The sequence below is a fragment of the Sorghum bicolor genome, chromosome 3 (genome assembly GCF_000003195.3).
Source record: "Sorghum bicolor cultivar BTx623 chromosome 3, Sorghum_bicolor_NCBIv3, whole genome shotgun sequence".
NCBI classification, from domain to species: Eukaryota; Viridiplantae; Streptophyta; class Magnoliopsida; order Poales; family Poaceae; genus Sorghum; species Sorghum bicolor.
In genome coordinates this window covers 16214216-16284943 of record NC_012872.2, presented here as the reverse complement: position 1 = coordinate 16284943, position 70728 = coordinate 16214216, and the positions used below count along the sequence as shown (strand labels likewise).

At 45.3% G+C, this 70728-nt stretch overlaps 6 protein-coding genes across 6 annotated transcripts; 3 read left to right on the top strand and 3 right to left on the bottom strand.

Moving 5' to 3' along the window:
* LOC8075299 (hydroxyproline O-galactosyltransferase GALT3) lies at positions 32836-47226 on the top strand. The gene is made up of 7 exons (XM_002457725.2): positions 32836-33517; positions 37140-37389; positions 37483-37758; positions 38628-38756; positions 46236-46412; positions 46485-46592; positions 46692-47226. The coding sequence occupies exons 1-7, from the start codon at positions 32883-32885 to the stop codon at positions 46896-46898; spliced, it is 1782 nt and encodes a 593-aa protein (XP_002457770.1). The 5' UTR covers positions 32836-32882; the 3' UTR covers positions 46899-47226.
* Positions 50017-54134, top strand: LOC8086307 (dihydrolipoyl dehydrogenase 1, mitochondrial). Its single transcript, XM_002457724.2, has 2 exons — positions 50017-50452; positions 52553-54134. The coding sequence occupies exons 1-2, from the start codon at positions 50189-50191 to the stop codon at positions 53801-53803; spliced, it is 1515 nt and encodes a 504-aa protein (XP_002457769.1). The 5' UTR covers positions 50017-50188; the 3' UTR covers positions 53804-54134.
* Positions 54520-58020, bottom strand: LOC8086306. Its single transcript, XM_002455526.2, has 7 exons — positions 57661-58020; positions 56080-56179; positions 55444-55539; positions 55321-55373; positions 55071-55119; positions 54926-54973; positions 54520-54851 (listed from the first exon to the last, which is right to left on the bottom strand). Exons 1-7 carry the CDS (start codon positions 57912-57914, stop codon positions 54756-54758), a joined length of 696 nt encoding a protein of 231 aa, XP_002455571.1. The 5' UTR covers positions 57915-58020; the 3' UTR covers positions 54520-54755.
* Positions 58371-61917, bottom strand: LOC8075298 (craniofacial development protein 1). Its single transcript, XM_021456621.1, has 5 exons — positions 61747-61917; positions 60230-60310; positions 59493-59617; positions 59219-59398; positions 58371-58902 (listed from the first exon to the last, which is right to left on the bottom strand). The coding sequence occupies exons 1-5, from the start codon at positions 61784-61786 to the stop codon at positions 58528-58530; spliced, it is 801 nt and encodes a 266-aa protein (XP_021312296.1). The 5' UTR covers positions 61787-61917; the 3' UTR covers positions 58371-58527.
* LOC8086305 (ubiquitin-40S ribosomal protein S27a) lies at positions 62000-62914 on the top strand. The gene has a single exon (XM_002457723.2). The coding sequence runs from the start codon at positions 62207-62209 to the stop codon at positions 62672-62674; it is 468 nt and encodes a 155-aa protein (XP_002457768.1). The 5' UTR covers positions 62000-62206; the 3' UTR covers positions 62675-62914.
* On the bottom strand, positions 65230-69175 carry LOC8075297. Its single transcript, XM_002455524.2, has 7 exons — positions 68878-69175; positions 67213-67261; positions 66822-67130; positions 66410-66458; positions 66226-66320; positions 65987-66111; positions 65230-65589 (listed from the first exon to the last, which is right to left on the bottom strand). The coding sequence occupies exons 1-7, from the start codon at positions 69045-69047 to the stop codon at positions 65532-65534; spliced, it is 855 nt and encodes a 284-aa protein (XP_002455569.1). The 5' UTR covers positions 69048-69175; the 3' UTR covers positions 65230-65531.

Sequence of the window (70728 nt, the reverse complement as noted above, 5' to 3'; positions counted from 1 at the left end):
TGCAAATCGTCGACAATGGTATTTCTTTCCGTTGCTTTGGAGTTGAGTACTCCCTTTACTGGAAAGATGTGGCGGCACACTTAGGCTTTAATGCGCGCTGCTCTATCGATTTGGATTTTTCCCTCTCTGGTTATAATCGTCATAGTTTCTGGCACCTGATCTCGGGACAGAACGTTGTGGGAAAATTCCAATCCAATGCCAACAACATCCATCATCCCACACTTAGGCTTTTGTATAAGTGGCTTGCTTGTTCTTTTTTCTCTAGGGATGATACCCATCTGGTTTTGGATCTTGAGTTGAAGATGCTTTATGCCATGCTTAAGAAAATCAAAGTTGCACCTGTTTATGAAATTGTTAAGCATTGGCTACATTCTTTTAAAACTGCCACACCTATCTTGTGCACTTCACTCATCACTCGTCTTGCTGCTAGTGTTAATCCACAGGCTGCTAATTCTATTATTTACCTTACCTCTCCTCGCATCATGATTAATGAGCGTTATCTGGCACAAGCCCATGTGATCAAGCGCAATGCATCCGGAAATGGCTTTGTGTTTTATTTTCTGGGATATATAAACGAGATTCTATTACCTAACCCGGATCTCGCTTTATATACTTGCCCATCTCTCACCTTCGAGCTTGTTGAGAAAGAAGAAGCTCGTAGGAGTTCTGCTTATCGCAGGGAATCACGCAGGATGAGGCAAGAGGAGGCAGCACAACAAGCTCAGCCAACCCAGCCTACGCCAGCTCCAGCTGCACCAGAGAGGGGATGGTCCCCAACTATGACCACACCTGGGTTCACCCCTGGGTATGGTTATGGTATGGGGTATGTTCCTTCACCATATGAGGCAGGAGGCTCAGGCTGGCAGGAGATGTACAGAGCAGGAGGCTCCAGGGGACAGCATTCACACGAGGCAGGAGGATCTGGGCAACCACATCAGGAGCACACCCTAGATGAAGAAGACATGCCACCTCCTATTCGCCCTCAGGTCACCCTAGACTCCCTCAACACTCGCATGGGTGGACTGGAGCTCCAGCAAAGACAGATCCAGGGTACGCTGAATGCCCACATCCAGACTTCCACCCAGTGGCATCAGCAGACCCAGCAGAGCTTCGTGGACCTGGAGGACGCAAACCGTCGACGGCACGAGGAGCAGTTGGCATTGCTACGGTCTACTGGATTTTTCCAGGGACCGCAGCAATAAGCTAGCTTGGGGGAGAACCCCCATAGAGGTAACATGTATCTTATTTTCTTGCACTTCAATTTTAGTATTTAATTTTCAGCACTCTTTTCTTTATATATATATATATATAATTCCTCTCTCATATGTGTTTTAATATGCTAGTTGCTCTTCTGCTGAAATGATGAATAGTTGCTCTGTCTATAATTCTTTAGTGTCTAAGTTATAACTTAGTCTTCATCAAGATTTAAGTTTATTGGCTAACAATGTCCTATTCTGAAAACTTGAAATCTTGTGGGTTGCGAATGCATGATCCTTTTCTAAGTTGTTGCGAGACATGATATGGTACAAATAGATTTTGCTATGACTTTGTCTTAAGAGAAACTTGACATCCGGAGTTTTCTTTTCAAAAGTTTAAAACAAAGGGTTCCTCAATGATTATGAAATACCTACCATGGCCAGATGACTTGTTACTCAGTTCTTAAAACCTTTAGTCATATGCGGCTTGCAGAACTTTGAGTCGGGTCAAATATCTGAGATCCTAGAGTGAGATTATGGTCATGCACCCATGATTGAGATTCACTTACAAAAACCAAATAAAGCCAACTCTTACACTGAGAAGTCGCGCACAACATGCACCCTTCCATCCATCAAAATTTTTTGCCAACTCTTATCCTGAGAGTTGTGCCTTAGCTTTCCACCAAATAAAAATGCCAAACTCTCATCCTGAGATTTGCGCATCCCCAAATTCACTCCTTACTTTTTGTCCTCATGACATCTCTTTAAATTTCTCTGATTCCATTCATCAAGACATATGGGCTATACTTGAATATATATATATATATATATATCCAAAGGGAAAAGCCAAAAAGGCATAGACGGGAAAGAAAGAACAAATCAAAAGTCCCCGTAATGAAAAAAATTAGAGCCCATATGTTTTGCTCTTCCTCTCTCTCTTATCCTCCAAATAAAAGAGAGTCATGATGCAAAGGAGTGACCAAAAATATTTAGAATTAGGATTTCCACCATTTCCTCATAGTCCACACACTTGCACAACTCAATCAAGGTGTATGATTTGTATCTCCTCATGGTCCGGGCTTTGACTCAGCAATACAAGTGCCGTAAGTACGCCCACCTTTATACCTACACAAAACTCCACTCTCAGCCTTAGTGGCAAGGTTTAAAGGCAATCACATAATGCCTTTGGAAAGGATTTCATACACATTGAGCGATTGAGAGAATCATTCGAGGAACTCATTTATTTCGCAAAACTTATAAAAAACCTCCGGATTGATAGTCTATCAAAAGATGAATGATTGGTGAGTCTGTTATAACTATTCTATCTTGCAACCACCCAAGAATTTGGAGAAGCTAAAAGCCCCATGGGAAATTAAGGTAAAGAGTGGATAGTATGCCAACTTATTTAAATTGCGAATGAATGCTTTGTTATAGGCATGACACTCCTGAATTATATCGTCATAGTAGCAACTCCTGATCAACAACCATACTTAATTATTTGCTCAGGACGAGCAAAGGTTAAGCTTGGGGGTCTTGTTGGCAGTCACTATGGAGGATTTTATACTGCCAACTTAGACTAAAAAGAAGAGGAATAAACATATTTAAATCACATATGCTTTTGCTATTGACATAGTTCCACTTGTACCATGGTATTTTGTTTTGCAGGATTTATAATGTGACAAGTGGAAGAAAATAATAAAATAAAGAAAGCGCAAAAGACGAATTCACAAGTGCGCAATCAAAAATAAATAAGAAGCCCCCTTCAACATCGAACTGGACCCAATCATAACCGAAGCAGCAAAGGAGGTCTAGCAGGGAGCAAGCCACGCGAAGGCGGTGGCCAGGTGGGGCCCACCAGGTTGCGAGCGCAACCTTGGTGGCGGCAAACTGGCCCCACCTTTCTCTGGCGGTTGCATGCCACCATGCATAGGACGGTTTCACCTACTACCATATTTAGATCCCCCGAACCGTCCTAGTTGGACTATAAATAGATGGCTCCCCCTCATTTGTAAAACACACATCATTTGGAGTCTACATTTCCTCACACCTCTCACTTGTATCTTTAGTATTAGACTAGTAGTAGAGCAAGGCAAGAGCTACCAAGGAGAGCTTGTCTCCTAGGAAGAAAGGATCCTCTTGGTATGAATCATAATCAGTCTTCTTCCATGAGCAAGTTCTTGTTATCTTTATATAATTATGCTTATGAACTAGAGTATAGTTATGTTTATATCATGTTCATAGTATATGAACTAGTTCTTAGTTCTTGTGCTATGTTCTTGATATATTCATCTCTGTTCTTCATCATTCATCTAACTTATATGAATAGAAGTAGAATTAGGGATGAGATGATGGTTCACTGGGCCGTTCCGGTTGCTCTTAACCTAGCCTGTCAATCTGAAGGGTTGGGGCCCGCGGGGGTTAAGAGTTGTTTCCAAATACGTGAACATGGTGTTCAGGTATGCGGAGATCAGTGGATATGCGGGTATCCCACGGGCAGAGGGGTAGGTGGCAGGGTGGTGATAGCCCTGTTATCCTTCGTATTCCCCCATGTGCGGATATTCGGTAGGAGTCATGTAAAGTCTCTATTTGCTGGCAGACCAGCTATGGGGATCTCCCTATCATCTCAAACCTGATCCTATCTCTAGACATGCTTGTTAGATGACTTACTAACAGTTCTTAGCACAGTTATATACGAATCATGCCTGCTCATTAGTTATATTCTTTTATTCTTTATTTTATCTTTTATCCTTGAGGATGACCCAGATGTGTGTCCACTATCTCCAAATATCATATCTTACCCCTGTTTACTCTATGCCTACCATGCATTTTAATAAGTAATCATGTTATAACCATGCTAGATGTAAATGCCTTCCTACGGTAATTATAAATCCCATTTACGGGTTGAAATGCTACAATGATAGTTCTGTGTGCTTGCAGAGTTATTCTTATTTCATACTGAGCTATCGATTGGCGTACCTAAGTACCTTTACTTAAGATTGTAATCCTTGTGCACTCACCCGGCGCCAGGCCACAGCTTTGCATATCGTAAGTAAGGATGGTTGGGAAGGCCAATCTGGCATTCTTAATCATCAGTACCAGACTGCACTGCCTAGGCCCGCACCGTAAAGAGCCTTGGGTTATCATTCTAACGTGATGGTGGTTAGGATATGCCAAGAACGTTTCTAGTGTTATCATTAGGGATGGACTCAAACTCTATATTTAGTGGTTTCGCTAAGAAACGCCAACACTACTCTACTGGATTGCTCGTGGCTTGGAGGATCCCCATCTTGGAGTGGATGTGCAGCAATCGCTGAGGGTTTGGCTTTGAATTACTGAAAGCCCTAGTTTGGTTTTGGATAATTGATGAAACCCTAGTACTAAACCTCTATACTAAGTGTGTGTAGACTTAATGAGGTTGGTACATGCCAAGTGATGGAGCAAGTGATGATCATGGCGATGATGGTGATGACCACAAGATGATCAAGTGCTCAACTTGGAAAAGAAGAAAGAGCAAAACAAAACCCTATGGAGATCAAGGCAAAGGTATTGCTTAGGGTTTTGGTTTTGGTGATCAAGACACCATAGAGGGTGTGATCACATTTAGGATAGATAGCCGTACTATAAAGAGGAGAATTCTTTGGCTAAGCTGTTATCAAGTGCCCTAGGTGTCATTGTTCATGTGCATGCATTCAGAACCTAGTGAGCTAACTTAACTCCTTCGAAGAAAATGATTTTGAAAATGCTAACACACGTGCACATGTTGGTTTACACTTTGTGGTGTTGGCACACTTTGAGAAGGAGGTGGAGTTTGAAGGGTAGAGAGAGGATGGGTTCCTCTCTCCCTCCCGCCAAGCTTGCGAGGTGGGATTCGGCGCTTTTGAGAAATTGAAGTGCATATTTTCTATTGCGCCGGTGGGAACTTTGGACAAGTCGCGGGAGTGTTTCTCGCTGAGAAACACTCACCGGACGCTGGCTTCTGGAGCACCGGACGCTGAGTCTGAGCGTCTGGTGCAGACACTGCCTGGCCCAGCTAGGGTAAGGCACCGGACGACAGGCACCGGACGCAGGCCTGTGCGTCCGGTGGTACGTGTCCGGTGTGAGGTCCGTTTTGCATTGCTCCCTGGGTTTAAGTCCGGTGAGCACCGGACGGTCCGGTGCCCTGCGCGTTTTGCGAACCTCTCTGTGTTTAAGACCGATGTGCACCAGACGCGTCCGGTGCCAACTTAGAGAGCGTTCGGTGCTTTGCAGGTTACCATTGGACCGGACGCAGGTGTTGAGCGTCCGGTGTCCCTTTAAGAGCGTCTGGTGACCTCGTGTTTTTCCCAGTGAAAGAACCAACGGCTCTATTTGTTTGAGGGGCTTATAAATACATGTTGGCCGGCTTAGGGCTCACTCCCTTGGCATTCTAACATACTTGACATCCTTGTGAGCCTAAGAAAACACCTCCCACTCATCTCCTTCATAGATTATTCATCTTTGTGAGATTGAGAGTGATTCTAAGTGCATTTGCTTAAGTGATTGCATCTAGTGGCACTTGGGGATTGATTTGGCTGCGGTTTTCTTGTTACTCTTGGTGGTTGCCGCCACCTAGATGGCTTGGAGCAGCGGAGGAGCTTTGGCACGAGTTGGTGATTGTTCGTGGCCATCTCCCGGTGATTGTGAGAGGTTTGTGCCTACCTCGGCGGAGTGCCAAAGGCAACATTAGTGGATTGCTCGTGTCATTGAGCTACCTCACTTGTGGGTAGGTTCTTGTGGTGTCCTAGTGAGGACGAGGTTCGTGCTACACCTCTTAGCCACGGAACCACCAAGTGTTGGTCGACACAACAGGGACGTACCGTTCCGGCAAGCACGTGAACCTTGGGAGAAAAATTGCTTGTCTCCATTGTGTTTGTTGATTGGATTTCTCCCGGTGATTGGACTTCACATTATTGATTGGTTCATCCCCTCTACGCGGCGGTATAAAGATCAAACCATCTCTCTTACATTCCCGCAAACTAGAGTAGCTTACTTACTTGTATAGAAACTTTAGATAGCTCTCTAGTGTGAGTAGTGACATAGCTCTTGTGTGCTTAGTGATCATATCAACTAGAATTGTTGGATAGGTGGCTTGCAAACACCCCATTAGAGCTAGAGCAAAAAGCTTTGCTTTGTTATTTACTAACCACTTGCTCTAGTAAGTTTTGTAGAATTTTTAAATAGGCTATTCACCCCCCTCTAGCCATATTAGGACCTTTCAATTACCAATTAGCTCATGATCCATCAAGTGGGTGTATTGCCACAACAGGGACTAACTTGTCAGAAAGCAAGTGAACCTCGGTAAAAAATATTATGTCATATCATGTCGAGGATTCTCTCTTGTGATTGTGATTGTGAGTGATTGATTGGTTATATCTCTACTCTAATATGTCAGTATAATAATCACTCCTCAATTCTTTACTTAATTGCATACCTTGCTAGTTGTTTAGCTTGCTTAGCTTAGTTTTCTTGTTTAGGAGTGTACATAACCTTTAGTTGTGCTTTCTTGTTGTGACTTAGTGTTTAGCTTTCTTGCTAGAATTGTGTAGGTGGCTTGCATAGCTTAGTTGTGCTAATGCTAGAATAGCTTCGCTATGTATTTTACTAACACACTTGCTTAGTGAAGTTTATAGAATTTTAAATAGGCTATTCACCCCCTCTAGCAATTTGGACCTTTCAATCCCAAAGAAGGTATTTCCCGAACCATGGCTATGAAAGCAGGGTGAATGTTGACACTTCTTAACGCAACCACCGGATATCGGCGACGGCGCCAGAAGTGCCCTGGTAGGGTAACTCTATTTACTATTGGATAATTCCGCAAGCGCACAGAATGTACCGCTGTAGCACTTCACCAAGGAGTATTCCAAGGTATCGTAATTTATATTTTCCCAAGGGAAAGCGGCTAAGTGTGTTTAACAAAAAGGGGAATGAGATTCCTTGAGTTATCTAGTATCAACTAGTGAATAAGGGTGGTAAATAACGAATAGGAAGGGTAGTGGTGAATCCAAGGTCCTATGCTAAAGGTAAATGGTAGAGTTAGCTAGGTGGGAGGACAACGAGTGAGTAAAGGACTCCTATGTATCTAACTTGACTTCTGTGACTTACTTTAATAGATAATTGCCTTAACTACGCTAGAGCCTTACTAACTGTGTGCGAGGGATAGCCGAGCTGGTAAGACGCTTAGAAGGTTTTTCACCTAACCCCTTACCGAAAGCGACTATTGGGCTTATGGACGCCTTACCTTTTAAGAACTAGCCTGTACGTGAGGAGAACCTAATGCCGCCCACGATCTGTCACCTACTAGGGAGTGCGCTCCTACTTTCCGTTCAAGCCAGTTGTAATCAAAGGTAATCTTAAGTATGAGCACCACGCTCACACTTAATCCTACAACGCTAACTAGTTGCAGCTAGCTAGAGCTCCTATACAAGATAGGACGATGATGCACACACAGGAGTGGTTACAGGTCACTAACTTCACTAAGACAACTATATTACTAAAGTAAATGCACAACAAGACTAAAAGACTTGCACTAAGTAAGAACTCAGTAAAGTAAAGTAAGAATAATATATTAATAAAAGGAAAGTCTTACAAAAGTAGAAAGGTACAAGAGCTATACCAGACTCTCCAGAAGACGACTCCGGAGACCCCGAGCTTCGCTCGACTCGACTCTAACTCCCACTCTAGACTAACTACTACTCTACTTGTATGCTTGGAACTTGTAATGCACTTGGCCTTGGAATTGCACACTTGAAATGAAGGGTGGAGGCTGCCTTTTATAGAGGGAGATGGAGTAGGGGTTACTCCATCGCTACGTCATCGATCCGCGTGACATCTTCTCTCCACCCTTGGATCAAACCGACCTCACAACCGCCATTTGATCAACGGCAGGGGCAAATCAACATGTGGGACATGTGGGGAAGGTCGGTGGGAGGCCACCGACCCTAGAACCGCCTTTGATGTGGGGTCGGGCGACCCCACTTCTGGGCCTCTGGGCCCACCAGCAGTGTCCACAGGGGTCCCTTATGTCGGTGGACTAGGTGGCACACCTGGGTCCCACCAAAGAGGGGTCGGGCGACCCCCTCCCTGTGGGCCCAGGGTGTCACCTGTTGTCCCCTCGATCTCCTCTTAATGATTCTGATGTTGGCTTTGTCAAATAATGTCTTGAATTTGTTGTTCCTGCATAAACAAGCTAAGAGTACAAGTGGAACTAGTTATGGATAAAATATGTTCATGTCATGTCATTTCCCCTTGCAACCGAGGCATGTTGACGGTGTTTTGTATGTGGATTTCTATGGTATATCCACCGTCAACAAGATCCCCCAAGCTTAACCTTTGCTCGTCCCGAGCAAACAATCAAACTTAGCCTCGGTGGATCAGGTATTGTTACTATGTTCACATTTCAAGAGTACCATGTGTACAACAAAGTTCTTCTCTTTGCATGAAAAATTTATCTATGTAAACTTACCCCTATTACCTTAGTCCCTTATGGGGCTTATGGCTTTTCCTTTGTCTTAGGTGGTTGAGAGACAGAACAGTTTGACTTGAGCACTAACTTTCTCATTCTTAGCAAGTTTCATATCAGAGGTTTTGTGATATTTTCAAAAGAAAGCTTAAATGTTCCTCTTATGGTTCTCTCATGTCACTCAAATGGTGTATGATTCCTCACCAAGGCATATGGTAAGAGTTGCCTTCTCTATTTCATCCTATTTCTAAAAGGCTTATGTGGAGTTCAAGGTAGGGATGAAAGGAGATAGCATACTTACTTTGCATGTATTGCGAAGTCAAAGCTCGGATCCTTGAAGAGAAGTGTCATACTCCCAGATCAAGATGTGCAAGTGGATATATGGTGGACTAGGTTGCTCCTTTATTTGATAGACTCTCTATGTATTGAGACATGGCTAGCATTTTTTTCTTCTTTTTTTTTATATATGAGCTTTCATGTGCTCAATTTTCTTTTTCTGTGGACTTGCACATGTCCATCTTTTTATTTCATTTTGCCTAGCCCTTTTGATGTCTCATTTACCAAATAATGCTTAGAGAGATGTTCTAACATTTAGAGTATGGAGCAACCTATTTAGTGGATGCGAAATACATGTGGTTGCGTACTTCCAGTGTAGAAGCAGCATATATATATGTGGTGTGTACGTGATCTTGATCATAGGAGCATGAAAAGTCTCTTAACAAGGGTCAACAAGACTTGACGACACTCAACACAAAGCAAATAGCTTATGTGGAAAGGTTGCAATTATGTAAAGTAGATATGGCTGTGGTAGGAATTCATCACCATTGAGGAACAATTAAGGTTTTGATCATTTTAAGAATAAATCTCTGATAATCATGCATGCTTAGAAAAATATTATAGTAGCTCTTGTCTTACTATCTCATGTCCCACAACAACTTAGACTTAGTTCTAGCACTTGCAACCCACAAAGTTTTTAGGTTCATGGCAGTTTAAGTGAGCTAAGTGATCCATACTTAGAGAAATACTAAGTTGTATACTAGGCACTAGAGAAACATTAACAAGCAACTAGTCATAATTTCCATGAGGGATATAAACATACATGAAGCATATATGCTAAAGGGAAATGCTAATAAATATTTATTTTTTTTATTTTTTTATTTTTTTTTAAGTAAGAATGATAAAATGCATGAAAATAAATAGGATAGAATACTTACCTTAGTGGGGGAGAGGATCTCCCCCAAGCTAGATCTTCGCTCACTGTGGTGGCGGGAAATTCTGGTACCATCCAGCCCAGCGTTGTGCGTCTTCCTCTCGCACACGTCGGATATGTTGGCCGTTTTGTAACGCCAGTTGCAATGTTGCTTCTTGCCCAATCTGCAATTCGCCCATGTCATTAATGAGACTGTCCATACCTGTGGGCTGGTGACGCCTAGCCCTGTCCCTTGGGCGTGGAGTGCGTTGTGGAGGTAGACCCATGGAGTCTGAAGCATCCACTGACATCGCTTCATCGCCCTCTTCAACGTCATGGTGCGAGGATCCTCCTTGCTCCATCTGGGCGGCTTGCATCATCCTTCTTGTCACCCTGCGTGTCCCTGCAACATCTGGACTTGCCACTCGGGCTAGTCTAATGGTAAGTGTGCGGACCCCATACAACCGGCGCCTCGCACATGGGAGAGGAATTTCGGTTGTATAGCCCGGATAAATCATTCTAAGTTCACCATTTGGATCTCTTATGAGCATGTTAGCATTGATAAAGAAGTTCTCATCTACCACTCCTCTAACATAGCCAATGTCTTCAAAATAATGTGATTCAAGTAATCCAAAAGTATCGGCTATTCGAGTAATAAAGGATGTGAAATAGATGGGCTTCCCATACTCAATAGAGTTAAGCCAATGGTTCACTAGCAGTTTCACAGGGGAGACCTTGATTTTACTAACCATGGCATAGAGAATTTTAAGTTCATCATCAATTAAAGTATCAGTTCCCATGCCAGGATATAGAGTGCACATGATCCAGAAGTGAAGAAAGCGCAAGGTTGGATTATGGATTTCAATGGGAGTAGGATTTGAACAATCATTAGAGCCAGAAATTGCTTTCCAGAATCTAATTTTATCGAACATTCTAGTGGCATGATCTAGATCAAGTTCACATTCATGTTCACACCCTAAAGCAGTGTTTAGCAAACTCCAATTTAATTGATGTTCTTGCTCACACATGCGAAAAGATATTCCATTATTTGTGAGTTTTAGGGTGCATAGAAATTCCTTAGCAAGCAATTCTTTTCCAAATTCAGGCACTTGCCAAAAACTACTCCAACCAATTGCTCTAAACACCTTATCGAATTCAACATCCATACCTGTGCGGGCCAAAAGGTCCGGATCGATGATGCTAGTGTGTAGGAAGAGACCCTCTCGGATGATGTAGTACCTTTGCAACTCTTCTTGGCTTAACATGAGGCCGCTCTCGGGCTCTCTCATCCTTGATGGAGGCTCGTAGGGTACCATCCCATGGTAACCTTCTTCTTCCTCCCTTCCATGAGCATGGTGAGAGCCTTGAGAAGAGCTCTCACCCTTTGCTTTCTTGAACTTGCCGAAGATATGCTTCTTCATCCTCCTACACAAGTGAGGCAAACCAAGCTCCTACTACTACTACTATGCAAGGGGAATCTTTTTGGGTTTTTGTTTTGATGACTATTTCTAAACTAAACTTGAGAAATGGCTTGTAACAAAGAGAGAAGAGAAAGGATTGTGAGCTCGAAATGGTTCTGGTGGTTTTGGGTGTGGAGTTGAGCTCACAATGCTGTGGTATTTATAGGGGGAGAAGGGCAAGTAGTGGACCCACAATATAGGGGTCGGCCGACCCCCCCTAGAAGCACTTTGAATTTGAGTTTAGCTTTATACAGGGAACCATTCTGCATGCTTTCAAGATTTTGCAGAGATGGTCCAAAATGGGGGTCGGCCGACCCCCATCCTAGCCCCTCCTCCACTTTAAACATTGTGTCATTGATTGTCCGGAAAAGTAAAGGCTAGGTGTGGACCAAAAGTTTTCAAATTGTTTCTGAGATTCCCTGTTTTAGTGCTTTGTGAAAGGTAAGAGATGAATGGCAAAAGTGGAGACATGTCTAAAGTGATTCCTATGGACCATGGGAGCACTCAAGCATGCCTAGGTGACCACTTTGCAGAATTTAAGCTAGTGGAGTGGTCCCAAAAGAATCAAAGATGAAAGGAGCATCGTATGACTAAAGTAAAGGATCAAGGGACCACTCTTTTTCAAACTTTAGCTAGTGTTACAAGCATAGGACTCCATTGTGATTCAAATGGTGGCCAGCAGGAGGCAAGTGGGGCCAATATGGGGGTCGGCCGACCCCCACATTGGAGCTCCCAGAGCATCCAAGTGCTGGGTTGGAACCTCTATGACTAGCAAGGTTGAAATGTGGTGAAGTGGGCCCCAAGGTGGGGTCGGGCGACCCCCCTTTGGGAGCTCCAGCAGCTCAAATTTTTATGACAAGTTATTCTCAAGATTTTATTTATTATGGCTAAACATTTTGTCGAAATAAGATATGCAAAATTCAAAGTAAGAATGCAATTGAAAAGTGAATAGTAGAAATTGAAATGCAGAAAATAAATATGGGATAACTACTGATTTACCTTATCAGCAAGGGCTCCATGTTTTAGGTCCGTAGAGCAGGACCTCTCCATCTTGTTCATCCTTCGGGTGCATCAGATGGTCCCGGAGACGTGGACCTTGATTGCACCTCTTTCTCCCGCCATACTTGCTTGGTATTGATTTTTGGTTCAGCGGGTTCCTCTTCTTTCTTTTCGGCCCTTTTGGCCGACTTACCTCTCTTGTCCCTTCGGCGTCGGATGTGGCGAGGCTTAGTCGGAGGTTTTTTGTCCTTCACCTGCATGTTAGCTTTATAACCATTGAATGGACATTTTACCTTCCATCCTGGGAATTGGAGGTGAATCTGGCCGGACCCCACATAGATGACTGCATTGACCGTGTTGAGGAATGGCCTTCCCAAGATGATCGAGACATCATTATTGGATCCCATATCCAAAATGATGAAGTCGGCAGGGACGTAGTCGTCTTGGACCTTTACCAGTATGTCCCTTGCCAACCCCTCAGGGAACCTGATCGTCTGATCTGCCATCTGCAAACGAACAAATGTGGGGTGCAAAGGCCCCCCTAGCAAATTATCATAAGTTACCTTGGCCATGATGTTGACACCCGATCCAAGGTCGCAGAAGGCGTTGTGGAAGATTTGCGGTCCGATCTCACAGGTGATGGTCGGCAGGCCTGGGTCGTCCTTCTTGGTGATGAAGGGCGAATCCGGAAGATAGCTCCAGTTGGATTGTACCGGAGGCTTACCGAACCTCGTAGTAACTAGTTTAACTCCTTCAATTGGGTCCTCAGGTTTCCCTGGGATCTTACCTTGCTCGAAGGATGGGACAGCTGCTGCTAATTGAGCTAATTGTGTTTCTAGCATTTTGTTAAAGCTCAACTGATTTTTCATAGCAGAGTTAAAGCTATCCAACTTTTCACTTAAGTTTTCAAGGATCTTATCATTAGCCATCATTTTCTTGTTAATGCTATCATTGATTTTAGATTGGCCTAAGACAAGATCTCTAAGAGAAGGTTGGTTACCAAAAGAATTATTGAAATTTTGATTGTAACCATTACCTTGATTACCTTGGTAGAAGCGGCGCGAGTTCCATTGCTGTTGTTGGGGCCGGTACCCATTGTTGTTGTTGTTGATGAAGCTCACTTCCTCCTTTGTTTCGGGACAATTGTTTCCTGAATGATCATCTCCTCCGCACACTTCGCACCATGAATCAGATTCAATGTCCCGTGCAGTGGCGTAAGGTTGAATGGTCTCTTGCTTGGAACTTTCTTCCATCTTCTTCATTAAGAGGTCCATCTTAGCAGAGAGCATGTCCACCTCATTCAAGGCATGGACACCTCTTCTCTTGGGTTGGAGGCGTTCCTCATTCCATCCTTGGTTTATAACCATCTTTTCAATGAGGTCCTTGGCATCCTTGACATTGTGTTGCAAGAATGCTCCTCCAGCGGCAGCATCAAGGTGACTACGGGCCAAACCGGTCAGGCCATGGTAGAAACCTTGGATTAGGAGCCACTCCTCTATCCCATGATGAGGACAGGCGCGAATGTACTCCTGCAGACGTTCCCATGCTTCGGGAATCGTCTCATCCGCTTGCTGTTGGAAGCTGGAAATCTTTCCACGAAGGGCGCTGGTCTTGCCTATCGGAAAGAACTTCTTGAGAAATGCATTGGCGCACCTCTCCCACGTGGTCACTTCACCCTTGTTGGCGTAGAACCATTGCTTCGCCTTCCCCAATAACGAGAATGGGAAGAGGCGAAGACAGATGGCGTCTGCGGCGACATTCTTGATGGTGAAGGTGCCGCACACCTCCAAGAAGTGTTGGAGATGGGCATTGGCATCCTCGTGTGGCTTTCCACAGAAGGGATTGGCTTGCACCATATTGATAAGCGCAGGCTTCAACTCAAAAGTCGCATCCCCCAAGTTAAGCTGCGGACCCGTGGCGACATTGTCAGCCGACGTCGCAGAGTACTCAGAGATGGTCTTCTGGGCCATAGCTTCTTTGATAACCGGTGCAGATACTCCTTCCTCTAACGGATTCAGGTTCGAGATGAACCTTTGAGGTGGAACTTGACGACGTCCAGTTCTCCTCAACAGTTGCTCAGGATCTTCAACGAAGATTGACGGCAATTGGAAACCGCTCATACACTGTCAGGCTTCACAATAAAGGAAGACAAGACAAGTGATGGGTTATCCCTATCACTACTTGATAACTAGCAAACTCCGGATTCTCTTTTTGTTAAAACTCTTAGACAGACGCTCTCCCCGGCAACGGCGCCAGAAATGCTTGTTGACACTTCTTAACGCAACCACCGGATATCGGCGACGGCGCCAGAAGTGCCCTGGTAGGGTAACTCTATTTACTATTGGATAATTCCGCAAGCGCACAGAATGTACCGCTGTAGCACTTCACCAAGGAGTATTCCAAGGTATCGTAATTTATATTTTCCCAAGGGAAAGCGGCTAAGTGTGTTTAACAAAAAGGGGAATGAGATTCCTTGAGTTATCTAGTATCAACTAGTGAATAAGGGTGGTAAATAACGAATAGGAAGGGTAGTGGTGAATCCAAGGTCCTATGCTAAAGGTAAATGGTAGAGTTAGCTAGGTGGGAGGACAACGAGTGAGTAAAGGACTCCTATGTATCTAACTTGACTTCTGTGACTTACTTTAATAGATAATTGCCTTAACTACGCTAGAGCCTTACTAACTGTGTGCGAGGGATAGCCGAGCTGGTAAGACGCTTAGAAGGTTTTTCACCTAACCCCTTACCGAAAGCGACTATTGGGCTTATGGACGCCTTACCTTTTAAGAACTAGCCTGTACGTGAGGAGAACCTAATGTCGCCCACGATCTGTCACCTACTAGGGAGTGCGCTCCTACTTTCCGTTCAAGCCAGCTGTAATCAAAGGTAATCTTAAGTATGAGCACCACGCTCACACTTAATCCTACAACGCTAACTAGTTGCAGCTAGCTAGAGCTCCTATACAAGATAGGACGATGATGCACACACAGGAGTGGTTACAGGTCACTAACTTCACTAAGACAACTATATTACTAAAGTAAATGCACAACAAGACTAAAAGACTTGCACTAAGTAAGAACTCAGTAAAGTAAAGTAAGAATAATATATTAATAAAAGGAAAGTCTTACAAAAGTAGAAAGGTACAAGAGCTATACCAGACTCTCCAGAAGACGACTCCGGAGACCCCGAGCTTCGCTCGACTCGACTCTAACTCCCACTCTAGACTAACTACTACTCTACTTATATGCTTGGAACTTGTAATGCACTTGGCCTTGGAATTGCACACTTGAAATGAAGGGTGGAGGCTGCCTTTTATAGAGGGAGATGGAGTAGGGGTTACTCCATCGCTACGTCATCGATCCGCGTGACATCTTCTCTCCACCCTTGGATCAAACCGACCTCACAACCGCCATTTGATCAACGGCAGGGGCAAATCAACATGTGGGACATGTGGGGAAGGTCGGTGGGAGGCCACCGACCCTGGAACCGCCTTTGATGTGGGGTCGGGCGACCCCACTTCTGGGCCTCTGGGCCCACCAGCAGTGTCCACAGGCGTCCCTTATGTCGGTGGACTAGGTGGCACACCTGGGTCCCACCAAAGAGGGGTCGGGCGACCCCCTCCCTGTGGGCCCAGGGTGTCACCTGTTGTCCCCTCGATCTCCTCTTAATGATTCTGATGTTGGCTTTGTCAAATAATGTCTTGAATTTGTTGTTCCTGCATAAACAAGCTAAGAGTACAAGTGGAACTAGTTATGGATAAAATATGTTCATGTCATGTCATTTCCCCTTGCAACCGAGGCATGTTGACGGTGTTTTGTATGTGGATTTCTATGGTATATCCACCGTCAACAGTGAAGCTTATAGCCATCTATAAGAATGGGTTGTGAAGATGGTGGAGGCTCCAACATGTCACCATTGGAGAAGAATATTTATATATAGGAGTGGAATCCATGTGGTAATGGTGGTGATAAAAAGGTGATAAAATATATATAGGTGGTAAAGTGAAAAAGAAAACTCAGACAAACTTGGTTCAATTCTAGAACAGCTACCATTCCCCCACAACGACGCTAGAAAGCTTGTTGGCTATTTTAAACGCGAATAGAAAAATCTAAAGCACACAGATACCGATGTAGCTTTCACCCGAGAGTATTCCAGAGTATCAATTTCCACAAGGAATGTGAAGTATACTAGAAGGATTAGGAACGTCCAAATAAAAGGTAATTATAGGGAATAGAGGGATTTTAGGGTTTCCTAAGTTGAATGGGTGGTCAAGATCAGACCTACTTTACTTTACCTACTTTGGAGCAACAATATCTTTTCGACTCTCAAACAAGATTGGGGTTAAAGTAATTAGGGGAAGGCTTCCATAAAGCTCTACAAAACACCAACCCTAATGTGATGGAATGCAGAGACTAGACAAAGTTGTCACCTCTGTGGGTCACCACAACTAACCAGAGGATTGGGCGCAAACTTAGCTAAAACTTAGTCTAGATGCCATGTCTACACTAGCGCTTACTACTATAGTTCCACGTGGAAACTGAAGCACTCAATACAAGCAGAGATCAAGTAAATATAATGAAGCAAGAACTAAAATCAATTAAACAAAATACTTAGAAATAAATAATGAAGAACCTAAGATTGCTCAAGACGATCTAGACGCTGCAGTAGTACAATGTCGAGGAAGATCCGACATATCCGGCTCCTCCTCAACTCTCTCTCCTCTCCTCTCCTCCTGATCTCTAGTTTACAACTAGATGAACTAGATGATGAACTAAACAACTTCAACTAGATGAACTAGAACTAGAACTAGAAGATGAACTAGAAGAACTAGAACTAGAAGATCTAGAGGGACCTCTACTTCTTTACTTGATAAAACCCTAACTTTTGCTCTGGATAAGCTAATGAAGGAGATCATGATCTTGGTGCCTTGGGTCCTGGGCTGTATATATGAGGGCGCCTGGCCTCCCCTCCACCTTGGGCCACCAATATGGTACTAAACTTTCCACCATATCTCATTAAATGCTCATAGGCCTTAATATAGCAAATAATATATCCGTTTCGATCAGCTCAACGAGACCTTCGCAATGGTGTGCTCAAATTTGTCATTTGAGATACTTTTATTTGATGATTCTGACCCTTTTCTAGTTTAACCCCTGTAAAACATAGATTCACCAAAACTCATGGAACTTTTTAGTTTCAAACCCTACAACTATGCTTTGTGGTTCATATCATGTCATATCAAGCAATAGTTGATGGATAAAAATGAGCATTAGTGACCGTCAACAATGAGCATGTGAACCCAAGTGTTTGAATCAGGTCGATGAGCTATACAAGTGACAAATTCAACCTCAACAATATAACCGCTCATGGCATATGAAAGAAGCTTGAAGATGGTTCAAATCAAGTTTGAAACTTATGCAAATCAACTAGTTCAAGCCAATGAGAATGAAGCTCATATAAACAATCAAAGTAGAAGATTTGAAGTGATCCTCAACTTTAGGCGATCATCTCCACCAAAAGTGTGGTGTCTACTGTCACACCCAATTTTAAGGATAAAATTGAATGCAAAACCTTATGTGTGCCTAGAGATCAATCACACATAAGCCGACAAATTATAGGGAGTATCATCACAAGTGTTTATTACATAACGATATAACTCAGAGTCTTTACACAAATATAGCGGAAATAAAAGATAACTCTAGCATGGAAGCTCCATCACACAGGCACGTCAACTGGTTGACCACAAGTCTAGAAGTCCTCAGGGAAGTACTGGTAGTAGTCATTACCATTGCCATCTGTTACCCATCCGGGATTTTTATCCAAATAAAGAAAATAAACAAGTGTAAGTACACCTCGTACTTAACAAGTATAACAGGGGGTTCATGAGGCTCAAAGGCTAGACACTGGTTCAACTGTATGTAGCTTTTAGTTGTCACAATTTTAGCATAAGAGTAGCATCAAGTTGTCAAGACCCATAGTAAACTCATCATCAGGTAAAGTGAATAAAGAATAGCATAAACAGCATATTAACAATAATAACATTTAATGAAGTGCCATTAGGTTCATTTATTCTGTATTGGTCTAAGGCCGCTCGTGACCGTGAGCACGGCTGATATATCAGTTTTACACTCTGCAGAGGTTGTACACTTTCACTGTGAGTCGTGATTTACCCTTTCGCCCGAGGTGATCAGCCCCTTAGCCCACTCCCAAGGAAGACCGGCAGGGTTCACTATGAAGCCTTTCAAAGGTTCGTCTAACAAGTTAGGGCCGCTAGGTTTCGTTAGTCAGTCCGTGTGACTCACCCGCAGGAATCCACGGTCTGCTATCCCCCACTTGCGCCACAAGGGTAACCACTAACAAGCTAGAAAAGGTCCTCATACTGAGCTAAAGCCAGAGCCATGTAGCCCTCACAGTTGTACTGTATGTCCCGGATGGTCAGATACAGATAAGTCCTTATGGAGAGAAACTAGAGCACCATAAAATAGCCCAATGCTCCAGCCCTCTTTTTCCAATGTTGCTAAAAAGTCATCTTTTAATGTTTATTGCATAATTCTTTAGTCAAATTACAAGATCATGGTTTAGTGGAGCACTAGCATAAGCTACCCAATGCATAACCATAGGTGACAAGGTATAAGATCAATACTAGGAAATCCTTATCAAGGAGACACATGCAATATGAATTGTGTGATTAAAGTTATTAGGAAACAAGGATGATCCCATGCTATACTTGCCTTGATCACACTGGTCCTGCTGGTCCTGCTCGTAGAAGTACTCTTGTTCACCCACGAACTGCTCACCGTCTACTCGTAACCACCACATCAACAACAATCATCCAAAAGCAATCATGCAAAGCAAACAAGCCTATTATTAGAACAGTACACCAACAGTAATAAATAAAGATGAAAAGTTTATAAAACGAATCTACATCGCTCTACGATCACACAGACGTAAAGATCACGAAAATCGGAGTTATAACGAAGAAGTTATGATTTTCCGAAGATTTCCTCTAAATAAATAATAGATTAAATCTAAACCCAGATTTAAAAAGTTGAAAACCTGTACTACAGTAGCATTAGACTATAGATTACACGAAAACGAATCTAACGCAACTGGAACGGATTAAATTGGAGTTAAAACGAAGTTTTTATGAGCAAAATAGATTCGATGGCAAAACTGTAAATCTGAGAAACTCCTTTTTAAACTGCGCGACTGAAATACGTTTTCCCAGCTTGGAAAGCGTAAAACGGGAAAGCGTAAAGGACTGCGGGTTATAACATTAAAAAGCGCAGGGGGTTTTCTGAAAGAATAGCCGGCCGAAGGGGTATCCTTCGTTTCTAGCCGTCGGATCTCAAATCGTTGGCCAGGATTAGATCGGAGGTTGGGGAGGGGAGACAGCCGGCCGGAGTTGAGCAGGGCGCGGCGGCTCCATGGCCAGAGTTGGCCGGCGCTCGCGGTTTTCACGATGTAGAGCACAAGAGACTAAACCGAAAGCACCGGAACACTTAGGCGCTCGATGCGAACTCACCTAGGGCCAAGCTTGGAGCCGAGGAAGTCCGCTGCGAGCTCACGACGGCAAGAGGCGGGCGGCGGCTCTGCAAGAAGGTTCGGCCGAGGTTAGCTACGCACAGAAAGCTCGAAAGAACAAAAGGAGAACTTCGGCGACTTCGCAAACCGAAGCCGAAGCTCGGCAAACTGCTCGCGCGGCTCGGGACGCACTGCAGCGGCGGATTGAAGATGCGGCAGATCTCGGCGAACTCGGCGCGATGGCTGCGGCTCGGGATGGATTGAGGGGCTAGCGGAGCTTCGGGTCGGTATTTAAAGGGCAACCGTCGGGTGAAATCCGGACTGCGTCGCGTGAAACTCGCGCGTGGTTGAGGTGCGGCTCGTGTCCGGCTCGGACACGAGGTTGAAGACAGGCCCGACAGGCGGGTCCCGCCTGGCAGTGGCGCTGGTGCGCGGGGCCGCCTTGTCAGCCACTGCGGTGAAGGGGAGAGGGTGCTGGCTGTCCTCCTGGGCCGCGAGGTGGGCCGATCTGGCGCTGGGCCGGAGTAAAGAGGAGAAAGGGGGAAGGGGGAAGAGATGCGGGCCGCGGGGGAGAAAGGGTTGGGCCAAGCCCGAGGCAGGGGAAAAAATAAAGAGAAACCTTTTCTAATTTCTGAATTTAAGTCTTGCTCAAATATTTTGAAAAGAAAAGCAAAACCAGTTTGAAAAGAAAACTTCACTCAACAAAATACATGCAGCAGCATGAATGCACATACATGTTTCTAGATCCTATAGTGAATTTTATTTCAAAAATTATTTTCTTACTATTCTTTAGTGCTCACATCAAATAATTAAATCAATTTGCCTATTTGGGAGAAATCTAATTTTTAGGGTGTTACAATTCTACCCCCCTTAAGATGAATCTCGTCCTCGAGATTCGGTTGGTGCTTACTCAAACAACTGAGGATATGATTTTCTTAAATCCTCCTCTCTTTCCCACATAGCCTCTTCCTCGGTATATCTATTCCACTGCACTCTGCACATTCTGATGACCCGACTCCTAGTGACTCTTTCTGCTGTTTCCAAAATTCGGACCGGATATTCTTCATAAGTAAGATCACCTTTAACCGTTAATTCCTCTATCGGTATCTGCTCTTCTGGCACCCGCAAGCACTTCTTAAGCTGTGACACGTGGAAGACATCATGCACTCCTTTTAAACTCTCAGGCAGTTCCAACTGGTATGCTACCTCGCCTCGCCTTTCCAACACTCTGAAGGGCCCAATATACCTTGGTGCTAACTTCCCTTTCATGTTAAATCTCCTCACACTTCTCATAGGGGAAACCTTCAAATACACATAGTCTCCTACTTCAAAAGCCAACTCTCTTCTTCGTGTATCAGCATAACTCTTCTGCCGAGACTGTGCTGCTCTCAAGTTCTCTCGAATTATTCTCACTTGCTGTTCTGCATCCCGTAACACATCTGGTCCAAACACTTGTGTTTCTCCCGCTTGATTCCAAAACAACGGGGTTCTACACTTCCGACCATACAAGGCTTCAAATGGTGCCATCTGAAGACTTTTCTGATAACTGTTGTTGTATGAAAACTCTGCATATGGCAAACTCTTATCCCAACTCGTCCCATACTGCAAAGCACATGCCCTCAGCATATCTTCCAAAATTTGATTAGTCCTTTCAGTCTGCCCATCAGTCTGAGGATGATATGCCGTACTAAAATTCAGCTTAGTCCCCAGAGACTCATGCACTTTCTGCCAAAAGTGAGATGTAAACTGGGTACCTCGATCAGATACTATCTTCCTAGGAACCCCATGCAAACACACTATTCTCTCCATGTACAACTCAGCCAATTTTGGTCCACTATATTTGGTCTTGACCGGGATAAAATGAGCGACCTTTGTTAACCGATCCACTATTACCCATATAGAGTCATAACCTTTCTGAGTGCGGGGTAATCCCACTATGAAATCCATACCAACTTCCTCCCACTTCCACTCAGGGATCTTCATTGGTTGCAACAATCCTGCCGGTCTCTGATGTTCTGCTTTGACCCGCTGGCAAGTATCACATAAAGCGACATACTCCGCAACATCTCTTTTCAGGCCATACCACCAATACTTCTCTTTTAGGTCTAGGTACATCTTAGTGCTGCCAGGGTGTATAGAATAAGCGGACTCGTGTGCCTCCCGTAGAATTGCCTCTCTAATAGACCGATCCTCCGGCACGCATAGCCTTTTCCCAAACCATAGTGTCCCATTATCATCCATTCGGAAACCTGGTGCCTTTCCGATCACTATGTTTTCAGCTATCTCCTTCAGCTTTTCATCCTGTAACTGACCCTTTCGTATTTCTTGCTCCAAGGTAGGTTCTATTACTAACTCAACTGCATTAATAACAAAACCCAAGTTCAAATGTGAAATTTCAGCACACAACTCCTCAGCCATAGAGGCTATTTGCACCTCGTTGGCATAGCTCTTCCTGCTTAGGGCGTCTGCAACTACATTTCCTTTCCCCGGGTGGTAGTGTACCTCCAAATCATAGTCCTTGATCAGTTCTAACCACCGACGTTGCCTCAAATTCAGATCCGATTGTGTGAATATATACTTCAAACTCTTATGGTCTGTGTATATGTCACTCTTATGACCAATAAGATAGTGTCTCCAGATCTTCAGGGCATGAACCACTGCGGCTAACTCCAAGTCATGGGTAGGATAATTTAACTCATGCTTCCTCAACTGTCGGGATGCATATGCCACCACTCTTCCTTCTTGCATAAGAACACACCCAAGTCCTAGACGGGATGCATCACAATATATGGAGAAGTTCTTGCTTAGATCTGGCAGTACTAACACTGGAGCTGTAGTCAACCGCTTCTTCAACTCCTCGAAATTTTCTTGACACTTCTCAGACCACACAAACTTGGCGTTTTTCTCAAGCAGAGCTGTCATTGGTTTGGCAAGCTTGGAGAATCCCTCAATGAACCTTCGGTAATAACCAGCCAATCCCAAGAAACTGCGGATTCCACTCACATCTGTAGGTGGTTTCCAATCGAGCACATCCTTCACCTTGCTTGGATCCACCGCTATTCCTCCATTAGAGACAACATGGCCAAGAAAGGAAACTTCCTTCAACCAAAACTCACACTTACTTCGTTTAGCATATAACTTGTGTTCCCGAAGCTTCTGCAAGACTAACCTCAGATGCTCGGCGTGCTCTCGTTCAGTCTTGGAGAATACCAATATGTCATCAATAAACACCACCACAAACTTGTCAAGAAACTCCATGAACACCTTATTCATCAGGTACATAAAGTAAGCAGGAGCATTGGTCAGACCGAAAGACATCACTGTGTACTCATACAAACCATACCGGGTCGTGAATGCTGTCTTTGGTATATCAGTGGCACGAATCTTCAGCTGATGGTACCCAGAACGAAGATCGATCTTAGAAAACACACAAGCACCTCTCAACTGATCAAACAAATCATCAATTCTAGGCAATGGATATTTATTCTTGATTGTGACCTCATTGAGTGACCGGTAATCTACACACATCCTCTGTGTGCCATCTTTCTTATCGACAAAAATCACTGGTGCCCCCAAGGTGAAGAGCTAGGGCGAATGAAACCTTTTTCCTGCAACTCCTTTATTTGTTTCTTAAGTTCTTCTAATTCTTTAACCCCCATTCTATATGGACGTTTAGCTATAGGTGCAGTGCCAGGTAATAATTCAATAATAAACTCAATGTCACGGTCGGGTGGCATACCTGGCAAATCATCGGGGAACACGTCTGGGAACTCATCAACAACCAGGCCCTCCTGATTGACATTGTTATCAAGCTGGTTCACTGTAGCTGTTGGCTGAGGCTGAACTGCAACTTCCACACATATTCTGTCCCCTTTTGGTGTTGTTAGTGCAACTGCCTTTCCTTTACACTGAATTGATGCATCTTGTTGTTTCATCCAGTCCATTCCCAGAATCACATCTATACCAGATGCTCTCAACACAATTGGACTTATCTTGAACTCTACCCCCCTTAGGTTTAAAGTAAGTGGGAGGCAACTATAAGCAGCTTGCCTACTTCCCCCCGGTGAATTTACTAATATGGGATTCTTCATGGCACATAAGGGTAAGCTATGTATTCTAACAAATGCTTGTGATATGAAAGTATGCGAAGCTCCAGAATCAAAAAGAACAGATGCGGGGATAGAGTTGACTTCGAACGTACCGAGCATAACTTCCGGTTCCTGCTGTGCTGTCTCAGAGGACATATGGTTCACCCTTCCAGTGTTGGGAGCTGACTTCTGGTTGCTATTTTGCTTCTGGGGGGTCTGCTGATTTTGCTTTTCAGGGCAGTGATATGACAGGTGACCCTCTTTACCACAGCGGAAACACTTGTTGGGGGTGTTAGGGGCACTAGTCTTCATCGGAGTGTTACCGGGCGTACCCTGGCGTGACGTCTGCTGATTTCCCTGCTGCTGATTCTGCTGATACTGCGGGCGCTGCTGGAACTGATTGCGTTGGGGGTATTGACCACGATTCCACTGCGAAGGTGGTCCTTGGTACCTTTGCTGAGAGCCTTGCTGCTGGTTAGTGCGTTGACGAGTATTACTTCCGGAGGCCTGTCCCTGCATCCTCTTCCTTTTAGCATCCATCTCCTTACGCTTGTTATCCACCACGATGGCACGGTTCACAAGCGTCTGATAGTTGGGGTATTCATTGGACATCAGCTGGAGTTGGAGCCCATCATACAAACCCTTCAAGAAGAGGCGCTGTTTATCAGCATCATTAGCCACCTCACTGGGAGCATAGCGCGACAACTGAGCAAACTTGTCCCTATACTCTGGAACTGTCATAGATCCCTGCTTCAAATTCCGGAACTCCTCGGCCTTCAGTTCTATTAACCCTTCAGGTATGTGATAGGACCTAAAGTTCTCCTTGAACTCCAACCATGTGATAGCAGGTGCATTGGGAGGTCGTCCATACTCAAACGACTCCCACCATGTCTGAGCTTCTCCCTGAAGTTGTCCAGATGCGAACAACACCTTCTGCCTATCATCACACTGTGCTATGTTGAGTTGCTTCTCCACTGCGCGAAGCCAGTCATCTGCCTCCAGTGGATCAGTAGCATGTGTGAACACAGGGGGATGACCTTTCAAAAATTCACCCCGCTTATCACGCGGTGGTGCTCCTCCGATTGGATGATTCTGTTGGTTGTTCACCAGGGCTTCCATGAGCTGCGTCTGGACTGCTAGAAGCTGTTCAATGGTGGCGGGTGGGTTGAGTGGGACACCCCTTCCACGTCCTCTACCTCTTGGCGGCATCTGTCATAATCATGCAAAACTTTAGAATCTCCCAAATATAGACTTTCATACACAAGTTTGCCATCCTGAAAACTTTCTGAGTGAGTCCAGTGCCAGCAGTTCAGTAAAACAATCATAACTTGAGATATAAAAGTCCAACAGAGGCGAAACTTTGATGGTTGGAAATCTTAAGAAATTGTCTACAACTTTTATTTAGAACACAAATTCTGATTCGGACATTAAATTAGCCATAAACTGTCTCCAATCGAAACTGTCCCAGAACTCAAACTGCACAGGAACCTCTGTTTTCAACATTCATAACTCTCGGCTCAGATCAGATAAAAAGGTGATTCCAGCGGCATAGGAAAGATTCTTAAGTCTAGTTATTCCCATAAAATTTTCATAATTTTTGGTCGAACTGATTTTTCTGGGTAAAATTATTAAGACAGAAAGGTTTAAAGAACGATACCAGGAAAGACAGATTTTCCAACCCAACTATTTATTCATTAAACCTTAATCCTAAACTATGGAACTTGTAGACATGCCTACAATGTCCCAGCACTCATTACAAAGATCCAACTCACTCATGAACATAATAACAAGCAACTAAGCATAACAAAAGCACACCACACTAACTTGACTCGACTCACTAGCGCTTCTAGCGGCTTATTACAAATAGGGACCTCCAACACTAAGGGCGTGGTTCATAGTCGAGCTTCCCATAGATCTTGGGCTGTCCTTCCCTCTCACGATGCTCGTCAATCATCTTGTAGCACCTCTTGAGAGCCTTCCCTTGTGCTATCACCATGTCTTGCAATTTCAAATGCTTTTCCACCATCTCATGAGCGAAGTACACCATCACTCGGGAGACTGGGTCCAAATCTGTTGGCTCCAGCATTCCCCATCCTTGTTCCGGGTCCAGGCGGGGTAGATAACGGTGTATGTCCCACCGCATGTTACCGAAACGCTGCTCACGGAGGAACAAACATGCTGTGAAAGCTGCCTCCTCCATGCTTTCTTCCATGGTAGCTCTATGCCCATCATGACGGTAGCCCCTGTCCTTCAAGTAGGCATCTTTCTCCACATCTTTGGGAAAGATCAGCACCTTGGACTTCCAGTAGGGGTTCTCCAGGGGGTGTGTGTACTCAATGCAGGAATACTCCACCACTGCATCCCAGTCAGAGAAGTAATTCTCCAACATTCCCACCAGCCGGTGATGCGACGGAGAGTTGCACGAAGCCTTGTGGTACACCTTCCTAGTCCACCCTATGGGAGGGGACTCATCATCTTCAGCAGGTCCATCTTGTGGCGGTGATGGGGGTTGACCTCCTCCGAGAGCACCTTCTTCTTCATCATCAGAAATAAGTATGAACTCCTGGGGCTCCTCCTCTGGTTCAGACTCCACTTGCGATAACTCTGGCCCAGATGCTTGCTCTGAAGGTGGTGGGGTCTCCTCACGCTCCGGTGAACTCTCCTCTTGTGGCTCCATAGGCTCGTATTGGTAACGAGGTGGATGGTACCCTCCAGTGGAGTGCGGGCGGTCTTGTTGGCACGAACCATCTATAGAATAGACCGGGGAGAAGTTAGATTAGAATCAATGATTTCATAATAGAATAAGATGATAGAAGCATAAAGTTTTTAGAAAATAACAAGAGCAAGATGGTAAGCATGAATGTAGAGAAGAAAAGACTACTAAGACGACCGTTTCTATCTAGGCTTGCGTCCTACAGTCAACACGGCTCTGATACCAATTTGTCACACCCAATTTTAAGGATAAAATTGAATGCAAAACCTTATGTGTGCCCAGAGATCAATCACACATAAGCCGACAAATTATAGGGAGTATCATCACAAGTGTTTATTACATAACGATATAACTCAGAGTCTTTACACAAATATAGCGGAAATAAAAGATAACTCTAGCATGGAAGCTCCATCACACAGGCACGTCAACTGGTTGACCACAAGTCTAGAAGTCCTCAGGGAAGTACTGGTAGTAGTCATTACCATTACCATCTGTTACCCATCCGGGATTTTTATCCAAATAAAGAAAATAAACAAGTGTAAGTACACCTCGTACTTAACAAGTATAACAGGGGGTTCATGAGGCTCAAAGGCTAGACACTGGTTCAACTGCATGTAGCTTTTAGTTGTCACAATTTTAGCATAAGAGTAGCATCAAGTTGTCAAGACCCATAGTAAACTCATGATCAGGTAAAGTAAATAAAGAATAGCATAAACAGCATATTAACAATAATAACATTTAATGAAGTGCCATTAGGTTCATTTATTCTGTATTGGTCCAAGGCCGCTCGTGACCGTGAGCACGGCTGATATATCAGTTTTACACTCTGCAGAGGTTGTACACTTTCACTGTGAGTCGTGATTTACCCTTTCGCCCGAGGTGATCAGCCCCTTAGCCCACTCCCAAGGAAGACCGGCAGGGTTCACTATGAAGCCTTTCAAAGGTTCGTCTAACAAGTTAGGGCCGCTAGGTTTCGTTAGTCAGTCCGTGTGACTCACCCGCAGGAATCCACGGTCTGCTATCCCCCACTTGCGCCACAAGGGTAACCACTAACAAGCTAGAAAAGGTCCTCATACTGAGCTAAAGCCAGAGCCATGTAGCCCTCACAGTTGTACTGTATGTCCCGGATGGTCAGATACAGATAAGTCCTTATGGAGAGAAACTAGAGCACCATAAAATAGCCCAATGCTCCAGCCCTCTTTTTCCAATGTTGCTAAAAAGTCATCTTTTAATGTTTATTGCATAATTCTTTAGTCAAATTACAAGATCATGGTTTAGTGGAGCACTAGCATAAGCTACCCAATGCATAACCATAGGTGACAAGGTATAAGATCAATACTAGGAAATCCTTATCAAGGAGACACATGCAATATGAATTGTGTGATTAAAGTTATTAGGAAACAAGGATGATCCCATGCTATACTTGCCTTGATCACACTGGTCCTGCTGGTCCTGCTCGTAGAAGTACTCTTGTTCACCCACGAACTGCTCACCGTCTACTCGTAACCACCACATCAACAACAATCATCCAAAAGCAATCATGCAAAGCAAACAAGCCTATTATTAGAACAGTACACCAACAGTAATAAATAAAGATGAAAAGTTTATAAAACGAATCTACATCGCTCTACGATCACACAGACGTAAAGATCACGAAAATCGGAGTTATAACGAAGAAGTTATGATTTTCCGAAGATTTCCTCTAAATAAATAATAGATTAAATCTAAACCCAGATTTAAAAAGTTGAAAACCTGTACTACAGTAGCATTAGACTATAGATTACACGAAAACGAATCTAACGCAACTGGAACGGATTAAATTGGAGTTAAAACGAAGTTTTTATGAGCAAAATAGATTCGATGGCAAAACTGTAAATCTGAGAAACTCCTTTTTAAACTGCGCGACTGAAATACGTTTTCCCAGCTTGGAAAGCGTAAAACGGGAAAGCGTAAAGGACTGCGGGTTATAACATTAAAAAGCGCAGGGGGTTTTCTGAAAGAATAGCCGGCCGAAGGGGTATCCTTCGTTTCTAGCCGTCGGATCTCAAATCGTTGGCCAGGATTAGATCGGAGGTTGGGGAGGGGAGACAGCCGGCCGGAGTTGAGCAGGGCGCGGCGGCTCCATGGCCAGAGTTGGCCGGCGCTCGCGGTTTTCACGATGTAGAGCACAAGAGACTAAACCGAAAGCACCGGAACACTTAGGCGCTCGATGCGAACTCACCTAGGGCCAAGCTTGGAGCCGAGGAAGTCCGCTGCGAGCTCACGACGGCAAGAGGCGGGCGGCGGCTCTGCAAGAAGGTTCGGCCGAGGTTAGCTACGCACAGAAAGCTCGAAAGAACAAAAGGAGAACTTCGGCGACTTCGCAAACCGAAGCCGAAGCTCGGCAAACTGCTCGCGCGGCTCGGGACGCACTGCAGCGGCGGATTGAAGATGCGGCAGATCTCGGCGAACTCGGCGCGATGGCTGCGGCTCGGGATGGATTGAGGGGCTAGCGGAGCTTCGGGTCGGTATTTAAAGGGCAACCGTCGGGTGAAATCCGGACTGCGTCGCGTGAAACTCGCGCGTGGTTGAGGTGCGGCTCGTGTCCGGCTCGGACACGAGGTTGAAGACAGGCCCGACAGGCGGGTCCCGCCTGGCAGTGGCGCTGGTGCGCGGGGCCGCCTTGTCAGCCACTGCGGTGAAGGGGAGAGGGTGCTGGCTGTCCTCCTGGGCCGCGAGGTGGGCCGATCTGGCGCTGGGCCGGAGTAAAGAGGAGAAAGGGGGAAGGGGGAAGAGATGCGGGCCGCGGGGGAGAAAGGGTTGGGCCAAGCCCGAGGCAGGGGAAAAAATAAAGAGAAACCTTTTCTAATTTCTGAATTTAAGTCTTGCTCAAATATTTTGAAAAGAAAAGCAAAACCAGTTTGAAAAGAAAACTTCACTCAACAAAATACATGCAGCAGCATGAATGCACATACATGTTTCTAGATCCTATAGTGAATTTTATTTCAAAAATTATTTTCTTACTATTCTTTAGTGCTCACATCAAATAATTAAATCAATTTGCCTATTTGGGAGAAATCTAATTTTTAGGGTGTTACATCTACCCCAAGAATTGAAACATATATCAACTGGTATCACCCTTTGTGGTAATTAATGACAAAAGCAGAGATAATAGAACACAGATACCACCAAGTGGGAGAAGTAGGCACAAAGATCTTGTGAAGATAGAAGATGATGGACATAAGAGCAAGATTGGAGAATAGAAGGGGATTAAATGTTGAAGAAACACACAAGTAGGGGGAGAAAGCTCGTGTTGTTTGTTGCATTTAAGATGTGCATAACATGCTTGCTTGCATTTGCATGTAAGTGATGGTTGCTAGGCATAGACTTGAATGATGAATTGAGCCTAGTTTTCAATTAGTATCTAGAGCTTAGTTTGTAGTTGTTGTCTAGCAAGTGATAACTATAAACTTGTTTTTTATGTAGATCTCACGGGGTTTGTAGTGTTTGTGCTTGTCTAGCTAAGTAGCTAACCATGATGTTAAGGATGGAGTTTTCAAGTGGTAATCAGGGTACAAAGATTTAATTCTATCTCAAACACCTTAGCATCACTTAGTAGTTAGTAGTGCTAATTCTCCCACAACTCAAATCTAGCATATGTGCAAGCTCGGAACCATACCTTTTATAGCACATATGTAGGGGCAATTAACATAGCCAAGTAAGATTTATGAAACTTGTTCATTTCTTTTTCAAGTGGTCTCATGCTTGGACAAGGAACACAAATCCAAACCATGTTAACATTTTACACTTGTGTGAAGTACTCTATTAGAATTTCAATTATTTACATATCTTTGTAAGGTTGTCATCAATTATAAAAAAAGGGAGATTGAAAGGTCTAGTTTGGTTTTGGTAAAAGGTGCTTGCATACATTGCAGAGGGCTAACGGTCCTTTATTCTCCACTCTAGTATGTTGTTGAAAAAAATTAATATATCGCCATTGAGAATATGCTTTTTGTGAGCCACTCTAATTTAAGTGTCATATAAATGGTCTCAGATATTGTTTATAAAGACATATAATTATTAATTGATATAATAAAAATATCAACATATGAATTGATAGCCGTATCAAAATAGCATTGACTTATAAATCGATAAAAAATATAAGGTAATGACTTAAAAGTAACTTATTGTTTTTTCTCGTTTGCATGGCCTGACGCTCGCCCCACCCCCTTCTTCCCAACTCCAACAGTAGATATCCACACCCACGCCTGATGCTCGCCTCAACCCCTTCTCCCCCAACTCCAGCAGCTAAAGTCTACGCCTACGTGCTCGCCCCACCTCCCTTCTTCCCTAACTCTTGCGGGCTTATAAGAGAAGGGGCTCGGGGGAGGTAGGCCGACCAAGGTGGTGGGATGACATGATGGCAATTTAGAATTCTGATGACAGTGGAGGTAGTGGGCTAGGTTGAGGCAAGACCCCATGACCATAGCAGTGTGGAGGAGGGGAGGGAAAGAAGGTGGCCCCTCGTGGGCGCACCACATGAGGTGGTGGGCATCAGTGGGGGCGAGGGGCGCCGGAGTGGAGGACTGGAGGGTAGGGTCATAGGAGCTTCTAGCGCGAGGAAGAAGACTGTCGCGCGGATCGCCTAACGCACGTTAGAAGTATCCAAATATAAAATAATGATTTTAGTCCATTGAGAACAGTATATATCTAAAATTTTCCTCTAAAACAAACTTGTATATTTCCCTCCGTTTTTGTTTAATTGACACCGATAACCAAAACACAAAAACTAAGGTAGACAAAATTACCATAATATCCCTTATCCTGTCATTCATACACGTAAGCACCTTGTGGACGTTTCACCTCTAGAAACTTCCTATTATAAGAAATACTAACTATTTCACATGGGCCCACAAAGGATAAAATTGGAATAATAAAATCTGGTGACAAGTATTACCAAATAAAAAAAGTGGTCATAGGTGTCAAGTAAACAAAAATGGAGGGAAGTATTTAGAAAGAGGATTGCCTTATATCTCACCCGAGTGAGCAATTACACGAAATTTTCTATTTCCTGACAGTTACTCTTTATCTTTCTCTTCCTAGCTAGAATTTATTAAGAGGGGTTCAAATCTGTCTGTATTTAAGTTCGAATATTTAACATCTAACACCGTATCTATATTCGAATACTTAAATCGTATATTTATAATGTCAATATACAATCATATTTATCTAACATGATCAATATTATCCGTATTTAAATTCAAATACGACTAGAAATATGAAAAATATGTCTGATCTGTTTTCCATGGTTGGATTCGAGTATGGATTTATTAAAAGAAAAAGGTGAGGGGACTTTGGTGGCCTACTCGACCACGCTCGAGAAGTACAATAGACTATAGACAACCGGCACCCGTGAGAAATTTCAATATTTAGGATTTGTCTGCCTCACAAGATTTAGGATCCAATTCGTTTGCCTTTCAATATTTAGGACTCGACATGCGAATTGTTTCAAAATTTAGGATTTCAGCAATTTTATCTCTTTTTCTCTTTTTCTTTGATCTTTTCACCTCTCCTGGTCACCTAAAAAGACCAACTACCCCTAGCGTCCTAGAACATATCCATCTCATTTGATTCCAAAGCTCGTTGCCAGTGTTGAACGCCATGGCGATGTTCTGTGGCAGCAGGCCGATGATGAGCAAGACGGTGAGGCTGACGTTGTGGTGGAACTGTAGCTTGCAAGCACGCCCGCAGCAGGAACGCTCGAGGCTTCGAGCCCGGTGGCCTCGGTGGCTCGCCGGCAATGGACCACGGCCGTGGCACGGCGACGAGCAAGATGAGGAGACAAAGGAGCGCAGGTGGCATGGTAGTGATTACAATCCTATTGCGGTAGATGGGCGTGCTGGGCGGCTGAGAGGCACCGCGTCGGGAGCGTAGGAGCGGCGGCGGAGCGGCCCTGCGTCCGTCTCGCTCGTTTGCGAGACCGGCGTCTGGAGATCGTAACGAAGCCAATCTTTCTATTCTAAAATGAGTCAGGGGTAGTTTGGTCCTTTCAGATGGCTGGGAGAGGAGAGAATATTTCAGAAAAAGAAAAATAAAATAAAATAATTTAAATCCTAAATTTTAAGACAATTCGCGTACTCAGTCCTAAATATTGAAAAGCACAGGAATTGAATCCAAATCTTGTGAGGCAGACCTAAATATTGAAATTTCTCGCACCCCGCAGGCCCGCACCCGCCTTCCGCCGTTCCGCGGTCGCTGCGATGAGGAAATGCTCCGGCGTGCTCTTCATCCTCACACTCGCCATCGTGCTCTTCCTCCTCTCGCCGTCGCCCTCCCCGACTCCACCCCCCACCACCGCACCCAATGGCCCGATCGCCGACCTCCTCCCCGCGCTCCCTGGCCTTTCTGACCTCTACCCTCCCGCTCCCAACTCCACTGCCCAGCTCTCCTGGGGCCTCCTCCGCCCGCTCCTCTGCCGCTCCGACGCGCTCCCGGGAACCGCTGCAGGCGTCCTCGAGGCAGCCGAAGCATGGCGGAACCTCACCCTGGCTGTCGCCGCCGCCGCGGCAAGCGAGGAGGAGGGGCGTCCCCAAGGACCTCGCTGCTCGTCGTCCGTGGGAGGGGATCTGCGCGGAGGACGTGCCAGACTCCCCTGCGGGCTCGCGGAGGGCGCGGCAGTGACGGTGGTCGGGGTTCCCAGGGAGGGGGCGGCCAAGTTCTGGGTGGAGATGCTGGGTGCGAGCGGCGAGGTTGTGCTGCACGTCAATGTGAGCCTGAGAGCCGCGGGAATGGTGGTGGAGCAGAATTCCTGGACGCCAGAGGAGGGGTGGGGGGAATGGGAGCGGTGCCCGCTTGTTGGTGATGTCGGCAGCAGCAATAGCAGCTTGCAGCGAAGGTTAACTGTCTTACTTCACTTTGATCTGCATGTCTGGTGGAAGGATTGCAAATATACTAGTTCGTTTTATCTAGGATAAGTCTTTTTACTTGCTTATTGTGCCTGTACTGCTTGTATGCTTACTAGTAGAATGCAAGGTACTGATGTGTCTCAATCTCAGCTTAGTGACTGTCACATGCTTGATGTGAAAGAATATGCGATGTAGTGTTTTCACCAGAAGGAAAGTAGCCATAATTGTCTGACAAGCAGTAGTTTCCCCATTTCCTGATTGACTCTTTGATTCCTATCACTATGTTATGGTTAGTACTTGGTTCAGGATTTAGATGGTCTGCTTCAGGGTTTAAGGGTCTGCATAGCTTAAATGTCTCATGGAAGTAAACTAAAAAACTCGGGCGCATTTGAGCACTGATTTTTACTCCCTCCATGCCAAATTATATAAGACATTTTGGCTTTCCTAGATTCATAGATTTTGCTATGCACTTAGATATACGCTATGTTTGGTGGATACATAGTTAAAGTAATGTACCTAGAAAAGTGAAAACGTCTTATAATTTGGAATGGAGGGAGTACTTCAGAACTTCTTTCTTCAAAAGGTCCAAGCAATAAGAAACTAATTTGTGTCTACAGTGTATGAATCATAGACTCATAGCCAACTGCTATAATCAATAAAAGATTTATAAATATGCAAATTGCAGCCCATGAGAGATGCAGAGAGTATACGAGTGTGGGGGTGTTTCCTTTGTGGAGCCAGTGAAGATAGTCATGGGCTCATGGCTTTATTTTTGAATTAAGAATGTTTCTGGTGTGATTGAGATACTTATATTGCAAATCATTTGATGAATGAAAAAATAGGTAAACTGTTATGTGGCTGCTGGGGATCGAGGAAGATGGATTGGGATCGAAGGAGCGGCGGCTGCTACCCGCGCTACAGTGCCCGCGGGTACTGTTCACAGGAAGGTGGCTGTGAGAGCAAGAGAGGAGGCCAGGGTTTTGGGCGCTAGGAACGCCGGCCGCGGGGCTCTGCCCACGGCCGGCAAGAGAGAAGGGATTTCCTTCTAATCTCTTGCTTGATTAGATTGATATATCTCCTCTCTTTATATAGAGAGGTTTACTTGACTTACAAGCAAGACTTACTTGACCCCTAAGCAAGCGACTAATTAACCCTAATGGGCTAAGGCCCAATAGGTCCTTGACTCTTCTAACACTACACCCCACCTGGACGTGCAGCTCGTCCTCGAGCTGCAACTTAACGACGACACTAAGAATGACTCCGCAAGACACAAACATAACACCTAAAAACAAGCCTTTTACATCTCGGCTTGTTTTATTATTCTCAACTAGAAATAATTTTAACCCCTGCACATAAGGCGGACACCATCCACCTGGATCCCATGGAGACCATCTGGATGAAAGATGTGCTTGTGTGTGGCCTCCAGGAAGTGGTCGCAACAAGGACCAGCGAAGGTGCCCTCGCGGTGGTCGGTGGCGGAATCTGGCGGCGCTAGGCAGTGCGCTCCCACCGATGACACCATGCCTTCTCCTTGCTGGACGGCTGCTGGTCTGCACCGCACATAGAAGAGCATAGGGCTTCCAACTGCCGACGCCGAAGACTTTGAGTCCACCACCCGCGGGAAAAATAGCATGCACACTGCCTGTGGGCGGAACCACATTCTGAAAATCCCCGACGCAGCGGATGAGATCGCAGTCCTCCACATGGTGGAGCTGCAAATAGGTGCAGGGCTGAATCAGCGGCAGATCGCGCATCTTCTGCACCCGCCGACGTGCAAGGAGGCCACGCACAGCAGCTTGCAGCTGCACTGCCGCCGACACCTGGCAGCGAAGCATCTTCCCTGTCAGCTCCGTCGCCATCGGCTGCTCGGTCTGCTGCAGCATCTCGCCCTCATCTCGGACCTGCTGGAAGCTGGCACCCCTATAGAAGATCCCATCGGTGAATGGATGCTGGATGGTTGATACACCGGGGAGGACAACAGCGCTGGTGGAGGGTGTTGGAGCAACCGTTGTCGTGGCCGCCGGGGTGCTTGCCATCGTGTGCACCAGCATCCATGGCTGCTGGATGGGAACCGGGGCAGATGGATGCACGCCCAGCGGTAAGGACGGTGCCTGCAGCGAGGGAAGATGACCCGCGCTTGACATCAGCAGCTGTGGGAACTGCGCGGCTGTAGGCAGATCCCGACCGTCCAGGGCCGACACATGCGTGGCCAGATCGCCCATCTGGAAGCTCATGAGGGCCATCTGGTTCTGGAGGCCCTGGATGGCGCTGGTGAAGGCCGTAAGCGCGTCGGAAGGGATGGCCAGCATTGGGGCTGGCGGTGTGGAGGACGCAGCCGGCGGCGGCGTGGTGGCAGTGATCAGGGCGCCGGCGGAGGTTGTCACGACCGCGCCGGCGCCAGGCGGGGCGCTTGTGGAGGGCGGAACGCCAGGTGCTGTGGTCCCGGAAGAAGCCATGAATTCTGATACCAGATGTTATGTGGCTGCTGGGGATCGAGGAAGATGGATTGGGATCGAAGGAGCGGCGGCTGATGGCGTGAACAGTACCCGCGCTACAGTGCCCGCGGGTACTGTTCACAGGAAGGCGGCTGTGAGAGCAAGAGAGGAGGCTAGGGTTTTGGGCGCTAGGAACGCCGGCCGCGGGGCTCTGCCCACGGCCGGCAAGAGAGAAGGGATTTCCTTCTAATCTCTTGCTTGATTAGATTGATATATCTTCTCTCTTTATATAGAGAGGTTTACTTGACTTACAAGCAAGACTTACTTGACCCCTAAGCAAGCGACTAATTAACCCTAATGGGCTAAGGCCCAATAGGTCCTTGACTCTTCTAACATAAACTTACTTAAGGCACATCTGTTAGTGATTAAACATCAACTACACTAGGTGATAATGTGGACCTGTTTGCTGATACCATCCTCCATTGAGGATGGCTTTTGTTATTATGATTAGCTACAGAGTACAGTTAACACTCACTTTTGATGAGTAATGTGATGTGACACTTATGAGTAATGCTGTGTAGATCACTATAATAACATGCATATGCTACTGTGACCAAGAAAAAGAAGTTGTTAGATTCTCCATGTGCTAGGTCCATTGCAAGCAGGTGGTATCCCATGGCAAAGTAAAAATCATGATTAGCTCCTAATGGCAGTCAACTAACATGGTGAGCTGTTAACTGTTACAAACGTCTACTGTAGTCCTAGGGGAATGTTGCAAAACTGGACATGAAGCAGTGAACTGCAAATTTTTGGTGTTTCTTGTTTTTTGGTGTATTTATAAAAAAATAGCATTCATGAAGAATTTATACTTTTATTGGGATTCAATGGTGCTTGTTAGTATTTTTATATAAATGAGTTCCTTAAAAAATATTTGCAATTCAAACTTTGATGTGTTAATTAGATAGTCCTAGTTATGCCAACTACTGCCTGCAAAATCCATTTACAATGTTCTCCATTTTTCAGTAACTGATTGATCTTATGCTTTTGTTCCAGTATCCTTTATCATGTTCTTTAGCATCTTACTGTTGACAACTAAATTGTTCCTAAACACATCTTGTTTTATTTATAGTCTCAACTATTACTGATAAAAGACATTCTATCTTCTGAGTTTGACCAGTCCAGTGGATGGCCTTGTTCGTTGCAATGAGAAAGTGGGTGAGAGGATCGTCCAGGAGAATAACAATACTGTGGTAAATGTTACTGGGAACCAACCTGAAGATTGGCAGAGTTCAAAAGGACATGGTCAGTTAAGTGGCAGTTTCTCAATTGTTGAAAGAGAGCCTTTTACAGTAATACTGTGGGCTGGTGTAGAGGGGTTCCATATGACTGTAAATGGGCGGCATGAGACATCATTTGCCTATAGAGAGGTGAACTTTTACAAAACAATAAGAGTGCATACTTCACTTTTTTTTGAGTAATTGAGTATTACATAATTGTGAAAGCTATTAGGTTTTTTATAGAGGTCGGAGCCATGGTTGGTAGCAGAAGTCAAGGTTTCTGGTGATTTGGAGCTCTTGTCATTCTTGGCTAATGGGTTACCAGTTTCAGAAGATATAGACATGGCTAGTGTTGCGGTTTTGAAGGCCCCACCTCTGCCAAAGAAGCGAACTTTTCTGTTGGTTGGTGTTTTCTCTACTGGAAACAACTTCAAGCGGCGGATGGCTTTGAGGCGAACATGGATGCAATATGAGGCTGTTCGCTCAGGCGATGTAGTAGTCCGATTTTTCACTGGTCTTGTAAGTCCACTTTATTTGCCTCAAGTACATTACAATGTTTCTATTTCTGTCTTTTGAACCAGTTTCTTTTTGGTTGAGACACCCTACTGTATCGGTAAAGTACCACTTGCATATTCTTGCATCTTCATAGCCAAATTATTTCCCTATTTTCCGACTAGCTTCAGCATGTAAGAGCCTAGCAGCAACTCCTCTGAACAGGGACTGGTTTGGAAGTGAGTCCCATGTTTAGAATAGAAATAGAGAACATAATGTCGCAACCTGTTCTTTTTTTACCTATATTTTGTTTGTGGACTAAGGAATGCTTCGCTCATGCATTTCAAGGTTATATAAATAGTTAAGAACTGATACTACTTTTGGAAAGGGGTAAAGAAAAGGAGGACGGAGATGAAATAGATTGGGAATCTGTTTTCATCCCTTGCAGCCTCTTACATCTTAGAGTGTTATGTAGCCTTTGCATAAAAAAGTCAAAATTCCTGAAGAGAATTGAATATTGTCAATATGATAGCTCTTCTTTCTTCCTTAATCGGACTTGTTTGTAAGACTAATTGAATTTGTAAAGATTGGTGCATAAGATGAAACTTCTACAAAAAAAGAACTCACAGAGGATAAATTGAAAGAACATATACTATACCTCCATTTTGCATCTGTCAGGTGCACTACCTCTAATCTAGCTCCAAAGTATGCGAGCACATCTGCATGCATTACAAATACTCTTGATGACATGAGTCATGCCCATTTTGTATTCTTGAAATGTATACCTTCTCTCCTTGCATATAACTGAGATTGTTTTCTGATCTACTTTCAGTATTCAGTTATTCTTGATGTGATATACTGTACTCACATCATCTATCTTTATGCCTAAAATGCAGCATAAGAATGAGCATGTCAATATGGAGTTATGGAGAGAAGCTCAATTATATGGTGATATCCAGTTGATGCCCTTTGTTGACTACTATACTTTGATCACTTTGAAGACCATATCAATTTGCATTTTTGGGGTATGTTTTCTTTTTCAGGCTTTCACCTCATGAAAACTTCTTTAGTTTTGACTCTTTGGAGTTTGAATCATCTCACCACTATAAGTGGATAGTGAGTTTTTTTAGTGATAAAAACTATTTCACCTTATCTTGAAAGCATTTTTTTCTCAAATGCGTAGGAGAGCTCACATCATCATATTAAGAAGAGAGGGAGTCTAAGAAGACTCATACATGCCCATAAGGGCATGTTCCAGTACAAGGCTCTAGCCAATGAAACCAAATAAAATGACCAGCTACCTATACATGTTCATCTATGGCAGATGCTACTGAGGCCTTTAGTCCTGCCCTACACCATAACTTGGCCTCATCCTTTAAATCTTGCATAATGACCTTGAAATTAGGAGAGCCCCCCCTCGAAGATGCATGCATTCCTGTGCTTCCATAACCCTCCAAGCGGCGAAAATTACTATTCAATTGAAGCCTTTACAGTATTGCTTGACCATTTGCCACGAAGCTTGACGCCACAATTCAATGAACACAACATTATCTTGAAAGCATTCATTGAGTTGCGACATTTTATTTGCATGATTTTAAAGTTACAGCTGACCCTTTATTTGTGGAAAACTTTATTATATTTTTGTTTCAGTAATCTGACTTGAGGACACTGTTTCCTAAATGGTTGTTTAGCCCATTTAAACACTGTCTAAACTCTAAACCTTGTACACCATTTCTGTTTAATCAACCGTTTGCCGTGTTTAAATGGCTGTTTTATCCCTTTAAATGTCCATTTCGTCTGAATAATGGCTAAACAGTAGGTGCCCGACTGTTTAGTGTTTACTGTTTAGGAAACCACTGCTTGAGGATGATTCAGATTGTTAGAGTATATGTGTATGAGGCCCATGAGGCTAGGCCCATGAGGCCCATGTATCCATAATTATATGGCCACCCTGGTTTAGGGTAAGCCCATTAATGAAACCCTAATTCTAACATGGTATCAGCCTAGGTTTTCCTCCTCCTCCCCTTCCCAGCCGCCTCCAGGCCAGCAGCCGCCGCCGCCGGCCGGCCAGCTGCCTGGGCGCCGCCGCCGCCGCCATGGCAGGCCGGGACCCTCCTCCCTCTCCTCCTCCTCCCTATTTCCAGCAATTCCCGGCGCTGCCCTACCCGACTTGGGCCCAAGCCGCCGCCGCCGCCGCCCGACCTCCCCTGCCGGCCGCGACCCGCCCTCCTCTCCTCCTGGCGGCCGTCGCGAGCGCGGAGCCGGCGGCTGCCGCGGAAGCCGCGGCGCGTGCGGCGGCAGAGGCGCGCGCGGGCGCGGACGCAGCGGCGCGTGCGGCGGCAGAGGCGCGCGCGGGCGCGGACGCAGCACGCGCGGACGCAGACGTGCGCCCGGATGCTCCAGCGCTCGCGGACACGGCAGCGCTCGCGGCTGCAGCGCGTGCGGCGCGAGGGGAGCGCGCGCCTGCAGCAGACGACGGCTCGAGCGCAGCAGCCTACGCCCGGGGAGCTGCTGCCGCCATTGCTGCAGGGCTTGGCATGCCCCTGGACATGGAGACTCTGCCCAGGACACTCCTCACAGCCGGGGGCGCCCTGTCCAGGGGGCTTCCTGCCGTGGGCACGGCTCCCTTCCCTGCACCGCCTCCGCCGCCCGTGATGCATCGTCCGGACTCCACCCTCCTCGCCGCTCTCGCCACTGCTCGTGCTGCAGCTGCGGAGGGCCGGGCCCGCGTGCGTGAGGCCGCTCTCGCTTGGGAGCGCGAGCGTGACGCGGCCGACGCCTTGGCCCGCCAGATTGCCGACGCGGAGCAGTTCCTCGGCCTTCCGGCCTCGCCTGACGTCGGGACCACGTCCTCGGCATCAGCTCCGGTCGTCTGGCACGATCCGACCGACCCCCACGTGGTGCAGCTCCACTACCAGGCAGGGGGCGTCCAGAACATACGCCTCCTCGTCCCGGTCGTCCTCGAGCCCGAGTCGCCCTCCTACGCTCGCTGGAGGGACTTGGTCCTCCTCACCCTTCGCCGCTACGCCCTCGACGACCACGTCCTCCTCGACGCCGCGGGGGCGGTCCCGACCCCCTCGTGGCTTCGCCTCGACAGCGTCGTCCTCTCCTGGATTCTGGGGACGATCTCCCTGGATCTCCACGACCTCGTCCGCAACACCCCGAGCGCTCGCGGGGCCTGGCTGGCGCTCGAGGGCCAGTTCCTGGGCAACGCCGAAGCCCGGGCTCTGCGGCTCGACGCGAGCTTCCGCACCTTCGTCCAGGGAGACCTCTCCGTCAGCGAGTACTGCCGCCAGATGAAGGGTATGGCGGACTCCCTCGGCGACCTCGGCTGGCCCGTGGAGGACCGCATCTTGGTCCTCAACGTTCTCCGCGGGCTCAGTGACCGGTACTCCTACCTCCGGACGTGGATCACCAGGCAGCGGCCCTTCCCCACCTTCCTGCAGGTCCGTGACGACCTTGTCATGGAGGAGCTTACTCAGGGCCTACAGCCTGGGTCCACCTCCGCTTCGGGGTCCTCGTCCTCCTCCTCGACTGCTCTCGCTGCCACTCCGCCCCGTCCCGCCACCCCACCACAGTCGTCTCTTCTTGGTCCCCTTCCCCCCGGGCCGAGCGGGGGTGGGGGGGGTCGGGGCGGCCGCCGTCGTCGTGGTGGGGGACGTGGAGCAGGTCGTGGGGGCAACACGACGACGCCGCCACCTCCACGGGGTGCACCCTGGCCATCCTACAACAACCCATGGTCAGGGCGCATCTCCATGTGGCCGTTCCAGGCTTCCGGTGGCGAGCCTCGCCCGCCGGCGGCCATGCTTGCGGGTGCTCCCCCGGGGTTCCCCTCAGTGACCCCGTGGGCGGCCCCGTTCCCCGCGCACTCGTGGGCTACTCCACCGGCGACCTTGCCCGGGTCTGCTGGCTGGGACCAGGCGGCCTTGGCGCACTCCTTCAGCACCATGGCCCTGACACCCCCAGTCGGGCCGGAGTGGGTCGCCGACTCTGGGGCTACTTACCACACCACTCCTAACCCCGGTATACTTTCTTCTGTTCGCCCTCCTTCTCCATCTCTCCCTTCGTCCATTATGGTCGCTAATGGGTCTTGTCTTCCTGTCACCTCTGTGGGTGCTGCCGGCCCCCATGGTTCCTTTCGTCTTCCTGATGTTCTTGTTGCTCCTTCTATGGTTCACAATCTTCTTTCTATTCGTCGTTTTACAGCTGACAATTCTTGTTCTGTCGAGTTTGACTCTTCTGGTCTTACTGTGAAGGATTTGGCTTCCCGGCGTCCTCTGCTCCGATGTGACAGCACGGGGCCCCTTTACACTCTTCGCTTTCCGGCATCTGCCTCGCCTCCTTCGCCGGTTTTGTCAGCTGCCTTCGCCACCACCACCTCCACTACTTGGCACCGGCGTCTCGGCCATCCTGGACGTGATGCTTTGATGCAGCTTAGTCGTAGTTCCGATATTCGATGTACTCGGGCTCACGATGAGCATTTGTGTCATGCGTGCCAACTGGGCCGACATGTTCGTCTTCCTTTTTCTAGTTCTTCTTCTCATGCGGCCCGCATTTTTGACCTTGTACATTGTGACTTATGGACCTCTCCTGTCATCAGTATTTCTGGATACAAGTACTATCTTGTGGTGGTGGATGAGTATTCTCATTATTCCTGGACTTTTCCTTTACGTGCAAAGTCTGATGCTTTCCCCGCGCTTGTCCACTTTTTCGCTTGGGTGTCCACTCAGTTTGGCCTCCCTATCAAGGCTATCCAGTGTGACAATGGTCGGGAGTTCGACAACTCCGCCTCCCGTGCCTTCTTTCTCTCTCACGGTGTCCAGTTGCGCATGTCTTGCCCGTATACATCCTCTCAAAACGGCAAGGCTGAGCGCATGATTCGCACCACCAACGACACCGTGCGCACTCTCCTGCTCCAGGCCTCTCTTCCTGCTCGCTTCTGGGCCGAGAGCTTGCACACCTCCACTTACCTCCTTAACCGCCTTCCTTCCGCTGCTTGTCCAGCTCCCACACCTCACCACGCTCTCTTTGGTACCCCTCCTCGCTATGATCACCTTCGAGTCTTTGGGTGTGCGTGTTATCCCAACACCACCGCCACCGCTCCTCATAAGCTGGCACCCCGTTCGACTCTCTGTGTCTTCCTTGGGTACTCCCCGGATCACAAGGGGTACCGATGCTACGACCTTACCTCTCGTCGAGTCCTCATATCTCGCCATGTGGTGTTCGACGAGTCGATCTTCCCCTTTTCCACCACTGTCACTCCTGCTTCCACCTCGGAGCATGACCTCTCCTCTGTGTTTCCTACTGACCCGGTGGTCCAGCCACCGTTTCCGGTGTTTCCTGCAGGTACTGCTACGTCGCCTGTCGCCCGTGACACCTCGGGGCCTCTACCCTGCCCGGGTCCCGAGGTGCCACCTTCCGGCCCGGCCCCTGCGCCTGACGCGGGTCCCGGGTCGGCACCTTCGCCACCGGTACGCTTCGCCCAGCCGGTGCGTGTCTACCAGCGACGTGCTCCCGACGTGGGCCCCGGGCCGGCGTCTCCGACTCCGGCCCCACCACCGGCACGTTACGCCCAGCCGGTGCGCGTCTACCAGCGACGTGCCCGGCTGGCGCCGCTGCCTCCGGCGGCGCCGGTGGCCCCCTCTCCGCCGGGGTCACCTGCGCCACCGGCGACGTCTTCTCCGCCGGCGACACCGACCCCGCCGCCGCGGCATCCAGCTACTCGGGCCGCGACGCCGGTGTACCACCCACCGCTCCTTCACCGACACCCGCGTCATGTTCACCCGATGGTGACGCGACACGCGGCTGGGACCCTGCAGCCCCGGGCTCTTGCGGCGATGCCCGGGGACTCGCAGGTCTCACCGGTACCCTCTTCCGTGCGCGAGGCCTTGCTGGACCCTCACTGGCGCCGCGCGATGGAAGAGGAGTACGCGGCCCTCCTCGCCAACCAGACATGGGATCTGGTGCCACGACCGCCGGGCTCCAACATCGTCACCGGCAAGTGGATTTGGACCCACAAGCGCCGGGCTGACGGCACCCTTGAGCGGTACAAGGCTCGCTGGGTTCTCCGGGGCTTCACTCAGCGGCCCGGTGTCGACTACGACGAGACCTTCAGCCCGGTGGTGAAGCCGGCCACCGTCCGCACGGTGCTCTCACTGGCTCTCACGCGCGGATGGCCCGTGCATCAGCTGGACGTCAAGAATGCCTTCCTGCATGGCGTTCTTACTGAGACAGTCTACTGCAGTCAGCCGGCGGGATTTGTTGACTCTGCTTGTCCTGACATGGTGTGTCGGCTCAACAAGTCTCTCTACGGCCTCAAGCAGGCCCCCCGGGCGTGGAACCATCGGTTTGCTGCTTTTCTACGGACTCTGGGGTTTGTGGAGGCCAAGTCAGATACCTCTCTGTTCATCTATCACCATGGGACTCAGACTGCTTATCTGCTGCTCTATGTTGATGACATTGTCCTCACAGCCTCCACTGAGTCACTCCTTCGGCGGATCATCGCCTCTCTTCAGCAGGAGTTTGCCATGAAGGATCTGGGTGCTCTACATCACTTCCTCGGGGTCACTGTTCAGCCTCACCCTGCTGGATTACTCCTTCACCAGCGGCAGTACACTCTTGATATCCTGGAGAGAGCTGGGATGACTGACTGCAAGCCCTGCTCCACTCCAGTTGACACACAGGGCAAGATCTCAGAGGCTGAGGGTATACCAGTGACAGATCCTACTGCATATCGGAGTCTTGCCGGGGCACTTCAGTACCTCACCTTCACCCGGCCGGATATCACCTATGCAGTTCAGCAGATCTGCCTTCATATGCATGATCCCAGGGAGCCACACCTCACCGCTCTCAAGCGGATCCTACGGTACCTCCGCGGCACAGTCGACCTCGGTCTTCTCCTTCACCGACGGTCGCCCTCCACCGAGCTCGTCGTCTACACCGACGCCGACTGGGCCGGGTGCCCGGACACCCGCCGCTCCACCTCTGGCTACGCCGTCTTCTTAGGCGGCAACCTGGTGTCTTGGTCGTCCAAGCGCCAGCCGGTCGTCTCCCGCTCCAGTGCCGAGGCGGAGTACCGTGCTGTCGCCAACGGCGTGGCCGAGGCTTCCTGGCTCCGTCAGCTCCTCGCCGAGCTCCACAGCCCTCTCTCCCGGAGCGCACTGGTCTACTGCGACAACGTCAGTGCGGTGTACCTCTCCACCAACCCTGTGCAGCACCAGAGGACCAAGCACGTGGAGATTGATCTACACTTCGTCCGGGACCGGGTCGCTGTCGGCGATGTTCGGGTCCTCCACGTCCCGACCACCTCCCAGTTCGCCGACATCTTCACCAAGGGTCTCCCGTCCTCGACCTTCACCGAGTTCCGCACCAGCCTCAACATCACCAGTGGCTAGTTGTGTCTGTGGGGGGGCTCGTGTGTTGTACTTCTTTTCTTTCGTGTCCAGTCTGTAAACTCCGCTGCGACGGTAGTTCAGACTGCGGGGGGATGTTAGAGTATATGTGTATGAGGCCCATGAGGCTAGGCCCATGAGGCCCATGTATCCATAATTATATGGCCACCCTGGTTTAGGGTAAGCCCATTAATGAAACCCTAATTCTAACACAGATGGTAAAATTTTGATTCAGTAAGTTCTTACCCACTTAATTGTGTTATTAAGAGTTTAAGACTTGTAGCTTTATCTGAGCTATAGTTTTGCAATATCAGTATATTACAGCTTTGGGTGCAATCAATTTAGTAGTCTGTTAAAACTAGTGGTGGATTTGTTTCCGTGCTCCAATACTCATTTGTTATCAGATTTCTTGGTTCATCTGTATCATATGTTACCCTTTAAAGAAGAACAGTTAAAAACATAGATATAGATATAGGTATTAACAAATTGCAACGCTGGATTTTTTTCGAATGCAACACACAAACTACTTAAATGTTGGAATTTTCCAGCCCCTTGAATTCCTAATGCTTTTTTTTTCCTGGCGCACAAGATCCTTTAAAAACTGTTAATATTTTGGTACCAAGAGTTTTCCATAAAGTATAAACTCTATCTATATTATTGCAGATTTGTTGTTTTTACTAGATACTATAAATTCAGCCTACTCTATGTGCTATTTTTTTTTTGGGAACAAAACTCTATGTACTAATCAGATGGAATATTTGAGGCATAGTATAACTTGTAATTTTCACCATTTTTGTGTAGTTAAACATTTTGACAAAAAATGAAATGAAAAGGTTGAGACAACTCCACAAGCTATTGCTGCCTTGCTACTTGATCAACAGGAAAAAAAATGTTGGAATTTAGTTTGTATCGGATTTTTATCTGTTTGTTATCAGTTTATACATGGTGTTGTATTGATTTAGCACCTTTCAAAACTCCCTATACCGAACTAAAATAAATGTTGGCATTTAGCACCTTTTCTAAATTCCATATATCAGCAGAACTAGGATAAATGTATGCAAATCCTATTAAAAATTTAACATAGCCTTCTTTATGTCTATTGCTATTTTACAGACAAAAATTGTTCCTGCAAAGTACATCATGAAAACGGATGACGATGCTTTTGTTAGGATCGATGAAGTGATCTCGAGCCTGAAGAAGAGCAGTTCCGATGGCCTTCTTTATGGCCTTATTTCTTTCCAGTCTTCCCCCCACAGAGATAAGGATAGCAAATGGTTTATCAGTCGGAAGGTAATGCTTACTCCATTTATCCTGCATGGAGTTGTTTGTTTCAATTGCTTTTCTCACCCATGAGAAATACAGGAATGGCCTTTCGACATGTACCCGCCATGGGCTCATGGTCCTGGATATATAATCTCACGTGACATCGCTAAGTTTGTAGTCCGAGGCCACCAGGAACTGACTCTTCAGGTAGGAAATGAACCAGCAACATGTTCACAGGTTTCTCATAGTGTTATTTGTTAAGCATTATATTGATGCAACACTGGATTGATCTTGCTGCTGTCTTAGCTATTCAAACTTGAAGACGTGGCAATGGGGATTTGGATCCAACAGTACAAGAACAGTGGGCAGCAAGTAAACATTGTGACTGATGACCGGTTCTACAATGAAGGATGCGACGCTGACTATGTCCTTGCGCACTACCAGACCCCTAGGCTTATGATGTGTCTGTGGGAGAAGCTGAAGACGGAATATCAAGCTGTATGCTGTGAATAGCATCCAAATTGCAAGTAGGAGCGAGAGGAATGGATAGGTTAGCCTACATTTTGAACAGAACATTGGCTAAGATTTTGACGCTGGGTGGAAAATTGTTGGGAATGCACAAAAAAGCTGTAACATTGGGTTATCACTTTTGTGTTGTGTGTCCATGTTCTTGGTTTTTTGGTGGAAAATGTTAATCCATGTACTTGGATGGATGTTGTAAAAGAGTGTTGTAGGACATGTTTGAGAGAGTTTCCACAATGCTGTTGATGTTGCCGTGCTGAAGACTCGGAATCAATAGCCAACCTGACGTGCGTAGCAAATGGCATTTTTATTTTGTACTGTTGTGTTAGTAATGTAGTAGGGACTTTAAGAGTCCACATAAGGGCTTGTTTGGATGTAGTTGGATTCACATCAATCCACATGTGTTGGGGTGGGTTGGAGTGTAACTTAAACTAAATTCTACCTCAATCCACATATGTGGATTGAGTTAAATACGACAACATCCAAACAAGGCCTAAGCATTTTTTTTTCGTCGAGCTTTTTATCTCTGCAAAACTGTCACTATGAATCGAAACCCAACCAAAATGCTTCAGACATGATTGAAGCTTTTGGATTCGGATGGTTGTGAAGAAGAGGGATTGATTTGTGAGGACAGTGGTGCCTCTAGTTTCACAAGGACCGTAGCAGCAACTTCGCTTTCCGTCTATGCAGAAAGCCATAAGTATCCGTTGCTGCAACAACGCCCAACTGAAAATTAAAAATACACCACTAGCTGGTTGGTGGGTAGGACCAACAATATATATGTTCAGAACATCTTCACAAAAAACTGACAACTATTCCACACTTTTCTCTATAATAATCAATGAAAATCACAATTCATAGTCAAGTCACACTTGGCAGCAAACATTATACTTATACCGGTTCCATTTCTCTACACGTAGTTTCAACTTTCAACCACCTAATCCCATTTTCTAGGGACTAAGGCTGCTAGGCTGGTGTGTATCTTTCGTCTATATCAATCACGCGTGTCAATGACATATATGACCAATCCACACAATTTGATAATTGATATATAGCAACTTAGGTGGTGGTTGCATAAACGCAAATTAGCTTATTTGTCTTATTATAAACTTCAATTCAAATTTCTAGAGAATAAGAAGAAAAACTTTTCCATTTTCTCTTGTTCTGGTATACTCCCTTCATCCAAATAAATAATAATCCTTATTTTTCAAGGAGTTAATAATTTAAACTTTAATCAAAATTAAAAAGAAATACTAGCATTTGTGATATACAACAAATACATGGAATATATTTTTATTTACTATAAATTTGCTTGTTAGACTGGTACGAATCTTATAATTATATATATATGGGGTGTTTGGGACTGCTCCACAAACTCCACTGTAGAGCAGCTCCACCAAAAACTGGAGTTTGTGGAGTACCTTTTTAGGTGCTGTCACAACTCCACCCTTTTTTCTCGAACTGAGTGCGTGGAGCTGAAACCGTTTGGCTAAAAAACGTGGAGCAGAGCTGAAAAACGTGGAGCAGTCCCAAACACAACCATAATATTGTTATTATGGCCTTGTTTAGTTCCCAGAAAATTTTGCAAAATTTTTCAGATTCCCCGTCACATCGAATCTTTAGACGCATGCATGGAGTATTAAATATAGATGAAAATAAAAACTAATTGAACAGTTTGATCGAAATTGACGAGACGAATCTTTTGACCCTACCTATATATAAAGAGAGAAAATTTCAGTCGCTCCTGTCCGTCTTCCATTCCGTCTTCCGGCGTCCGTGACCTGTCCCCGTTGCCCGTCCGTTTATAACGCTGGTAAGAAAGAAAATGAAAATAGAATGTTTTCTAGGGTCCCCAATGTAAAATCTTTTATTACTGTCGCCGCCGGAAGCCGGAAGGATCGCTAGCCTTGGCCTCTGCCGTCCGCTCAGAAAAAGAAAATAGAATTTTTTTCAAGGTTCCCAATACAAAATCTCCTATATCCTATTAGTTTAATTCGGCTGAAAATTAATGAATACGTAATAATTCATAGAAAAATGTAAAAATTACAAAACAAATTTTGTTCAGCTCCACATACGTAGATCCATGTAGTAAATAAAAAACAAATGCAAAATGTCTGTCATATTAATTTGTTTTTCTTTTATTCTTTAATTCGGTTGAAAATTGGTAAATGCGTAAAAAATCATAGAAATATCTAAAAATTACAAAATAAATTTTGTTCAGCTCCACGTATGTAGATCTATATAGTAAACAAAAAAATATCACAAAATTCAGTATATTTTTTGTTGGAGATGTTTGCCTGTGCTTTTTAGTGTAAAATTGAGATTATAGTTATCTTGCTCCAATTATTATAAAAATTTTATGGTAGTCTATTTAATGTCATGCTTGATTTGTGGTAAAAGTTTTAGCACCATTCCTGTATATCTCACCGATTTACTAATTTACCTAAATTTATGCTTGCTAAATAGTTTACAATCAATTTAAGTATGTAAAAATATAAAAAAGATGTTTCCACTACCTTTGCACGATGTGTTGTTACGTCATATGAACACTTCATAAGCCTATGTGTTCATAATATATATACATTTAACTGATATATCATATTTTATAGGAATCATAATCTAAATAAAAAACTAAAACTAGCAACAAACTTCTCATGATTTAATATAATACTAAAGTATATTAAGAGATAATACTAGAGTAAGATAAGATTTGCATATTTCTATTATTATTATTATTAAATAAATATGTCTCCAAGCTATATATTATTGTAATATCTAATACCATAGATGTCATGGTTATCAATAAAATAAATTATGGAAGTTAAATTTTATAAAAAGGATAAATATAAATAGATATGTAACATTACGTCATCACTTTCTATGGTCATTTGATGTTTTTCTCCCGTTGCAACGCACGGGCATATTTGCTAGTTGAACAATATTTGTCAAATACAAACGAAAGTATCACTATTCATATTTTGTAAAAAAATTTGGAAGTAAACAAGGCCTATATTTTCATTTGGAAGTGCGACTAGCCCTTCATCGTACGGTCTGGAGCGAGCGTGAACCCTATTTGATCGGGCCCCACCGGCGAGGCCGCAACGCGATAGGCGCTTCCCGTTTTGCTTCCTCCTCCATTCCATCCCACCTTTTTCTTCTTCCCATCTCGATTCTCGACTCTTTCTCTCTCTCTCTCTCTCTCTCTCTCCCTCTTTCCAGCGCGGATCTCTTTTTCGGGGAGGGAGAGGACCAAGGAAGCGCCCGCGGAGAGAGAGAGGGAGATGGCGCTCGCTATCCTGGCGAGGCGGCGGGCGGCGGAGGCCGTGCTGCGGCGGCCGCAGGCGGCGGCGGCGGGGGCGGCCGTGTCCGCCTGGAGGGCGTACGCGGCGGCGGGCGAGGAGAGCGACGTGGTCGTGGTGGGCGGCGGGCCCGGAGGGTACGTGGCGGCGATCAAGGCCGCGCAGCTCGGGCTCAAGACCACCTGCATCGAGAAGAGGGGCACCCTCGGCGGGACCTGCCTCAACGTCGGATGCATCCCATCCAAGGTGATGCCCTAGTTCGCCGTCTCCCTCACCTACCCCCATTGCTGTGCTACACCAATCTCTTTGTTGCTACGTGATGATGTATGGTTTGGGGTGTTAGATCTGTGAGAGTTTGAGAATCGCCGATGATTTGGGGGTACACTAGGCCATATAGGTCATATGGTGGTGAACCTAACCTGCCAGGCCATTCATGATGCTGTTGCTTGGGCGTGTGCTTCAGCTTTGTTTCTACAGTGGATTAAGTTGGTGATCCTGGGAGCTTTCTACACTGCTATTAGTATTTCAGAAGCAGTTTCGTTTCACAGCATTAGACTTTTTGTTCAAAATCTACTATCAAGTATTGGTATTAATTATGAACCGATCTCCTGTTATGTCTAGAAGTGTTCAGTTTGTCTCTGCTGTCCATTTGGAATCTTGTGCGAGCATGGTTTTTGAGGCGTTGCCTAGGCGTTGAGGCGTACCCAGGCACCACACGGTTTTAAGTTATGCCATATCGCCTAGGCATCCAGGCGTACCCCCAGCGCCATAGGACGCCACAACATCTAAAAAACCATGCATGCGAGATATTTTATAAAGTGCTTGTGTAATTGTGTTTCTTTGAAATTTGGTTTGTTTGCAGTACAGCACCATTGAAGTTACTAGTATTGTTTTTGTGTGCATCACAGTCATGAACAAGTATTTTGAAATTGTTTGATGTGCCAATAATCAATGGCCAATAGGACACCGTTGAAGTTACTTCATTTTGGTTGCACTTTCCACTATTGACTCCCTCCATAGTCCATACCCCTAAAGAAAGTCATTTAGGACAACGACACGGTCTCCAAAGCCTAACTTTGACTCCTTGTTTTTATAAAAATATTTATCAAAAAGTGGTATATATATATTTTTATGAAAGTATTTTTCAAGACAAATCTATTCATATGGTTTTCACATTTCCAAACTCAACAACTTAAAAGTTATTCATGATTTATATCCCCAATGTTTGACCCAAACCTTGTCCAAAACGACTTTTTATGTGTATGGAGGGAGTATTTTTTTACAGTTAAAGAACTGTTATGTTTTTATATAATTAGTTACAAACTATGTGGAACACTTCTTTTTTGTGTTGCAACTTTTGGCAGCATTTTGTCACACCATATGGCCATGGGCTGTGAGGACCAAGGCAGAGATCAAGAGATCACTACTTTGTTTCTGTTTTTCTTTCTATACCATTGCTTGCTCAGGGCCCTTGGAGACTTGTAGATACAATCTGGAATTCCACCAGGTTCCCATGTTTCATGGGCCCAATTGTTAATAAAAGCATAGTTTGGTTCATTTTTATGGTTCGTTTGTTTACTACCATAGGCATATGAAACAGGCTCAAAGCCATGTTCCTCGTCTAGGCAATGTGGAAACATTTTTGCCTCCACCTTGTAAAAACCTTCCATAAGTAGAGTTTCTCCTATCCCATCGACGTGGAAACTTTGTAAACCTTTGTGATTTTGGGTACATCAGGTCACCCTAGTGAGTTGCACTATTAAATTTAGAACCTATTCACTCTTTCACAAATTTTCTGTCTTAATAAACCCTTATTTGCTTCACTGGGGTGTGGTGTGGGTATCTTCATGGAAAACTGACTGGGTGTATTTTGTCAACTTGGCTAACTATGCAGTGCAGCATAAATGGAAGTGCTTTGTGTTCCTCACTTTTTACTTGCTGTACAGTACTGTTCATGACTACGTGTTGAGTATCTTATCTTTGTATTGGAGACATGCTCCTTAGAGATATGTAAGTCGATAGTATTCATGAGATCATCCAGAGACATTCTTCATTTTTATGGTATAAGTGGATTACATGGGATCTAAATTTCTTGCTTAGGGGCTTCCATCCAATAACTTGAATGTAAGATTATATTGTAGTATTCCCTAGGATCATCAACATAGTGATGTGCATTTTCTTCTTTTGGATTTGAGACGAGCATATTTTATGTTGGATTTATACATCCTTTTATAGTTCTTGTATAACTGCACCTAGAGAATTGTTTACTTCAGTTGTTTGGCATTATGGACCATTTTCATTTAGGACACTTCTGATTTTATCCATGCTTTACTTTACATATTTCAGGCTCTTTTGCATTCATCACATATGTACCATGAAGCAATGAGTTCTTTTGCACACCATGGAGTTAAGTTTTCAAATCTGGAAGTGGACCTCCCAGCCATGATGGCTCAGAAAGACAAAGCTGTGGCAGGGCTAACAAAAGGAATTGAAGGGCTCTTTAAAAAGAACAAGGTGACTTATGTTAAGGGCTTTGGGAAATTGTCATCCCCCTCAGAAGTGTCAGTCGATTTGATTGATGGTGGTAGCACTGTTGTCAAAGGCAAAAACATAATAATTGCAACTGGGTCTGATGTAAAATCACTTCCAGGAATAACAATTGATGAGAAGAAAGTGGTTTCATCTACTGGTGCACTGTGCTTGTCAGAGATCCCGAAGAAACTGGTGGTAATTGGAGCAGGTTATATTGGCCTTGAGATGGGTTCAGTCTGGAACCGCCTTGGTTCAGAGGTCACTGTTGTTGAATTTGCACCAGATATAGTACCATCAATGGATGGCGAGGTCAGGAGGCAGTTCCAACGCATGCTAGAAAAACAGAAGTTCAAGTTCATGCTCAAGACAAAGGTTGTTGGGTGTGATACCAGTGGAGATGGCGTAAAGCTGACACTTGAGCCTGCAGCTGGTGGTGAGCAGACCATCCTTGAAGCAGATGTTGTCCTTGTCTCTGCTGGCAGAACCCCATTTACTTCTGGGATTGGGCTTGAAACTCTTGGTGTTGAGACAGACAAGGCTGGCAGGATCCTTGTTGATAAGCGCTTCATGACCAATGTGAAGGGAGTCTATGCAATTGGGGATGCCATCCCTGGTCCCATGCTTGCCCATAAAGCTGAAGAGGATGGTGTCGCATGCGTAGAGTTCATTGCTGGAAAGGAAGGCCATGTTGACTATGACACAGTTCCTGGTGTGGTCTATACGCATCCAGAAGTTGCATCTGTTGGCAAGACTGAGGAGCAGGTGAAGGATCTAGGAATTGCCTATCAAGTGGGCAAGTTTCCACTTTTGGCTAACAGCCGTGCGAAGGCCATTGATGACGCTGAAGGGGTAGTTAAGGTGATCGCAGAGAAGGAAACTGACAAGATTCTGGGTGTGCACATAATGGCACCCAATGCTGGTGAAATCATCCATGAAGCCGTCCTCGCCTTGCAGTATGGAGCATCCAGTGAGGACGTTGCTCGAACATGCCACGCACACCCTACAGTGAGCGAAGCCCTCAAGGAGGCTTGCTTGCAAACCTTCGATAAAGCAATCCACATATGATTTCTCATTTTCTGTTTCTTTACCATCCGAACTGGTGGCTCAACAAGATCCAAAGTTTGTGGTAATTTTGGGTCTGTTGGAACAAAAGGCCCCTGATTGCCCTTTCGTTTTGTTGGCGATACTGTGAATTGACCCTTTGCCAAGTTCCCCACATCTTATAGCCGTTTATGCTTCCTTGGCTTGGCTTATCCATCCAAATAATATTCTGAACCATATTTGCTGTTTATGCTCATGAACCATTGATGGATACATTTCTGACGTTCTAGTAACCTTTGTGTCGCGATATTTCATTGTGACTCGTACTGGATGGCCGTGTTTGTGCCTTTTCTTTTTCTGTTGTAGCATTTGTTTAACATTCTTATGCTGATATAAATGTGATTTAGTTGCATCGCTGAGGATTGAGGAACATGATACTAATGCATGCAGTGTAACAGTATCAGATGAACACGCACACATGCGCATACACTCACAACAGCATCGTTTCTCTCAGATGAATGAGGATGTCTGCACGGTCCACTTATCGAGACCGGCATATACGTTTGCATCAAGCTCGTGTTCATCTGGTAACAATGATTCATTAAATTGTATTACGTTCGGCATTGAGTGCCTCATGGCTCATGCTTGGTGCTTACCGCCAAGTAGCATTCTGGTGAATTTTACTGAGAATGAATGACCTGAGACATGCTTCCAATAAGAATATTCAGCGGTTATATTGAGGACAAAAGAACATGATTAACAAATGACATAAAAGCAAGAAGCAGACTTCCAACTTTTGACATATTTGTATTCACACATGTATTCTCTTCCTTTTTGATACATTATTTGGCCACATCCAGAATGACATTACGCAATCTTTACATCTATTGTGGCATTGTGATGTGGATTCAATGGCTTCACTAGAACGAAACTAGAATTATTGTTATGGAGTGTTGAACACAGAAGAGTGACGCTGTCAAGCCTGAGGAATCTTGCTATTACGCTCCTTAGCAAATGTTGCAAAGCTTTCTAGACCTTTGAGAAGCAAGCTTTCCAGAAACGGTTTCAGTGCCTGATGAATGATAGTTGGATTGGTCAGTCAAGGATTTGCTATGCAAGCATAAGATTTATGCATATGCCACTTACTGATGCAACTGGGGCCAAAATTTCAGGAACTTCATATGCCACTGTCAGCTGCGTTTAGTAATGAAAAGGAAGATCATGTTTTAAAAGAAACATATCACCCGAAGTTAAAAACAAAAGTCACAATTTCACAAGGCTGAATACTCACTTGTACTCTACACGAGGATGAGCTTTTGGGGAAGAACCGGACAGCACCTCTGCAACAAGCAAAATTGGTTACTTTTAACTTCCAGGGTGTTAAGCTTCGAAAAAGGCAAAGCACTCAAAGCACAGGCCACTCACAAAAAATATTATTGTACTGAACCCAATCAAGTGAAGTAAAATGCTGCAGTGAAACTGAAGTACTGAGGACTAATTTATGTATGCAATAGCCACAGATCCTGTAATACTGTACTCACCTATTAGGAAGACCTTCAAGAGATCGCCAATGAATCTTCTGGTTTTTAGTTGGCTGACATGCGGAGCAATGTCAATGAATGTTCACATGTAAAACTGATAGCCTTGTAATAGCAGATACTTACTGTCATGTTACGTGCAAGCCAAGAAAATTCTACATCCCGCCCAAGGACCTCGTACTTCAGAGTCCACCGTGAAAGATCAGGTTTATCTTCAAGGACCTGTAAATTAATTTGCACAAGCGTGTGTTAAAACTGAACAAACTTAATGTAGCACAATAATTGCAAAGCCAAGCATTAGTAAAGGAAACAGCACACAATAACCATAGTAACTAAAGCAGAGGAAAAAACACACTGAAACCATATTGACAACGCTACAAACAAGGGGCAACAAAAAAGAAACATAGTCTAGTACTGAGGCGAAGAGAAAGATCTATGCATCATATAGTTCATGTAGATTTTATAGTCTTCAAATAATACTATATCTCTTTGCAATTTGTCAAGACAACAAATTCGAAAAAGTATTTATTATTTTGAAAAATTGCAAACAGGGAGGGGCGAAGCTGCATTGAGAGTAGGGGGTGCAAATGCAACCCCACTAAAAATGTTTAACAGTCATTTTGTCTAATTTTTCACCATATATGCACCCCTACGTAACATGTATATGCAACTACAAGGCAACAACACCCCCCTCCCCCCTTTAATTTTCTCTAGCTTCACTACTGCAAACAGCGGTAGTATTACTAAATCTTAGACAATCACCTTGACAGACGAGATGAATGGCATCCACTGAGGAATGGTCTCCCGTTCTGAGTAACACTGATAGGCCACCGAGCATGGAACATCAACTTCAAGCTCAGTGCTGTTCAGAATACAACAATCAGTCACATAATCATATTAGGGAAAAAATGATGAATGAACTTCTATGAAACGTTAAGCAGGTAAGTTCAGCAAGCTATTCACCAAAGATGTTTCTGAAGTTTTCAAATACAAGGAGACTCCAGTACGAGTTTACAGTGTTGGGAAGATTTTTTTTTTAGGCCCTGTTTAGATTGGAGATGAAAATTTTTAGGTGTCACATCGGATGTGTCGGAAGGATGTCGGGAGGGGTTTTTAGAAACTAATAAAAAAAACAAATTACATAGCTCGTCAGAAAACTGCAAGACAAATCTATTAAGCATAATTAATTTACCATTAGCACATGTGGGTTACTGTAGCACTTAAGGCTAATCATAGAGTAACTAGGCTTAAAAGATTTATCTCGCGATTTTCAACCAAACTGTGCAGTTAGTTTATTTTTTATGTATATTTAATGTTCCATGCATGTGTCCAAAGATTCGATGGGATGGATGAAAAATTTTTGGATGGGGAACTAAACAGGGCCTTAATCAAAACTCATGCATAACCCCGTACTCAGCAGTCACCTATACAACTATAAAGCAGGGAACAGTGACATTTTCTCTGCACTTTGAATTCAGATTAGGCCCTGTTTAGTTCCCCACCTAAAAATTTTTCATCCATCCCATCGAATCTTTAGACACATACATGGAACATTAAATGTAGATAAAAAAATAAACTAATTACACAGTTTAGTTGAGAATTGCGAGACGAATCTTTTAAGCCTAGTTACTCTATGATTAGCCTTAAGTGCTACAGTAACCCAAATATGCTAATGACAGATTAATTATGCTTAATAAATTTGTCTTGCAGTTTCCTGACGAGCTATGTAATTTGTTTTTTTATTAGTTTTTAAAAACCTCTCCCGACATCCTTCCGACACATCCGATGTGACACCCAAAAAATTTTCGTTCCCAATCTAAACAGGCCCTTAGACTCAATATGGTCAGATTTATGCCTTGCCTATTGCGAGTACATACCAACATTTATTGCATCTAGCCCCGTAACATAATTCCTGGGCCCTACAAAATCCAGCCTTATCCAATGCAAACCGGCATTTCTTGTGGCAGCCATGAGAAATAGTCATCAGAAGATTACACAAGCTATTCACTCCATGGACCACCGTCCGTAGATGTCAATACTACATTTCATTTCACCCAAATTCCCAGTTCGTGCCCAGTATAAAATATTAAAATTCATTGGACGAAAATCATTGGACTCCCCTTCAAGCAAACATTGGTTTCTGGTGTACTAATCAGCAAGCAACGTAGCTCAATCAACTAGGGGAAAAGGAAGATTTCTCCAATCCAAGTGAATCAGAAGGCAGTAACAATGGGTAGCACAGGTCAAAGCTACGATATACCAATTCAACCGAGAAACTCGAGCACTTTTTTTTTTGGCACGCGCTGGATCCGGTAGAATCAGAGGGAATAAGAAGAAACGTACGTGCACTCCTGCCAGTCCATGGCGACAGGAGAGAACAAGGCAGGCCTTGCGCTTGCTCTCGCTCTCGCCCCGCTGCTGACGCTGCTCGCCTTCCCCTCCCATCTTCGCCTCATCCACCACCGGCTGCCGCTGCTGACGCACAGCACCTTGCTCCGCGATGGCCTCAGGGCCAGCGACGGCGAGGGCGGGGCGACCGCCTCGAGGCTCGCCTTCCCGGCGGCTGGGTGGTAGTACAACGCGGCTCCCGCGGCCATGGCTTGCTCTCCGGCTCGCTCCTGAGCTGTGAGCGCGTGCGCCGCACGTGGCCGTGTTGTATTGGTTGGTTGTTGGTTAGGCAGCCGCTGTCTCCCGGCGACCACAAGAATAAAAAAATTCAACGGGCTATGGGCTATTCAATAGCAATTTTTTTGGCGTGCAGGGGTGGTTCAGCCTGAGTTTTCAGGTTCCAGTAAACTGACTCATCACTGATGCGAGCAGATTTGGCTTACTAGCATGATGAGGTGATTAATCAACAGCGGAACAGCCTCATCATAAACATCAACACACTGAAAGCACGGTCCTTCACCCAGTTTTTCCTCAAGCTTTCTGAGCTCTCTGCTGCTGGTTCGTCAAGAGTTTCCCTGTTTCAGAAATGTTGCCAAACCCAGCCTCTCTTCAATCATGAGTGCGGACCGGCATATACAGTTATGCACATGCATGACGCATCTTGATTCGTAATCAACACATTATAATTCTCGAAGAGGAAAAAAAACCAACAGATTGAATGGGACTGCAAGGCATTGACAATTTAGTGTCTACCATTATCTCAAAAGAATGTCTACAGCAAGGAGTGGAGAAAAAGGCCTCCAAACACGGTACATTTCAGTCCTACACATCGTCCTCCCGCATATCTGTCTTCCGCTTGGACATCAATGACAGCCGGGCATCCCGCTCGCGCTCAAACTCGCGGTAATCAGTTCGCTGCAGGAACGATTGCTTGTCGAGGTACTGGTTCGAGCTCTTCTTGTAGGCGTCCAGCTCTTCCTCCAGGCCTCGGTTCTCTTCCTTGTACTCTCCCCAGTCTTTCTTCGTCTTGTCCAGGACGCTCAGCTTCTGCTTCTTCCGTATTTGCTCTAGAATGTTATCAACAGCTGATGGGGCGGCACCAGCTGCCTTGGCCTTCTCAATTGCCTCCTTTGAATTAGCATCGACCAATTTCTTGATTTCGATGTCCTTGCCAGCAAAGTCCCTTACCTCAGTGATCTGTCGGATCATGTGAAAGTACAAGTTAAGCCTTCTGACATTAAAGCTGACAAACATATTGCAAAAGCCTTCCACAGCTATGATGTCAGGGAGTGACCATATTTCTGTGCTACCATAAACTTATTGGTGTTTTGAACTTCTAAACCATGATTTAAATAAAATGAACTTAAAATGGCACTAGTAGACATGTGAGAAGACATTTGGTTACAGATAAGATAAGCCATGTGCTGTTACAATTTTTTTTCAAGAAACTCTATTTTACATTATCCAATAATAACAAAAAAAAAGTTTTGTGATGCTGACAGTTTCGATTTACCTCCACTTTCCCTCGTCCAGATGCCATAGCAGCGGCATTTTTGGCAGCTGCAAGGGCCTTTGCTGCAAGTTTTTTGGCATCCTCGCTCATTTCATGTTGTGTCTGTTGTTGCCCATTTTTCGATCCTTGATCGACAGTGCATGACTTACTTGGTGAAAGGCCTAGAACAGTCATCCAATTCTACAAGGTAACAGTAACTGTCAAAAATGCAACCAGCAGATGTTTCACAAAGCAACCTAAATGCTGCTAAGTTCATAAAACAAATATTACTCACATTTGTTGATTTAATTTTCTTTTCTTTTGCTGCTGTACTGAGCTTCGTCATTGCAGGTTTGGGCATCTTATTAGGCAAACCACTGTTCATTTTCTTCCAAATGTCCTCCACACGTGATTTTGCATCTGCAACGAAAAGAAAAAATTCAGGCTGTGTGTTAAAGAAGCATTTGTTAATATAATAATTAAAGCATGTGCATTGTGCATAGCTGCATACTTAGGATCAAACACGCATGACATGTAACACTATGATGTCTAGATCTAAAAATATGGTGCATGTGTATCACAAGTTCATTTATTTATCACATTTGCCACTTGAGCAAACAGGCATCCTATACAAGCTCATGTATGTTAATGCTCAAATAATCTAGATTTCATTTTCCTTCCAGCTGTCCCTAAAAATATTTTGCTATATACCATAAAAGAAGCATTACTAGGAAAATAAGATACATACTAAATACTAAACCTAGAGTACGGTGGATCCTAATTCATAACATCTAGTGAAAAGAACAAAAGTTACCGAGAGGCCACAGTGTGCTGAACTTTGCAACAAGCATCAATCATGAATGCAAACACATTGCAGTATGAATATGATCCATAGCCTATATATACATTTCACAAATTTGCTGACCCAAATATCTAAAAGGCTTGTTTCTGATTCATGTGCACAAAAACATAGCCTTATTTCGGAACACAGAGGAGCAACTCAAAGCCTGGGTGAACAAACAGTATGCATACCAGCATCATGAGACTCTTGATTTGAGCTACTGGTATTTGCAGAAGCAGGAAGTGTTTTATCTGCAGCCGCACCTTTTGACCCTGGATCACAACACATAACAGAAAATTTACATTCACAGAGCCTCTAACTGAAAAAAGAATGAGGAACAATTACCCCCTGGTATGAGAAAATGTTAGGGGTTCTGATTAGATATTAGTTGCGTTCTTAGCAAGAAACAGCAGCTGTCCATTCTAACAAAACTTTACCCTTTTGTTGAATCCTTTCAGCAAACTTGCAATCAAAATATCATGCATGCATCTTCCTGACTAGTGACCAGAAACAGACATATGTTTTTTACTCAATAAAAGATTAAAAAGGAGAGAAAAAAAAATATCCAGAAACTATGGCCTTGTTTACTTCCCGAATTTTTTTGCAAAATGCTACTGTAGCTCTTTAGTTTGTATTTGACAAATATTGTCTAATTATAGGTTAACTGGCCTCAAAAGATTCGTTTCGCAAATTACATACGAACTATGTAATCAGTTATTTTTTATTTATATATTTAATGTTCCATGCATGTACCGCAAGATTCGATGTGACAGGAAATCTGAGACATTTTGCAAAATATATCGGGAAGTAAACAAGGCCTATATCAAACGTGCTAGTCCAAAACTGTTGCACATTTTCATGAGTAACAGAAGTGCACTATACAAAGGTCATCCATTCAACTAGCTTGGAAGTCAAAACTGATTCTATTGGAAGTTATCTGATCAAATCTTTTAAACGGTTTTCTGATCACTGATCAAATCTTTTAAACGGTTTTCTGATCAAATTAACAGGACTAGTGCCAACTGTTGGGCCATACATTATCCATTATTACAGAGGTAGACATAAAAAATAGTTGTCCATTCTAAACCAAAGTATCAAAAGATGCAGAACCCTTAGTAACATGTACTCAAGGGTCAGAACAAAAAATGAACTGCATGTTCCATCATAACCATCTTGCAATGTACCCCACATACTAAAGGTATCAGGAACTTATTTATGCATTTGAAGCTGTTATCTCATCCTACTTAAGAGCCTTGCATCAAAATTAGTCATGGCATATGAATCTTAAAAGACAAATCTGCAGACTTATCCTATCAACAGTCCTCTGTTTGTGCCGGCATGAAAAGTCAGGATTACTCACATAGTCACATGCATGGTAGGACAAACTGTAGGTACCCTGAGCTGTTAACAATCTAATGGCAAGGTTTGAGCATAGACTACCAAATCCAAATGCAACCACTATACCAAGGAAAAGCAAGTAATGAACAGTAATCTTATCAAGAGCCGTACAGGACTGCGATGCCCAGCAGACACATAACATGTTACGAACAACAGAGAGGAAGATCCCTGCACTAAATACGGAATTGGACGCGCAAATCCCACAAGGAACGCACCATCTATCTAACTTGTAATAATCTCGAACTCCAATCCCATGGATGCAACCAAGCAAAGCATTCCATTCCACCAGGATTTGTTTGGGGATTAGTACCTGAGCCTCCCACGTCCCCGGCGGAGCTAGTCGACGCCATCTCCGAATCAATCCCTCTCGTCCCCGGCGGTTGTTGGCTTCGGCTTCCGCACCGCTCGGGACTCGGGCGGCGGCAGCGGAGGTGTCGCCGCAGCTAAAGACAGAGAAAGGGAGAGGAGAGGACAGAACAAACTTGGGCACAAAAGGTACAAGGCCCAGCCCAACCTCGGAGGGACACATAGAAAAGCCCATTCGGCCCAGCAACTCCCATCAACGTAGGCCCATATATGCCGTCCGATCCAAATCGTTTTGGATCCAACGGGAGAGAGCTCCCCATCCGAGCTATAAAAGAATCATCTCTCTCTCCTCCTAAACCCTAGTCGCCGCCCACACACACATCCCCCACCATCCCCGCCGCCGCAGGCGAGAAACCTCAGGTAAGGGCGGGCGGCAGCCGCCGGAGCCGGGCGCGCCTGCCAAGATGCAGATCTTCGTGAAGACCCTGACGGGGAAGACCATCACGCTGGAGGTGGAGTCCTCGGACACCATCGACAACGTGAAGGCCAAGATCCAGGACAAGGAGGGCATCCCGCCGGACCAGCAGCGGCTCATCTTCGCGGGGAAGCAGCTGGAGGATGGGCGCACCCTGGCCGACTACAACATCCAGAAGGAGTCGACGCTGCACCTGGTGCTCCGCCTGAGGGGAGGCGCCAAGAAGCGCAAGAAGAAGACGTACACCAAGCCCAAGAAGATCAAGCACAAGCACAAGAAGGTGAAGCTCGCCGTGCTCCAGTTCTACAAGGTGGACGACGCCACCGGCAAGGTCACCCGCCTCCGCAAGGAGTGCCCCAACGCCGAGTGCGGCGCCGGGGTCTTCATGGCCAACCACTTCGACCGCCACTACTGCGGTAAGTGCGGCCTCACCTACGTCTACAACCAGCAGGCGTAGAGGAGAAAGAAGGGAAATGGAAAGTCTTGCTAGGTGATGATAATCTTCTTTTTTTCGTTTTGTTTTGTCGCGTGTTAGTAGTTTTGTTGGAATTGGAACAGAACACCTGCTGCATCTCTCTCTTATGGCGAGGATGCCAACTTTTGTTTTGATCATATCATGTCGTTATGGGTCCTGTCAAGCACTCACTGTTGAATTCGAGTTATGTTTGGGTTAATCTTATACTATGTTTTCATTTCATGTTGCGATTCTCGGCTCCTGAGTTGGTAATTTGCGAATTACTGCGAGTAATCGATTGGATTGGATACATGTCACTGTATGATGTAGTATGTTAGCCGTGCTGATATGTGATCGAAACACATTTTCTACCTCTATGATTAGCATGTGTGGGGCTGTGTTGGATAAGGTGGTGATGACTCGTCTGGTTGCAGCATGGTGTGCTTCTGCTGCTTAGTATCATGGCTTTTGTTTAATGCCCATGATACTGTTAGCCCATGTTACAATCACTATGTCCTGCTGCTCAACAATGCCATGATCTCAACTTCTCTGAGTGCCAACTTCTCTGAACTGTATTTCTTCGATGGTGCTCTTGTAGAATTCATTAATATCAGTGAGAATCTATATATTTTGTTAATTGGGCGTTTTGTGAGAAGCCCAGCCGGACCACAAGCTCAAACGGGTCTTTGATGGCGTGATTAGTTGGTTGCCCAGCCTAGCATGGCTTGCACCAGGGAACATGCTCAGAGTTTTTGGTTGGTTGAATTCATCTAGTCTCTGTTTGGTGTTACATGCATGCACAAGCAAATTCACTAACGTGATGCAGAATTCTGTAATTCACAAACGAGATGCAGAATTGTGTGTTTAGTTGCCTGTACATACGCAAGTGTTTGGTTACCTCTTGCAAGAGTTGGTGAGGAACTGAGGATACGGGATATCTACTGCTATCTAGCATCAACGAGTGCTCACATCACGTCAACTTCCTAATCGACAAAGATGATAATAGGCTGAACTAACATTGTTGATTACTGTCATCATTAGACAGTTTGCAAACCGTGAGCTTGTAACTAGTGGCATTACAAGTCTGCAATTGGGAATCAGATCACCTGACGTGGGCTCAACCTAGGGATGGGTCCGCGGTTCTTCTATAGACTATAGTATAACTAAATAAAAAAATAAAGGAAAAATTTGTCTATTTAGTTCACTTAGGCCTTGTTTAGTTTCAAAAAATTTTACAAAATAGGAATAGTAGCACTTTCGTTTGTATTTGACAAATATTATCCAAATATAGACTAACTAGGCTCAAAAGATTCATCTCGTCAATTCCGACTAAACTATGCAATTAGTTTTTATTTTCATCTATATTTAATACTTCATGCATACGTCTAAAGATTAAAATTTTTGAGAACTAAACAAGGCCTTAGTTACGCTAGAAGAACCCGAACCGCGAGGATGAGAGCCATCCCTATCTTTAGCTCGACCTCGACGACGGCTCTCGGCAATCGCTCCATCGCTCGTTCTGACGTTCTGTACCGTCTCCCAGCATCCAAGCGCCCAGCTCGTTTCGTAGCTCACTTTGGCTCCTGGATCTGTATCGTCCCCCAGCACAAGAGGGGATCCAGGTTTAGTGACTTTGCTCCATAAAGTCACAATGTAACTTTACATCTATCTCCTACGTCCATCAAAGATCCAACGCCTTCCAAGAACTCAGTCCTGTAGCTCCTGCTTTTCTCACGGAACATTCGCAGGAGCACTCCAGTTTGACGTGGGAGTTTGTGTGATGCGCCGGCCGTCCCGCGCGCCGCTCCGCCTGCCTGGCCGCACGACCCCGCCGGCCGTCCGCGCGCCGCTCTGCTTGCTCGGCCGCGTGCTGCCTCGCCTGCTGGCCCTGACTCGCGAGCTGCAGTGCCAAACTGCCAATCGTCCCGGGCGCCACCTCCCCCTGCTGGCCCGAGAGCCGAGCCCGCCGGCCATCCCGTGCGCCGCCGCCGTGCTGGCCGCCTCATTTGCCGGCCATCCTGACCTCCTTGCCTGCTTGTCGTCGTGCGCATCCACATCCTCAACACAGGCCAAAGCACCAAAGGCACCAGCCTAGATACCGCCGTCTCCAATATTGCATCCTGATGGTTGCTTTGCTTGCTTTTATTTATCTTGTATGGATATAATTACTTGGATACAGCCATGCAGATCACAATATTATGCATTTGGTTGAGATTGCAAACTACACAGTGCTTAACAGAAGATAAGTATTTGCGTATCTCAAATTGCATTGAACTTTGTGGTTATTTAGCAAGACAATGGCAACAGTTCAATGCATCTATCAGTCAATTTGAGAGTCTGATTAATGTATGAATTGAAGACATCTATCTTCCTGTAATTACTATGTCGATTTGGAAACTCTGAATGGTGAAAGCGACGCATCGATGAACTCTGATTTGTAAACTCTGAATGGTAACAAAATGCGTTGATGAATCATCACATGTATCCTTCATGTGGCAAGAAGCATCCATACAGACTTTGCACAGAAATGAATCGTCACATGGTCTTTATGCTTCACATATCTGAAAGGTCATCAATTTGCAAAACATCACCGGACCACAAGATTAAAAAAAACATCGAGAATATTTTGTTATTAGCCAATCCCATTTTGTTTGCATGTCCATGGCTTCAACAGAACATCCGACTATTTTGTTTGAAAACGTGCAAAGTTGCCTTACACAAGGAGTCCACCCCACTACTTGATGGGTTTCCTGCTTCAAGTCATCAAAGTGATAAGCATCCTCTACTGTACGCATATTGTTATATCATTCGCTACAACAACAAAGGCAAGTCGGGTTAACATTGATATCATGAACTCAGATCACCCTTCCAGTGACGCCTTGCCTGGCAAACCTCTTATTGTATGCTTGCACTGGAACCTGTAAGAAACAGCATGAACTATTAGAAGGGATTGACCACAGTCAGGGCAGAAAATTTATTGTAGGGAACATAGTTATTGGATCAGGATTCAGTAACAGCTTAAAAAGAGTTAACCGATGTGGTTTCCCTCATCCAGAATTATCAAAACATATTAGTTACTACTCAAGCATCAAAGCCAAAGTAGATGCATAATCCAATAATTTCAAAAACAAAATACTGTTCATCTGTGAAACAAACTTGCAGTTTGACAATGCAGCCCTGAATCCTGATCCTATAGAGGTACGGAAATAATTTGTCATAGAAGACATTACATTCAACACTGTAAAAGGTATGAAAATTGTGGAAGAATCCCATAGCTGAATCAATTGTAAGATGATATCACAAAAGAAAAATTACCAAATAACATCTGAAAGAGAAGATTCTGAAGCGGAACATGGGGCATCAACAACTGGCATATGGTGCTGGTTATTCCCTGAACACACCGATTTGCTGCACTTTATATGCATTTGAAGAGGTACAACCTGAGGTGAAAAGTTTAGGTTCATGGAATTAACCTTGGGGAGTTGCTATGTAACAGAGTAATGCTCATAAACACAGATGAGTTATGTAAATTAATGCTGACAAAAGAACAATACCTTTTTGCTATAACGAAAATCACGTCTTGGCAGGAAATCCTGCGGTAGGTTCAATGTACTGGGACATCTTACCAACAAAAACAACTTGCTCGGTCCTTGAAGAGAATACAAATGGAAATGCAGTAAGTTAAAAGTGGTCTGTCACCTCAGCCAAACATATATAGCAAAAGAGAGGATACAATACCTGTGTAGGACAAACTCCCTGCTCCACATGATACAAGAGCACGGATAGCCTAGAAATACACAAGTTCTTTTATCATTCAAAGAGGACAAATTCTAAACAGATGCTGATAGTATAAGGACCCATGAAGTCACTCCATGTATTCATGCCTAGGGATGTGGCAATATACATACAAGGTTCGACTACTTAGCCATATGCTGAATTAGAATTACAAACCGATAATCTGTTATAAAGATAACAAACATTTTAAATATTGTTGTTCAAGTGGAGACAAAAAGGTATCATGTTTAAGATTTCCCATGGATACAACAATGAGATCTTAAGTGGATAGTACTCAATGCTTAACCAAGAACAAATCATAAAAAATAGTGTAATTCTAGATCCAGGGGAAAATGTTGGTGCAATAGTAGTTCACCTTCCGAGAAACAGATTGAGCTAACTTTGTTAGAGCATGCTCTTTGGCACTTCCTGGATCAAAGATACCATGAGAAATTGTAATGTCATAAACAAATAGGGGCCGTACAAGGCTTCCTCCAAGAATCAGGACGACTCCTTCAATGCTTGAAACTTCATCAAGTGCTTGCTGAAGAGAACAGAGTAAAGTAGAGATGCCATTCATCAACTTCTCGTGCTTCTTTATTCTACGTCTAACCTCCCTTTTTCGCGTGTTGTACCTTCTCTGATCAGATGGTTTGAGTTCAGCCGGTCGTAATGTCATTTCTGTCTAGAAATAATTATAATTTACAAACTGGTTACTTTCCAAAATAGATGGCAGTAGGGAAGTGTTTACTGAATGCTGAAATTACCATTTCCTCCTTTAAACTTGCAAATTCATTTTCAAGACTCGACAAAACCCTGGCAAAAGAGGAAATTTAAGACACTCCAAATACATTTAATAATTAATAGCACAGTACATACCGAGCCTAGCATATCTTACAAAAAAGAAACTACTGTGTTCTTCAATTGTTATGCATGGACATATATATTCAATAACACTCAACACAGTAGCCCCAAGCAAATAAGGTTTTGGAATGCACAATTTGAATAACTCAATTAGTAGTCAGATTGTTGGGACAGTGCTCCCATGAAACAAAACAAAAAAAAAACCTCTACCCACAGGGGTATGACAGCCCCTGGGCATCCTGCTTAAGAGCTTATGGTACAAGGTTAACCTTCTCATGCAAGTCGAGAAAATCCCCGAACCCCTCCCCCACCCATACACAATGGCACCGTTGCCATGTGAGAACCTGGGCCGGTCCTTAGACCTGTGCTTGGTGGGGAGGGATTTTTTAACCCCAATCCTAGCCTTCGCTCCTATGTCTGGTACTACAAACAAAAAGACCGCTAATGGCCAGGCGTACAGGTGTAGGGAGCATGTGTCCTATGTTTGGGTACTACAAACACAAAGATAAATCAATTACTATTCAGATAATACGTATCAGAACTCCAAGCTCCACATGTACATTCCTTTTCCTTGATTGTGCTATTAGTACATTGTTGTTAGTGGCTGTTGAGCATCGACCCTACTCAATGGTGTCAGAGATATATACACTTCATCAATAACTCAAGCACCAAAGAGAGTAGTCATATAACTGTTTGGACAGTGCCTTTCTTGTGAGTACAGGAAACTTTTGTCTGCATGTGAGCACACTGTGAAACTCATTGAGCATGAAAACCAAAAAGGGAATAAAACTCAACCTACAGTACTTAACAAACTACAAACTACCACCATGAGGCATCAATTGTCTATATACCGAAATAGAAGTAAATCAAGACAGCTTCGGCTCAGGATTGACAAGAAACGACACAAATGATAGTAAACGAAAATAGAGATCAAACAATATACGCACAAACGAAAAAAACCTGAGATTGGGGAGCTCAGCATAGATCCATAAGCAGGTTCCAAACAAAATACCTCAGCAGCCAGGACAAGACAATATCAAGAAACATTCAGCTAAAAGAGCATGGACAAACTAAGAATACATCTGAAATCAAGGTGTACCACAAAATTATACAGAAGCAAGTGGCTTAATGTGCAAATTAAATCTCCCGGTTTAAATAACTATCCAATTAATTTCCCAGCAATTCAGAGTTCAACTGCATGTAATGATCCAATCCACTATAGCCAGTCAATCCAAAGTTGTCATTCCGTTATCAGGCGAATTTCTCCATAGCATAAACACTAGAGCGTGAACTTATCCGAAAAATAAAGCTAATTCAAACCCTAGTTAGATTAATTGGCCTGGAGTTTGCTCTAGGCAACCATAAGCGTAGGTTCAATCCAATCAAATCGATCAAGACCAAAGCCGCGCACGATCAGATATACAACGAAAATGCAATATCAACTGCGGCAAATTGCTCGATTAGACCGAAACAAAGAATTTACACCGAAAACAACAATATCCGCCATAGATTCTACCAAATCCCAGCATTGCACAGGAGAAAATAGGGAGGGATACATCGGGGATTACGAGGGGATCTGGTGGTGCATGTAGAGGACGAAGCCAACGAGCTCCTTCACGACGTGGAACACCTCTGACCGCCGCAGCGCTGCCGCCGCCGCTTGCACCTCCACAAGTCCTATACCCCGCTGCTCGGCGCCGGCGCTGCCGCCGCAGGAGGAGGAGGTGTCGGTCTCCATCTCGTCGTGATCTCGCCGCCCCGCCCCGCCCCGCGCCGACCGCCGACCGTTAATAGGAATTCGAAATTTTTGGGAAGGTTTGAGCAGACCTGTTCCGTTGGGGGAAGAAGGTCCTCGTAGATGACTTTCCACCCAAAAGAGTCTTTGCCACTTAACGAGCATTTAATATAGCCGAAAAAACAAATTAATTGTACCGTTTATATATAAATCATGAGACTAAATGTTTAAATCTAATTAGTTCACAATTAAACACTAATTGCTAAATAAAACGAAATACGCCGTAGCCAAATTCAAAAGTTCTATATATTCTATATACTCTATTTGTCGGCGTCTAGACTCGCGGTCTAGGCACTAACAAGTATAAGTCTGCGTGACTGACCAAGCTTGGATGGTGATGCAAATGAGACACAGAGGGTTTATACTGGTTCGGGCATAGAATGCCCTACGTCCAGTGTGGCGGTGGATTCTGTATAACCTTGTACCCAAAGGTGCTTGCAGTAGGGGGTACAAGCTGGTTGCGAGAGAGGGCTAAGTCCCAGGTCTCGGCTTGGTGTGGACAGAGTGCGGGCTGTTGCTCTGTGAAAGAGTGTTGTGTGCGCGTGTGTTTTTCTAAACTTGTCCGATCTCTCCCCAGTTGTGAACCCTGGCTCCCCTTTTATAGTCCCAAGGGAAGGCCAGGTATTTACATGAGTAGATTTCTTTTATTGAAGGGTGAAAACACAGTGCCGACCCTGTTGAGGCTGGTCCATCTCGTCCTTGAGGGATGGTTGACAGCATGGCTACTCCTGTAGAGGGTTACCGAACCCTGTAGGGGTCGCGGGGGTCGGATCGCCGGTACTGCTGCATATCCTGTCAACAGTGGGAAATGACCACAAACAGTGGTGCTGATTTACCTCACCCATTCCCTTTCTCCTGTGCGGTAGTGTGCTACAGTGAACAGGGGTAAGGGTGTATAGTGACAGAGGTAAGGCCACAGTGACCGGGGTGGTTGAAACAGTCGTCGCCTTGCCCTGCCGCGTTATGGGGGCCGTCGCGTCCGTCATGTCGGGGGAAGTCTTGTTACCCAGGTGGAGTGGGGTCCGGCGCCCGAGCCTGGACGGGGTCGGGCGAAACGGAGCTTGCGTCCGAGACCCTGAGAGGTCGGGCGAGTCGGAACTGGCGTCCGAGGCCCTGAGGGGTCGGGCGAGTCGGAACTGGCGTCCGAGGCCATGAGGGGTCGGGCGAGTCGGAACTTGCGTCCGAGGCCCTGAGGGGTCGGGCGAGTCAGAACTGGCGTCCAAGGCCCTAATGGGTCGGGCGAGTCGGAACTTGCGTCCGAGGCCCTGATGGTTGTAATTAGTATGTTTTTTTGTGTTTTTTAACTGCTCTGATTTGGGTACCCCTTATTATGGTACCCAACAGTAGCCCCCGAGCCTCTGAAGGGGTAGGTTTACCTCTTTAGAGGTTCCTTCCTCGAGGACTGCTTTGTAGCTGACTAGGAGCCTTTCATTCTTCTCCGGGGGGTGCGCGCGAGCGCACCCGCCGGGTGTAGCCCCCGAGCCTTTTGGAGGAATGATGTCATTCCTTCAAAGGCTTTCACCCCTTGACGGCTTTAGTTTGGAGTGTTTCAAGGGATAGGTTGCGTGTTCTTTACACGTAGTGCCTGTTCCCATGGTGCGAGGAAGTCCCCGAGCCCTTTCCC

Coding starts and splice junctions, on each gene's coding strand:
- LOC8075299 (XM_002457725.2), top strand. CDS start 32,883: ATGAGGAAATGCTCCGGCGTGCTCTTCATCCTCACACTCGCCATCGTG. Junction 37,759..38,627: donor TCCGATTTTTCACTGGTCTT/GTAAGTCCACTT, acceptor CCTAAAATGCAG/CATAAGAATGAGCATGTCAA. Junction 46,413..46,484: donor AATGGTTTATCAGTCGGAAG/GTAATGCTTACT, acceptor TGAGAAATACAG/GAATGGCCTTTCGACATGTA.
- LOC8086306 (XM_002455526.2), bottom strand. CDS start 57,914: ATGGCCGCGGGAGCCGCGTTGTACTACCACCCAGCCGCCGGGAAGGCG. Junction 55,540..56,079: donor CATTCATCTCGTCTGTCAAG/GTGATTGTCTAA, acceptor ATTAATTTACAG/GTCCTTGAAGATAAACCTGA. Junction 55,374..55,443: donor GGCTTGCACGTAACATGACA/GTAAGTATCTGC, acceptor TCCGCATGTCAG/CCAACTAAAAACCAGAAGAT.
- LOC8075297 (XM_002455524.2), bottom strand. CDS start 69,047: ATGGAGACCGACACCTCCTCCTCCTGCGGCGGCAGCGCCGGCGCCGAG. Junction 67,131..67,212: donor CAAGTTTAAAGGAGGAAATG/GTAATTTCAGCA, acceptor AATTATTTCTAG/ACAGAAATGACATTACGACC. Junction 65,590..65,986: donor TCTCTTTCAGATGTTATTTG/GTAATTTTTCTT, acceptor TGTTTCTTACAG/GTTCCAGTGCAAGCATACAA.
- LOC8086307 (XM_002457724.2), top strand. CDS start 50,189: ATGGCGCTCGCTATCCTGGCGAGGCGGCGGGCGGCGGAGGCCGTGCTG. Junction 50,453..52,552: donor TCGGATGCATCCCATCCAAG/GTGATGCCCTAG, acceptor TACATATTTCAG/GCTCTTTTGCATTCATCACA.
- LOC8086305 (XM_002457723.2), top strand. CDS start 62,207: ATGCAGATCTTCGTGAAGACCCTGACGGGGAAGACCATCACGCTGGAG.
- LOC8075298 (XM_021456621.1), bottom strand. CDS start 61,786: ATGGCGTCGACTAGCTCCGCCGGGGACGTGGGAGGCTCAG. Junction 59,618..60,229: donor TCAAGAGTCTCATGATGCTG/GTATGCATACTG, acceptor TTTTCGTTGCAG/ATGCAAAATCACGTGTGGAG. Junction 58,903..59,218: donor CTGGACGAGGGAAAGTGGAG/GTAAATCGAAAC, acceptor ATGATCCGACAG/ATCACTGAGGTAAGGGACTT.